Source organism: Hydra viridissima, unplaced genomic scaffold, assembly GCF_058129835.1.
Source record: "Hydra viridissima isolate aposymbiotic clone 2 unplaced genomic scaffold, HvirCarnegie_v1 scaffold_5, whole genome shotgun sequence".
Lineage (NCBI taxonomy): Eukaryota > Metazoa > Cnidaria > Hydrozoa > Anthoathecata > Hydridae > Hydra > Hydra viridissima.
In genome coordinates this window covers 5,247,130-5,313,668 of record NW_028324304.1, presented here as the reverse complement: position 1 = coordinate 5,313,668, position 66,539 = coordinate 5,247,130, and the positions used below count along the sequence as shown (strand labels likewise).

General features: G+C 30.0%; 5 protein-coding genes, 2 long non-coding RNA genes and 1 pseudogene across 17 annotated transcripts; 5 read left to right on the top strand and 3 right to left on the bottom strand.

The window, feature by feature from the left end:
- Positions 1–5,615: 5,615 nt before the first annotated feature.
- LOC149888141 (uncharacterized) lies at positions 5,616–20,867 on the bottom strand. 3 transcript variants are annotated; one of them, XM_090089285.1, is made up of 5 exons: positions 20,742–20,867; positions 15,049–17,917; positions 14,211–14,870; positions 9,783–9,917; positions 5,616–6,716 (listed from the first exon to the last, which is right to left on the bottom strand). In XM_090089285.1, the coding sequence occupies exons 1-2, from the start codon at positions 20,771–20,773 to the stop codon at positions 16,867–16,869; spliced, it is 1,083 nt and encodes a 360-aa protein (XP_089945411.1). In that variant the 5' UTR covers positions 20,774–20,867; the 3' UTR covers positions 5,616–6,716; positions 9,783–9,917; positions 14,211–14,870; positions 15,049–16,866. The 3 variants fall into 3 exon arrangements, with proteins under 3 accessions (XP_089945411.1, XP_089945410.1, XP_089945412.1); XM_090089284.1 differs by having other exon boundaries at positions 14,809–14,870; XM_090089286.1 differs by lacking the exons at positions 5,616–6,716; positions 9,783–9,917 and having other exon boundaries at positions 14,061–14,647; positions 14,809–14,870.
- A 7,508-nt stretch (positions 20,868–28,375) lies between these two features.
- Positions 28,376–29,206, top strand: LOC149888140 (uncharacterized). The gene has a single exon (XM_090089006.1). The coding sequence runs from the start codon at positions 28,376–28,378 to the stop codon at positions 29,204–29,206; it is 831 nt and encodes a 276-aa protein (XP_089945132.1).
- Positions 29,207–30,159: 953 nt separating this feature from the next.
- LOC149888139 (uncharacterized) lies at positions 30,160–31,365 on the top strand. Its single transcript, XM_090089005.1, has 4 exons — positions 30,160–30,394; positions 30,500–30,822; positions 30,901–31,050; positions 31,246–31,365. The coding sequence occupies exons 1-4, from the start codon at positions 30,160–30,162 to the stop codon at positions 31,363–31,365; spliced, it is 828 nt and encodes a 275-aa protein (XP_089945131.1).
- A 1,844-nt stretch (positions 31,366–33,209) lies between these two features.
- Positions 33,210–34,881, top strand: LOC149888138 (uncharacterized). The gene is made up of 2 exons (XR_016453011.1): positions 33,210–33,553; positions 33,773–34,881. It is a non-coding gene; the product is annotated as an uncharacterized LOC149888138 (long non-coding RNA).
- A 511-nt stretch (positions 34,882–35,392) lies between these two features.
- On the top strand, positions 35,393–38,868 carry LOC149888137 (uncharacterized). Its single transcript, XM_090089004.1, has 7 exons — positions 35,393–35,459; positions 35,580–35,680; positions 35,772–35,937; positions 37,066–37,233; positions 37,330–37,482; positions 37,874–37,984; positions 38,176–38,868. The coding sequence occupies exons 1-7, from the start codon at positions 35,393–35,395 to the stop codon at positions 38,766–38,768; spliced, it is 1,359 nt and encodes a 452-aa protein (XP_089945130.1). The 3' UTR covers positions 38,769–38,868.
- Positions 38,869–40,779: 1,911 nt separating this feature from the next.
- LOC149888135 (uncharacterized) lies at positions 40,780–57,675 on the bottom strand. Of its 7 annotated transcripts, XR_016453008.1 has the most exons (6): positions 57,519–57,675; positions 50,042–52,407; positions 48,173–48,307; positions 42,706–42,954; positions 41,307–41,897; positions 40,780–41,219 (listed from the first exon to the last, which is right to left on the bottom strand). XR_016453008.1 is itself a non-coding variant. In XM_090089281.1 (4 exons), exons 1-4 carry the CDS (start codon positions 57,548–57,550, stop codon positions 41,803–41,805), a joined length of 2,628 nt encoding a protein of 875 aa, XP_089945407.1. In that variant the 5' UTR covers positions 57,551–57,675; the 3' UTR covers positions 40,780–41,802. The 7 variants fall into 7 exon arrangements, 2 of the variants coding, with proteins under 2 accessions (XP_089945407.1, XP_089945409.1); XR_016453007.1 differs by having other exon boundaries at positions 40,780–41,897; XR_016453005.1 differs by lacking the exon at positions 42,706–42,954.
- Positions 44,294–46,382, top strand: LOC149888136 (uncharacterized; annotated as a pseudogene). Its single transcript, XR_016453010.1, has 2 exons — positions 44,294–45,514; positions 45,750–46,382. The product of XR_016453010.1 is annotated as an uncharacterized LOC149888136 (transcript).
- A 1,734-nt stretch (positions 57,676–59,409) lies between the features above and the next one.
- On the bottom strand, positions 59,410–63,265 carry LOC149888134 (uncharacterized). Of its 2 annotated transcripts, XR_016453038.1 has the most exons (4): positions 62,628–63,265; positions 60,537–60,612; positions 60,110–60,299; positions 59,413–59,638 (listed from the first exon to the last, which is right to left on the bottom strand). It is a non-coding gene; the product is annotated as an uncharacterized LOC149888134 (long non-coding RNA). The 2 variants fall into 2 exon arrangements; XR_016453037.1 differs by lacking the exon at positions 62,628–63,265 and having other exon boundaries at positions 59,410–59,638; positions 60,537–61,899.
- Between the last annotated feature and the right edge of the window lie 3,274 nt (positions 63,266–66,539).

Sequence of the window (66,539 nt, the reverse complement as noted above, 5' to 3'; positions counted from 1 at the left end):
CATTCTGCGGCCAGATAAATTAGCTACATTAATGTTAATAATTTTGAAAAAAAAAAGGGAGGTTCTGATATTTTACTTCTTCTTATTCTAAAAGCTTTTTGAAAGGAATTTTTTTTTAAGGTTAGAGGAGTTATTTTGTCAGGGTTTGGGATTTCTTCAACTGCATCAGTCACAATACTATCTACTATCATATATAACAGCAGAGGTATTAGTTATGAATTCTTAACATCGCAAGGTTGTTTGCTGAGTCAGAAAAAGTAAAAACTTGATAAAATTGCTCAAAAAAGTCAAAAACAAGTATTTAAACCATGATGAAAATAAATTCTCACTCGTTTGTGATATTTATTCATGATATTTTATTTAATTGTAACATAATTATTATTAAATAAGAAGATTTAAAATTGTTGCTTGCATCAGTTATGGTGGAGAAAAAAACTACTTTTAATACTAAAAGGAACCAAAACTTGCATTCAACTATCATTAGGTAGACTCTACTTTTTTGGCGGTGGGAGTGGGTGTGTGTGATTTCAGCCACACAGAAGCATTCATTTTGCGTCACCTTACGGCTCTGAGTGAAGCAAATACTTAAGAGATCGCAACAAATCTTGCATATTATCCTTATGCTAATGATAAACCTCATCATGGAGATTCACAAACTCGAGATGATTTTGACAATCTTTCTATTCCTAAAGATAATCAAGTTGTAGTGGATTATAGTTTAAAATGGCGCCCGGGCGCTCATTAACTTTTGATCTTAACGAACAGCTTGCAACCGTAAGTCGCGACCAAATTTTCAAATATCTAACTTTAGGACTAACTCTAGGGAAGATTTAAACTGGTAAACGAGGAGGAGATTGATAGTAATGTTTTTTATGAAGTTTCCTCGTCAATGAAATAATAACCGACGAAACAAGGAACGAAAAAATTAGGCAAGGTATGGCCTACTTAAATACACGGCCTTCTTTCCTGCTTAAATCGAAAAAAAATAGAAGGCCAGTTTAAAAATCGTATATTCAGCCGGATGGACAAACTTTCTCAAAATAAGTTTAACTACCGCGCTATAAATTTTAAGTAAATATATCTAGTACAGGATAAAACATTTTACGTTAGCTAGCTAAATCTAAACTCTGCTGAAACTTCACTAAAACTTCACTAAACTTTGAATACTTAATTGTGGCTTCTCTTTAATATAAGATAATAATTATTTTTGATAAATGCTTTTAATTATATTTGTAGTAGTAGTCCCAGTTTTTTGTTTTCCAAACTACAATGATTTGAGAAAGATATGGGTTATATTTGGCAATAGAAATTTTAGGACTGTCAAGTTCTGTGCAAAATATATTTCAAAAGTATAAAAAAACTTTAACTCAAACTTATTAAAAGTGAAACAAAATAGTTTCATTTTTGTCTGTTTTTTTTTTAAATGCAACAATGTTATCTGCAACAATCGAATCCCTGACTCTCTTTCTGGTGTTATTTAAAAAAACATTTGAAATAATAGTGTGTATAATTTCTTTTCCATGACTTTGATGGTTTGAACATAAAAATGGTTGATACCCTTCTCTACTGCCAAGAACTAACTTTGCTGCTTTACGGTGTTGCATTTGAGACTGATAAACAACATCAAAAATGTGATCTAGCATAGCAAAACTGTCACAGACATATTCTAAAAGCAGTACTGATGGAGTTGTTACCCCACGTCTGGACAATTTATTTTAAAATATTGAGTACAAAGCAATTTGAAACATACTCCAAACTTCTAAATCAATTTTTTGGCAATAAAACCTGCAATATAACTGGCAACTTCACGAGAATCATCCGATAAAGTCACACAATCAAATTCTATTTCTTTGATCTGCTCCATCAAGTATCTAAGATGTTCTATATCTTTATCAGCACTGATATCTTTTTCAAAAATGTCAATTCCTTCTTTTAATAAACATTTTATTTGGATTATACTCTCATTATAAATAACAACTTTCAAACTGACAAGGAATCCGCCACCACTCATTTGACGGTATTGTCCATATCTTTTAAGGGAACACTTTAAAAACGAGCAGTCAATATAAATGTGTACTTATCTTCCAGCAGATCTTCAATTAATGAAGCATGACATAATAAAGTTCTTTGCGATGCTGATGATGTTTGAGGAGATAATGTGTATTTCTTAAAATTTGGAATTTTTTTTGTTTTTCCATTTGTTTAACCAGTCAGCAAAAGCTCAAACAAACTCAGGTTTTTAATCATTTATAATAGCAGCATTACTAAGGTAATTGTTAGAAAACTGATTTTTTAAATTTGTAATTGTCCACCATTTATTGAATAGAGTTAGGAACGATGCAATATCTAAATGGTCAGGAAAATTTGAAATTGTTGCTGCTGCTGTAGCTTCATGGAAGATCCCTAAGGCAACACTGACATTTGGCTTCCGTTTTCCAATATGAACAACTTTGTTATTTATACTTGGTGCTTTTTTTAAACTTGCATCCAACAGACTGTCGTTTTCTAAAAAATCATGAAATATTTTCCATGATAATTCTCCTGATTGAACATGAATTTCATCTTTGAAAGCTGAAAAATTAAATTCTGAAAAAATCTTTTTTTAATAAGTAATTTTTTTCGAATATTTTTAATCAGATGCATTGTGTCAAAGAGATTGTGCATTAGTAAACAAACCATCTTTTTTTTTCACCATGTGTATCAAGTAATTTTGTAAAAGAAGAAATATTTGAAGCGTGATTGTTAAAAACAACACCTTGAACATTAAAACTATTTTTTATTAAAAATTGAATTAGGTTAAGAATTTCAGACTTTAACCAGTCACTGTTCAATTTTACAATTGGAATTGCTTTGACAACACAGGAGATATTTTCTTTCAAACCAACTACCATGAAAGAGACAATCCTTCTATAGCATTCATTTTTCTCACTAAACCTAATAACATTGCCACCAGAATATTCAGCACATTGTTGCAAATACATTTCATTAAAAATTGTTGAAAGATCTTTTGATAAGCTCCCATTTTTATCTAGCAACTTCAAAACTTTCATATAATCTATTTCACCTGATTTAAGCTTGTGCCATCCAAAAGTACATTCAAGCCACTTAATAATTTATTTTTTAACTACCTGCATGCAATTAAAATGTGGTGTCGTTATACAATTCATCTCACTGATATCATCTTTTTCAATATAGCTTGAAGCATCAACTTTTAATTGCAATAAAAGTTTGGCTTTTTAAATGTTTAACTTTTGAATTACATTTTGATCTGTTATGAAAGGCTCCACTATATTTTTGCTGAAACTTTTGCTTTTTACTTTTGCTTTTTACTGAAAGTTCATTAAAAAAAAATTTTCTGTTTTTAAACAAGTGCCAACACAACTTTAAGAATAGCTGCAGTTTCATCATAAAAGATACAAAAGCAATAAGACTTTTTTACTTGGTTTTGAATATATAGCTTTATTGTTCAGTATCGTTCAGTATCGTTCAGTATCGTTCAGTATCGTTCAGTATCGTTCAGTATCGTTCAGTATCGTTCAGTATCGTTCAGTATCGTTCAGTATCGTTCAGTATCGTTCAGTATCGTTCAGTATCGTTCAGTATCGTTCAGTATCGTTCAGTATTGTCCAGTATCAACAATTTAACTAATTGATTTTTCTCTAAATTATCCAAATTAAGAATTGCACGTTTTTCTACTTGCGAGTTATTTTTAAATTTTTGAAAACGTGAATATAAGCAAATAGCACATTTTGTTAACCACGACAACATTTTCTATAACACTATCAAATGAATATTAAGAAGTGGTTGGTTAGTTTGACTTTCATTAAGAATAGTTGAGAAAACTTTACCATTTCTTGATTTGACCACGCTTGTTCAAAAGCCTAAAATTGACAAGTTTTAATATCCTTGCATAAGTATTAAAAGATAAACAAATATACTTTTAAATGTTGGGCCATAACATGGCACTTTTTTGCGGAAGAAAACATCTTCTTAATGTATCTTGGTTTAGGAAGAAGGAACGGTATTACACTTAAAGATATGTTTGAAAAAATTTCCAGTTAAATATCTTCCGCAGATTGATAAATTAACAGCGCCTGGTTTATTTCGAAAGTTACTTTTTGGATTAGACTTAACCCAACACTTTCTCTCACCATCATTACAAGAAAAACTGTGAAGTTGTTTAAAAATATGTACAAATTACATTTAAACCACTGAATCTTTAGGTGCTTTTCAAGACGTGGTATACATGCCAGAGTCAACTATCAGCTCTACAGAATTAATTGAACTGCTCAAGATGTTTATTTCATACACAAACAAAATGCACTTAAGAGCTTTTCAAGACATTATCAGCTTGAATGAAATGCTAGTAGGTTTCCGCCAAAGCTCGCTCTGGCTGGTGAAAGAAGTTTAATTGTAAGTGAATCTATTAATATGTTGTCGGCTCAACGCCTAGAAAGGAAATTTTGTGAACTTAAAACTTTTTTACTGAAAGAAGAACATCTGAACGATTATTTGGTGAATTGTGTTTTTTAAATATCAGGTATATTACAAGAAAGAGGTAAACAGCAGCTCGTTCTTAAGTCAATTTAATTAGAAGAAGAACGAGATACGATTAAATGACAATCTATTTTGAACAAAAACTCAACAATGAAAACTTTGACTGATATTGGTGTAGAATCCAATATATATATATATATATATATATATATATATATATATATATATATATATATATATATATATATATATATATATATATATAATAACAGCGCTATATATAAATTTATATATAAATATAATAGTGGTTCCTTTACAATAGAAACGACTTCATCAGCTATGTAATTGATTTCCTGCATTTCTAAAAACTTTCTTTTAATTTTTAAAAGCTTATTCATTATTTAAGAAATTTTTGTATAACTGAGACAACCACTATTCTTAGTACTAACATTCTAAATGATTGAAATCTTAGGTTGATATTTTTTGTCTCTCAGATGTTTTTTTTTTTTGTTTTAGGCCTTCCAAACTTGTCTTATTTACCGAGTCACCTTACTGTAATTCCTTGCCTGAAAGCGCTGGAAAATTTGACAATGTGACGTTGTTGACTGTTTTAACAGTAGACATTTTCTATTGGTAGCTTTGAAGTAATGGCGTCAAAGCTCAATTATATGATCTTGTAAACAGCGGGGGTCAAAAACAGCAATTTTTTAGTTTTTACATCCATTAAAAAGAGTTTGTTACATAATTATGCAACTTTAATTATAGATTTTCTATAGCAAGCTATAAAGCTAAAAGTTCATCTTGGTGTTTCTGCAAAAATGTCATATCTGATTTGTTTTTGGGCTGTTGAACATAAAACACCGAAACAGATTCTAGAAAGGGCGAATTTTCAGAAACGTCTTTGATAAGTTAATGTAAAGATACAAAAAATCGAAAGCAAATTTATGCCACTTTGCTCAGAAGTACAATCAACGTTGTGTAATATTTGATCGAATTATGTCATCTAAAGTATTTTGCTTAGTAGGTTGATGGTTAAAGGAGATATGTATGTTTGCACCGTTTATAGAATGAAACTCAGTTTGCGACTTGAATAAAGTTACCCAAAAACACACAAGTTACAGCATAGTATGTTTTGTTTTAGGTATAAATATTTTGACAATGAGTTAACAAAATGGCATTCTAAAACTTGTTTTTACATAAAATGTTCAGCTTAATTTATAAAAACAGAAAATGATTACAACGGATTATCAAATTCTTATTATATTAACATAACTTTTATTTTGTTAAAGTCACGACTTCAAAACGTATAAATATTCTACAATTAGAGTAAGTTTGACACCGATGCATAATGGTTAACACTGGAAGTAGCCATTTTTACACATAGGTGGGAGATCTTGACTTAAGAAAGTTAGCGAAAGGTTTCGATTGCTGTTTCGTCATGTCGTAGTTAGACTCACTTTGCAACCCTTCTAATGCTTCCTCTCAGAAAGCTGATAAATGAGGTTTTGTTGCTTTCACAACTTTTTTTGTCATCTGTATTGCTTATCGAAAACAGCTGCTACAATGTTCAAAGTCTCAATGAAAGATTCTCTTGAAACAATTGGACTTTAAATACATACTTTTAATGTTATCCAGGCACATGTTGCCCGTTCATTTGTTTCGAAGAGTTTCATTTTTAGTTAAAAAGCACTTTAATTTGACAAAGGTTTGATTGGTTTGTGAATGCTTTATTCAATGTGGTTTATTTTATCTATTGTTAGCAGGTAAGCATTCAACGATAAGATGCTTTTGTTGTCCAAATTTTTTAACACTTTGACTGCCGCATGTACAGCCGGCGGCCAACAATAGCATATCCTGGAATCTCGCGCCAAGCGATTGTAGAATGTGTCACACACCAGCGCGTTCGTCTATTTACAGATGCGTGGTACAGGTCTGGTTTAAGTTTTGTAAATTCATCACATGTCAAAGTTGAGATTTTTATAAAAATGTGCGTATATCGTTTAAAATATCGATAAAAAATCGTGCTCAAAATTGGTGTCACGCAAAAAAAAACAAAAAAAAAAAACTTTAGATCTCATTTGAAATCAATTCAATGAACACAACGACCGCAACTTTTACAGCATTTCACCAGGAACATTTCTTATGAAGAAAGTAGCACCCTTTTCGCCTAAGCCTGGCGATAATTTTATACACTTTCTTTAAAGCAACGATTCTGTCGTCTAAAAATAAAAGATAGTGAGGTAGAAAATTAAAACAATCGCGCAATCTTAACTTTAGAAAGGTATCCTTTTTTCATAAAAAGTTGCCATTTACATACATGTGTCACGTGGTTGGTTGTCAAAAAATTTCTTTACAAAAAATGCAGATAAGATTTAGAATTTTTTAAATTTACGACAGAACTCTTATTGAGAAAAGAGATTTCTTTTCACAGTTATATTCAGCTACATTCACCTATATTCATTCTCACCTAATGACATTTGCAATTTGGATAAAACAGCGGAAACTACTGTACAAAGACCTTAATAAATTATTGCTAAAAAGAATTAAAACAAGTAGGAGCCACAACATCAACTGAAAGAGAAACACTTATAACTCTAACATGCACGATAAATGTTATCAGAAATAGACTTACGTCATTTTTTGTTTTTCCTTGGAAAAACTTTAAAGATCAATTTCAAAAAAGAAGTACCAACAGGAAGTGCACTTAGTTGGATGAAAGAAAAAACTGACTCCTGGATGAAACCGTTTAAATCTATGTTCCGTTTAAATCTATATTCCGAAACACGTAACCGTTTAAATCTATATTCCGAAACACGTAACCGTTTAAATCTATATTCCGAAACACGTAACCGTTTAAATCTATATTCCGAAACACGTAAATATCGCACATCCAAAGGCTGTATCTCCTAAAATTATTTTGAGTGGTTTTGCTGCAACATGTATTTACCCATTAAATCATGATACATTTTCTGAATTTGACTTATTTATGTAATATGACTTTTTATTAGTCTAAATTATGTAACTGATTGCTCTCATCCAATCTGATAACAGCCCAAGTCAAATGATGAAGTTTGCTTACCTTATTCAATTCAACCAGAACCAGCAAATAAAAGGTTTTAAAGAATCTATTCAGATATCAGCTAATCAGGTAGACACATGAATTAAAGATCCATTGAAATCAAATAAACTCTCTGATAAACTCTATTTACTGCTTTGAATCATTTGCTTTGAGCAGATTAAGTGAACAGTGGATTCAAGGTTAGACTTGCAATAATTGGGCTCACGAAGGAAAGCACACAAGACTTTTTTATAAAACTGAAAATAATTAGAGCAAAGTTTTTAAAACACTTATTTGATTGTAAATTAAGTAAAATGCTATATACTGAAACAATATTATAAATAATGTTTTAAGTATATATCATTTTATTTAACTTTGTTTAAACTATTTTTGTTTTCAGATTATTCTGAAACATTAGTCTGAGAACTACATTAACAAAATTAAGCTGAACTTATATTTACATTAACTGGTTATAATCCACGCATGCTAAGAAATGTGACAACCAACCTTGCACTTTGTCATGAGTTTAATTATAGCGACAAATATACCCCGACAATGTTGCTAAAAACCACTCTATCCCGCTGTACGCTTGCTAAGTTATAACCAGCATTTTGAAATTTAATAAAAGCATGCTGAAGCCTATTTGGCTTCAAGCTTTTGTAAGCTATCGAAGATAAAGGGTGAGGCGGCGTTTCACGAACTAATTTTTGGCAATATTTTGTGATGTAAATAAAATACTTCCTAAATTTATTTTTGTTTGCTAATGTTCAACGACCGTTATATTTGAATAAAGATGTGAATAAAAAACGTTTTAGTTTAAAGTCCTACAAAGGAAGCCAAAAGAACCTAACTTTAAAATTTGATTCACACGGGTTTGCCAGCACGTGAGATGATTCGTGTTTCTGGAGTATCTAAAACTACACTTTACGAAGTGAAAAAACGTGACAGTGCTGAGAGATTCAAAATGCCCTCTCCGGTGAATAAAAAAGTTGATAAAAAATTAACAGAAAATCTTTAAAAGCATGTTGAAAGGAATCCAACTGAATCCATCACAGAGACAGCATAACTCTTTAATGTTAATGAGAGAACAGTCAGAAGAACTCTAGAAACACATAGAAAAGTCAGTGTGGCCCGACCGTCATGTCAACCTGACAGAAAGACTAAAAACTTTATGATTGGAGCGATCGAAGAAGCTGATCTGAATCTGCTAAAAAGCCATGCTTCGTCAACTGTTAAAGTTTTCTCAGATAAAAATCTCTTTAGTGTTGACGGTGTGCTCAATAGGCGAAATGGCAGACTCATTTTGCAGAAGGGTGACTAAGCAACACATGTGTGTCACATCAAGCACCCTCAGTCCATCATTATGTTACGAATTATCGCTTCTAATGGAAAGAAATGCCCAATAATCTACATCAAAGAGAAAGAAAAAGTTACCTCTGGTGTGTTTATCAGCTTACTAAAACGTTATGTGGTGCCATGGCTGAAGAAGACAATCCCAGAAAACAATTATATCTTTCAAAAGGATAATGCACCTTTTCATGTGTTCAGAAAAACTCAACAATATCTTCAGGACAATATCGCTAATTTCTGGCCCAAATAATTTTGGCCACCATACAACTCTGACCTGATTCCCCTTGACTATAGTGTGCGGAGTGTAGTTGAAAACAAGGGTTGTAAAAAAGCCCATTTAAGTGTCATGTCACTAAAGATATCAATTACTCGTACTTGGAATTCAATGTCAAGGGATTATATAATCAGCACTTACCAGTCTTTCCGTCCTAGCATTTAGGCAGTGATCAAGAAAAAGGAAACCTAATTGGATGTTAAGGTGGGAAAAGCATTCATCTTCATTTTTTCTTTTACTAATATTCCATGAATATATGTTTTTAGTACTTTTAAAATTCTTTTTTGAAAAATGTTCTTAAAAGTTAGCGAGTCGCTGCCGCACCCTGTACTGATTACGACGGTTGGAAAGCGTTGCAGGCCGTTGCGCGTAGTGTTGAGCATACCATAGATTGTCTAAGCAACCAATAAGGCAAAAAGCAATGGCTTTAGTGACTGCTGATAAATGAATGACCGGAAATAATAATCTTCATTTATTCAGCATTCTTTGAGTAAATGAATGAAATTCTCATGCAAAGAAAAAAAAAAGGATCGTGAATTAATTATTTTTAGCGGCAGTGTAAATTATAAGTTGCTAAAGAGTAAAAAATAAGAAAAAATTCACCTTCACATTTTTGTGTTAATGTTTCAAATCCAAATACTGTTTGGTAACCGCTCTTACAAATGCAACTGTAACTACCATTCAAAAGTGCAAAGTTGGCGTTAGGTGAGCAGTCATACGGTAGTGAACTGCACATATCTTAATAAAACAAAAAAACTAACATATCGCTTACTGGAAGAATGAAAGCAAAATTTAAAAGAACATCGTTAGTAAAATAATGATGATTATGATTATATTACTTTTATAAAAATGCTAATTTCCCTTACGTAGCACAAGTAATAAATTCTCAGCGAACTTACAGAAACATTGAAATAACTAAAAAACATAATTCGCTTTATACTTTGGAATGAAAATAGCTTTCGATGGTTAACTACAGGTTTAACAAGAAAAGTATATCAAAACCAATTTGAATTCCAGGAATTTTTACAATACCTACCTAAGTGTAAATCAACCGTAATGTAATGTGAGGAACACAAAATATATTATAAACGCAAGTTTTATGTTTTGCTCGACTTAAGCATTCTTATCTAAAAAGAAGACTGAGCGAGAATTTAAAAGAGTTAGAGGAGGAGTTTGTTTGCTTTAACTTGCCCTCATAAACACTAAAGTGTGCTTCAGTGTTTATCTCGCCGATTCGTAATCGCGAATTTGTTAGCGCATAGCTCGTGTGTGGTTCTTATTTAAGTAGACTCGTTGACTTCTAAAGCTTTGGTTTAACTTTAAGCTTTAACAATAAACGTAAACGCAAATAAATAACCATGTACTCACTCCTCACACCTGCCCGGAGAGCCTCAAAGCATAAAAGTCATGCTCAAAAAATAAAACCAATTGGGTTTGGTAGCTCATACATCCATGTTTCAAAAAATAAAAAAATTGAAATCATCTGTCTACGTCCAAGGAAAAAAATGACTTTGATTTGTTGGATTTTTTTGTTCCTTGCTTTATCGCCCGGAGAGCCTGATATTACTATTATTGATATGCATAGTCAATACATAGATGCTTTAAAAAATAAAAAATTAAGCCATCAGTCAATGTGTAGGAAATCATTGTTACTTTGAATTTGCCAGTCATTTTGACCTTACTTTTAATGGAAAAGATTTCTTTAATCACCATTTTTTCTTTGAATTTGAATCATTTCTAAATTTAAAACACTGTCGCAAAATAAAAAACTATTAAAATAGTGCCTATAATTAAACTTTGACAAAGGTGCAACAGAAATATTTCACCTAAATGTGCTTGCTATTGTATTCAACCACACATCTTTCAATCCAATATCCATATTGTGGATGTAATTTTGAGTGTTTGTATCGTTGCCACTGAACAAAAAAATCGTGATGAAGAGCTTCAAAAGATTGTTCACTGAAAGGACCAACGGATTTCTTATTCATTCTGATAAAATCATCAATGTGAAAAAAAAGGATGTGCACTTTTGGGGTCACACTTACAAATCCTAGACTTAAAAAAGATGTCCGAAATTCTACAATTTTTTTTTCATATTCCATGTGAAGGACATTTCCAAAGCAGGCTCTAACAGCAGGACTGAATTTTTTGAATGCATTTATGATGGCCAAAACTGATGAATCTAGGTTCTCAAAGAGCTATCACTTCAATATTTTTCAGGAGTTTGTGGCAATTATTGCCAACAAATTGTCCGCCACGATATGGTTGGATTGTGATGTTGAGTCTTTTTGGCCACTCATCTGCTTCTGGCAATGCTTCTTTTAGTGCTTTGAACAAGTGATTTACTATCCCAATAAGCAGATGAAGTTCCGTTCGGGGAATTAGTTCGAAAATTAATTTGCTTGGATCAGAACTTAGAAGTGGTTCATGGATAACATTGTTGAAAAACTTTGCCCTCCTAATATCACTACCTTTTGAAAGAAAGTCTGCGTAACAATTTTGAAGATCAGACAGAGTCCTAAGCACACCTTTTTCACCTATGCTCTTTGCTTTTGCTTTGCTTTTGCACAGTATAGGCATGGATGTGAGCTAGAGTGACATTGCAAACCACATAAAATGTTAGCAACTTTCAAGTCTCAAGAGACCACAAAATCTACATTTCCAAGTTGAACAAGCTCAATAAAGTTTTTGATGTTGCTATAATTCTCATGTAGATCATCTGCAACTGCAATTAGAAATTGCTTTTTAACTCCACTGTCTTTTAGAGCTCGAAAGGTGATAATTTTTTTTGAAGGTGGGCTGCTTGAATCATCTTCATCATTCAATCTTTGAAGACTTACTGTAAGCTTTAGGAAGCCTCAATCTCCATCAATCCCAACTTTTATGAGATGACCTGTTTGAAGTTGTCTCTTAAGTGAAATTTCTGCTAGAAAGTCAGAGAGTTTCTTGCAGTGAACAACTGTGTACTCTTTGTGTGGCATTTTTTCGCCTGATGATGCAATTGTAGTTTTTGTAAAAAAATTTGCAAGTTGCAACCCTGCTTTATGAAAATTTGCTCGATAGTTTGGTAGTTCAAAAAGAGGCAATTTGAAAACCAAATTTAGTGTTGTTGCAAGTTTTTTTACTCCAATATTAGACATGCCTGTAGCTTGCTGAATTTGCACCAGGTCTTGGGCACTTAACTTATACTTTTCTGCAGTTGTTGTTGTTTTTGAACATGATGCTACTAAAGACAAATTTTAAAAAACCTTGTTTTGAAACGTAATCTTAGAACAGACAAAATGGGACCATTAAAAACAGGGAAGATACAAAAATTAAGTTACCTAGGGTAACAGGTAATGGACGACCTCCCTCAGTCACTGACAGCCTGATTGTCCCACCTGGTGATGATTCTTGACCTTTGATAGTTGCAGAAGCTATCTGTTCAAAAACTTTTTTGTTTTCTGTTGAAATTTCTCTAAGGTTTAAGTTCAAAGAAGTAGAGTTGCATTTATGAGGTAAGCTTTTCCCTAGTGATGACAAACAATCTGAACATCTTTTCAGGGGATTTGTGGGATTTGAAGTTGTAGAATTATCCTAAGCATGGGAATTTCGGCCTTCGAAATCGACGAAATTAAACGAAATTCGTGTTTCAATTTCGTATCGAAATTTATATTGAATTTCGAAAGACGAAATTTTTAAACATTACAAATTCACGAATTTCGAAATTACGAAATTAAAACTTATGTTTAATTTCGTGTCAATTTCGTTACTTTCAATAACCCGAAATTATACGAAATTTTTTCGCGAAATTAAACAATCCAAAAAATCGAAATTTCGTTCTCAATTTCGATCCGAAATTGAAACACGAATTTCGTTTAATTTCGTCGATTTCGAAGGCCGAAATTCCCATGCTTAAATTATCCAAAGGATGTTTTTCAGTCAGCTTCAGCTTACCAATTTGGCAAATCAGGCAGTTACAGTTGGAACCTCTTGTCACAGTCTTGACATTGATAGATTGAAAATTGTAAAGAGTAGGCAGCTTGACAGATACTCCTCTTTCAACCCTTCTAAGTTGATTTCTACACGTTCCACACATTCCAGTTGGAACTCTAGAGTCCAAAAAGTAAATGTCTGTTGAAAAAATGTTTTTGAACCTCTCAAAGGCTACACCGGAAATTGGTGAATTGCACTTTTTCATACATACAACACACACTGTTTTTCTACACTCTTTGTGAGATTTAGCTATATTGGGCATTTTGAATGAGTCCAAGCAAAGTTAAAATTACAAAAAGTACTTGTTTGTGTTTTCATTTGATAAAGCACTTATTTTATTGTCAGCAACTAATAAAAAATTTTGTTTTTACAGCTTCTTTATTTCACTATTAAATGACATAAATATGTAACACTGTAACATTAAGTACTAAGCAATAAAATGGACAAAGCTATTCAAAAAATATGGGCTTAAAAAAACGTTTAAAACACTTCACTTTTAAAAGAAAGCGAATTAGCATTAATAAGATACCCCTAGGGTTATGCAATTTAAAATGGGTTAACAATAAAAGCAATTTAGCTTCATTTTGTTTATTTTATATGGTTATTTTTTATCAAATTTTATTTTTTCTTGTGATTGTCTATCAAGTTTTATAGTTATTCATAAATAAGTATCAACTTTTCTTCCTTATGCCTTTAGGAAAGGAGCCAATGACATGAGAAATTTCAAGTCATTTTTTCTCTTTGGACGTAGGCAGATGATTTCAATTTTTTTATTTTTTAAAACATGGATGTATGGGCTACCAAACGTAATTGGTTTTATTTTTTGAGCATGACTTTTATGTTTTGAGGCTCTCCGGGCAGGTGTGTCCTGACTCGAAACATATAACAATAACTTACTAACAACTATCATTAGTCTTCCTCGTCTTTTATAGTAAATGATAATTTTTCTAAAACGTTTCACTTAAACATATTTTTTTAATACTTTACCAATGCGAATAATAAAAAAATATCAAAACACTCAATGAAATCCTATTTTAAACAATCCTTTTTTAAAACCTTTGAAGCCCAAATATCTTCTTCGAAATTAGTTCCAGCATCATAAAATCTCCGTTTTATATCGTAAAAATCCTTCTCCAAAGTACGTTTGTTCTTCTCTCTCAATTACTTTCATGAAATCTTCTTTCTTTTTCTCTCTCTCCTTTGAGATTTCCTCAACACAATTCTTTTATTTCTATAAGCTCATTTGGTTCTCTTGTTCCGATCTCTGAAATTTTGCCAGTTTTTTTTTAGTTGAGGTTTTTCTGTTGTCTCAATTTGTAAAACTAAACTTAACAGTTACAGAATTGTATTATGCTAAAGAATGATTGGCTCTCATATTGTCAAACATGTGAGCTTTTAGGATTGCTTAAAAAGGTGTGTTGAACCAACCCAAAATCCAGAACTGATAATATTTTCCGTTTCCATCAAAAACGAAAGATCGCCAGCGTTGCAAGCTGTGAAGCATAAAAGCAAACAACATTTGTAAAATGTGTGAAGTGTGTCTGTTAAACAGACCAAAGAAATTGTTTTAGAAACTTTCATGTTTGTTCAGAAACATTTCCTTAACATTTAGTTTTGATTTTTCATACGGAAATAAAAATATTTTATGTACAACCTTTCAAATCCCAGTGGGCCACTTGAGGAATAAGTTGAAAAAGTAAGTCGAGGTCACAAAAACTAAAAAAAAAACAGCTTATGTTGAATTATTAACAAATCATTTTATTGCATGCTGAAAGAAGATGTATTTTTAAAACCACTTTAAGATAAAATGGGTTCCAGATGGTTATAAGGAGAAACTTTATTTATAAAAAAAAAATAAGTGGAATACTTTTTTACTTCATTCAAGTATAAATACCTTTTTTTTTTAACTGTGCCAGCGCAATAAATATTCCTTTGCTATCATCAAAACATATTCCGTTAATATATGGTTTTCTAGATTGCAAGAACTCAGTGATAGTTGCAAGGTCACAATTGCATTTTAAGGGGTTGCTATCCAAATTAAGCGAGTGCAACGAAGTTGTCAATTGGAACAAGTCAGGCGGCAGAGTTGCTATTCGGTTGTTTTGTAAATCAACATATAGTAATGAAGTTAATGAGTCGAATAAGTCAGATGGAAGACTAGATATTTGGTTATTATATAAATAAAGATTTTGTAATGAAGTTAATGAATTGAATACGTCAGATGGAAGATTTGAAATTTGGTTAGAAGATAAATAAAGATTTTGTAAGAAAGTTAATGAATTGAATAAGTCAGGTGGAAGATTTGAAATTCGGTTAGAAGATAAATCAAGATATGTTAATAAAGTTAATGAGTTGAATACGTCAGATGAAAGATTTGAAATTTTGTTATTATTTAAAACAAGACTTTGTAATGAAGTTAATGAATTGAATACGTCAGATGGAAGATTTGAAATTTGGTTAGAAGATAAATAAAGACTTTGTAAGGAAGTTAATGAATTGAATACGTCAGATGGAAGATTTGAAATTTGGGTAGAAGATAAATCAAGATATGTTAAAAAAGTTAATGAGTTGAATACGTCAGATGAAAGATTTGAAATTTTGTTATTATTTAAAGGAAGACTTTGTAATGAAGTTAATGAACTGAATACGTCAGATGGAAGATTTGAAATTTGGTTATTATATAAATAAAGATTTTGTAATGAAGTTAATGAATTGAATACGTCAGATGGAAGACTTGAAATTTGGTTAGAAGATAAATAAAGATTTTGTATGGAAGTTAATGAATTAAATACGTCAGATGGAAGATTTGAAATTTGGTTATTAGATAAGTAAAGATATTGTAATGAAGTTAATGAATGGAATACGTCAGATGAAAGATTTGAAATTTGGTTATTGTATAGATAAAGATTTTGTAATGAAGTTAATGAATTGAATACGTCAGATGGAAGATTTGAAATTTGGTTAGAAGATAAATCAAGATATGTTAATAAAGTTAATGAGTTGAATACGTCAGATGAAAGATTTAAAACTTTGTTATTATATAAATAAAGAGTTTTTAATGACGTTAATGAGTTGAATACGTCAGATGGAAGATTTGAAATTTGGTTATTATATAAATAAAGAATTCGTAATGAAGTTAATGAGTTGAATAAGTCAGATGAAAGATTTGAAATTTGGTTAGAAGATAAATCAAGATATGTTAATAAAGTTAATGAGTTGAATAAGTCAGATGAAAGATTTGAAATTTGGTTAGAAGATAAATCAAGATATGTTAATAAAGTTAATGAGTTAAATACGTCAGATGAAAGATTTGAAATTTTGTTATTATTTAAAGAAAGACTATGTAATAAAGTTAATGAGTTGAATAAGTCAGATGAAAGATTTGAAATTTGGTTAGAAGATAAATCAAGATATGTTAATAAAGTTAATGAGTTGAATACGTCAGATGAAAGATTTGAAATTTTGTTATTATTTAAAACAAGACTTTGTAATGAAGTTAATGAATTGAATACGTCAGATGGAAGATTTGAAATTTGGTTAGAAGATAAATAAAGACTTTGTAAGGAAGTTAATGAATTGAATACGTCAGATGGAAGATTTGAAATTTGGTTAGAAGATAAATCAAGATATGTTAATAAAGTTAATGAGTTGAATACGTCAGATGAAAGATTTGAAATTTTGTTATTATTTAAAGGAAGACTTTGTAATGAAGTTAATGAACTGAATACGTCAATGGAAGATTTGAAATTTGGTTATTATATAAATAAAGATTTTGTAATGAAGTTAATGAATTGAATACGTCAGATGGAAGATTTGAAATTTGGTTAGAAGATAAATAAAGATTTTGTATGGAAGTTAACGAATTAAATACGTCAGATGGAAGATTTGAAATTTGGTTATTAGATAAGTAAAGATATTGTAATGAAGTTAATGAATGGAATACGTCAGATGAAAGATTTGAAATTTGGTTATTGTATAAATAAAGATTTTGTAATGAAGTTAATGAATTGAATACGTCAGATGGAAGATTTGAAATTTGGTTAAAAGATAAATCAAGATATGTTAATAAAGTTAATGAGTTGAATACGTCAGATGAAAGATTTAAAACTTTGTTATTATATAAATAAAGAGTTTTTAATGACGTTAATGAGTTGAATACGTCAGATGGAAGATTTGAAATTTGGTTATTATATAAATAAAGAATTCGTAATGAAGTTAATGAGTTGAATAAGTCAGATGAAAGATTTGAAATTTGGTTAGAAGATAAATCAAGATATGTTAATAAAGTTAATGAGTTAAATACGTCAGATGAAAGATTTGAAATTTTGTTATTATTTAAAGAAAGACTTTGTAATGAAGTTAATGAATTGAATACGTCAGATGGAAGATTTGAAATTTGGTTAGAAGATAAATCAAGATTTGTTAATAAAGTTAACGAGTTGAATGCATCAGACGTAATACTAGATATATTGAGGTTGTTTAGATAAAGCTGAGTCAATAAGGTTAACGAACTAAATGCATTCGATGGTAGAATATTGACAGAGCTTGAACTGAAGCGAAGAACTCTTAATGAAGATTGTGATTTGAATACACCAGCAGGATCAATGAACATGTGAAAAGGTATTGTAAGTTGTGTAATATTAGATGGAACGTCGTTTGATAGTTCAGTCATTGAAGTGTATTCACAGATTATATCAGCATTTAAGATAAATTTGCAATTTGTTGTCGGACTCATTTTTGCACCATGTTTCAATAACTGGATCCTAAAGAAAAATAATTTTTACTTCTCACCATACACATATATACATACATAAATGCATATATACATACATGCATACATACATGCATACATGCATACATGCATACATGCATACATGCATACATGCATACATGCATACATGCATACATGCATACATGCATACATGCATACATGCATACATGCATACATACATACATACATACATACATACATACATACATACATACATACATACATACATACATACATACATACATACATACATACATACATACATACATACATACATACATACATACATACATACATACATACATACATACATACATACATACATACATACATACATACATACATACATACATACATACATACATACATACATACATACATACATACATACATACATACATACATACATACATACATACATACATACATACATACATACATACATACATACATACATACATACATACATACATACAAGTATGTATAATAGTTTAGAATATGCTTTTCTTTAAACACAAATACAAAATCATAAATGAAACAATTATTAAAAATGACCAAAATACAGCAATCCAAATATTTTTCTACCTTACTAAAGGCTATAAAATACAGTTCCAAAACTGCTAAGGTTATAGGTTTATTACTTATGAACTTTTAGCATTTGACAATATTCGGGAATTTCGACCAGTATTTAGGAAATATAAGTTTTTTTTATCTATCAAGGTTGTACAGAATTATCGATCAGCGCTAAGTATCAATTTTCACTGCCGCTACTGGTTGCGGGAGACTAATGGGCAATCGTCAGCTCTAAATATTGTTTTTCGATAACTAAAAAGCAAAAACTCGGCCAGCAATGGTTTTTCAGGTGATGTTTTTAACAGAATTGCAAAAAGTTATTATCTTAAATATATACACAAAAAGAGGATTCATTAAAAAGACTCAAAAAAAAACATATCCAGCGGTAAAAACGGCAATTCGTTTCCCGGATTGAAAAATCTATATTAAGAACATTTTAAAATTTTATCATTTTGGTTTACCATGAAAAAAGTTAACGGAGAGTTGAGAAAACGTTTTTCGCGTGGTATTCAGAGTTTGGAAAAAGACAAAGAAAAAAACTCAACTCCTTATCAGACATCAATTGAAAAGTGACAGCTAGCTCAATGATTTTTATTTTGCTTCTTTCATTTGTTAGAATAAATAAATAGTTCTCTTTTTAATAAGATTTCACTGTCTTGTAAGGCTTAAAATGATAATAATAATAATAAATTACTGAAAATTTAGATTTATAATTGTATTAATGATAATATTACAATTAGAACAGTTATAAATGTTATTATTATTATAGTTATAATAACGACATACTAATTCTCTAAATACTTTTAAAAATAATTCATTTTTAAAAATAATTTACTTTAAAAAAATTAATAAAAAAATTGAACATCAGAATGTTTTCAAAATGTGGTATTGTTTGAAAAGGTTCGGTTCGTGGACAGTGGAACATCAAAATTTGGGCTTTGAAAAAAAAATTCATATTCACTTGCGTCAGATCATGAACGGTTTTCAAATACCTATATTTTTCGTTCAACTTTGAAAGCGGTAAGTTTGGCGAAGTTTCTTAATCAAACGATGTTGAAATCCGTTAAACTTCGAAAAAAAATGAATTACACAATTATGAAAGCCGTAAAAAATTTTTACTTTTATATTTAAACGACTTGAACTAAAAGTAATTGAGCTTAAAACCTGAACGAAGTCACGCGACGTTCGTTTGTTTACTTTTGGTACGCATTCCTTTCGTTTACTCAAATGATTTCGAAAACAGTTATAATTTTGGAAGCGAGTTCGAAAGCCATAAGAAATTTTAAACGACTTTGAAATACGGCATTTTCGATTTTTTACAACTTTTTATGATTTTGAAAACCGCGAAAATATGCTTTTTTCTAAGTAAAACGATTTTGACCGTCTAATTAAATTTTATATAACTTTTAAAGATTTTGAAACACGCCCACACACAACTAAAAGTGACGTCGAAACTTCGTCTTCGACTTCGAAACACGTCGACCTCGATTGTTTTATCTGTAGTTTCAATGACGCTTTAAAGCGTAACCGGTACCGAAAAAAGTTAAATATTTTGGATTAATCTCAGCTTCAAAAAGCAGTTTGAACTCCAAAGTTTAAATCTGCATATTAATCCATATTACTTACAAACAATACAATTTTTTACTAACAATATAATATCTTAAAGCTTAATCAACAACGTTGCTTTTTTTTATTGTAAGTCATATTCTTAAAAGATCAGCTTCAAAAAGCATTTTTAACTACAATCATAAACTCTGCGTGTTAATTTCTAGTAATGACTAACAATATAATCCCGTAAAGCCCCTTTCACCAGCGTTGTTTTGATACTATCAGTCATATTCTCAAATCATCCCTTAAAATCCTGAAAAAAGCTATTATGAAAGAAAGATATATTTAGCTCTTAAACGATTTTGTGATTTTGTTTTCTTGTTCGGTAGTTTTAACATTTTCGTTACGCAATTGACATCGTACTTGAATTAAGTTAAAAAAATTGTTGTTTGTTAAAAGAAAAAAGTTTGCCAAAGCTTTATTTCTTCAAACCACTTTTCTTTTTTCAACCATTTTCATTTTTGATTGAAGTTGTTTGAGTTAATATCAACGTTTGACGTTAGTTTTTGTAAGACTTGACCAGACTTTGGCGAAACAAAAACATTTCCTTCTTCGCTATTTTTCTTATCCCATTGTCGTTAAACTTAATTTTCTTCATAGCTCACGAGTAATCTAATATCAAAATATCAACTTACATGACAATCCAGACGATATAATATAAATCCATATTTTACTCAATATTCGCAAATGCTCTCAGCTTGTGAGTTGAAGAGAACTTAATAACAAATGCATTGAATGTACGTTATATTTAAAATGCGCATGCTCATGACATGGGCATGCGCTTTAAAGAACTCTAAAAATAGAAATTTTAAACGTGGTTCCGGCAAAGATTGAAGATTCGAGTGAAAAACTGTCTAAACGACATAACTTAGATAACCGTAAGACAAATTATTATTAGAACTTGATGGAAAGGTATTGTGATGATTGTTAAGATATCTTAAAGCATTTCGGATGTAGTAGATGTAAGTTCGAGTATTTGCTCTGGATTTTACTTTATAGTTTAATAAGCAGTAGATCTAATGTCACCGCACTTCGGATTTGGAACCAACAATGATGCTTAAATACCTTCATTTCCTGCCAACAATGACAGGACTTATTCGACCATATAAAATAATAATGGTATAATACACTTAAATTGCGCTAATAAAATAGTAAGTCTTCAATTCAAAAGGTTTGCAAAAATTCTGTGTTTTTAACAAGTCCAGGCCAGAGACAAACGTGACTCAGAGTTCAAAACAAAAGACTAAATAAACTTGAATTTTTCAACGTCTCCACAGGAGTTTTTTAAATCAGGTAATGTGCAAGCACAGACAATGAATAAAATTTATTGTCTATGCTTGAACAATGTCTGAATTAAGAAATTCCTGCAGATACATTGAAAAAGAGCGTTTGAGAAAATCTAGAAAATGCTTTTTGAACTTTTTATTGGAAGAATTTATGAAAAGATCTAGAAGACGTTTTAGAAATTTTTGGAGATGATTTTATGAGAAAATAGTAGTAAAAGTAATAGTAAATTTAAGTAAAAATTACAGGCAGCTTTGAAATGATGAAGAGAGATTTTAAGAGAAGAGATAAAGAAAACCCACCCAACATAAGACGTCTTTAAGACGACTTTAAGAGGTCTTATGTAGGATGGGAAAGAAGTAGAGGAATATTTTTTAAAGATAAAGAAAAGGCTTTTAAAGTAGATAAACAATTTAGTCATAAGTGAAATATTTTTGAGTGACTTTTGATTTATTATCCTCTTTAAATATATATATATATTACAAAGGGTTTTTAAAATATTTTAAAAAACGTATTCAAGAGATAAATATTTCAGAGGATTTATGTGAAACGAGAAAAACAATAAGTTAATATCATTTTAATTTCGTTTAAACTTCGATTGAAGAATTATAATATTGCTATTAATTGAATTAATACTTTGTTGTTAAGCGTTAAGTAAATATAAAGAATTAGAAGTCTAGGTGTCTATTGAAACACGAACCATACACGAACCATACACGAACCATACACGAACCATACACAAACCATACACGAACAATATTCGAACCATGCATGAAATACAAACACAACACTGAGGGCATCTCAATACCCAAACATCATAGCATAACCGCTCAAATTATCTCCACTCTCCCACCATTTTTGCGTTAACATTCGCGGCCCACACAATAATTATAAGCTGACTTAAAAATGCTGTTGTTTGAATTACATTTTGTTGCTTTTTTAATGTTAGCTATACAGTTCTGAAGAGAAAGAATGTTTTAACAGCAAACACTCTAATTAATCGAGGCCACTGTAACTAATCGAATTTTCGACTTAGTAAGAAGATATAATTATTTTTAACGATACATTTTTTTTCACTGGTTGATGGACTATGTGAGTACTTAGGCAAGAAAATAGGCAAAACCATTAGTTTTGTGTAAAAATATCATATTGGTCGAAGATTGACTGGATGAGTTTTTCCACAAAAACCGATAATGTATTGATTGGCTTTTTTTATAAAGAGTTTCATTTTTACAAACTTCCCTTAATGAATTTCGATTTTTCAAATATGTTTAGAAAAACAAAGATATAAATACACCTCTTAGGAAATTTAAAAAAAAGGGAATAAAATCTTTTAAAAATTTAATGATAATTGAATTTTTAAAAGATTTTATTCCCTTTTTATAATATATCTTTAATAATAAAATCTTTTAAAAAATTAATGATATGTAAATTTAAATGTATACAATCTGAAGCAGAAAAAGGCCCTTTTGTTCTGAAGTATTTGATTTTTAGGGCTCAATAAAGGTTAAACTTTAGTATTTTTTAAATAGCAACTTTTAGTGAGCATCTTTCCTTTTCGAAAATATTTTTACACACACAACTAAGCACAAAAACTAACAAGGCTAAATGTTCGCTTATTAAATTCTAAACCGTTTAAGTTTGTTCAACTGTAAGTTATAAAGGAACATCTTTCACCCTTCTTAGTGTTTGTTCATCGCGTGCCGCCTGTCCAGTAAATTGCGAGTAAGAAAGAAATTTCAAGGCTAGAAATAAATTAAAGTCATGGAGCATTCAGCTAATATAAGTTTTAAGAAAGTTTACAAACAGGTTCGTCAAAAAATCACCCGCGCTTATCTCTCTTCTTGAATATTAAACAATTTTAATCAACTTCGCTTGATTCTATTTGGAGCGGAGTTTCTAGTTGCTTTTTGTTGTTGCATATGTTCATGATCATTTCAATCATCTCACCCCATGGTTTTTACCCTAAATTATGATAATACACATACTTAACTCCACTTTAAAATATATTCTTACTTCTTTTACGATTGCTCTATGTTCAATCACTTTTAAAACTGCTCCACGATAAGTGAGTCCAACTGAGACAAAAAAAAATACAACAATCCTTTCCTCACACAAAGCTAAAACGTTAAGAATAAAATAAAGTTGTAACTTAGAATAAAACACCTCGATCTGGAGAGTTAGTTATCGTTTCTAACGTTTTATTGTTCTTCGACTCCACTTCCTTTATTAACAATTGTTTTCGCCTATGGTCGTGCCTCATTTGGGTAATTCAGAATATCACATATACTTCGTCCGTTTCAGCTGCATTAATTGCCTGTTGAACGTTATTTACTAACTGTCTGTGTTTCTCATCCTCGAAGTTTATCTCGTGTCATCTATTTTCTTAATCCAATCCCTTATCGTACAACATTGAGTTCATAAACCGGATGTTTTGTTGTCTCTTTTTTACGTGGTCCAAACCATTTAATTGCAAGTTTCTCAGCTCTTTCGAGGTGAGAAACTATTATACTCATATAGGGTAGGGCGGGGCTAGTTGTGCAACTTTTACTTAATCTAATAGACCTCTTGAACGGTGCGTCGGATTTACATAATTCATTCACTATTAGAAAGAAAATTTTATATGCTAAAAATTGTTTAAAAAAAAAAAGTGTTTTTAGATTTGTTTGAGAAAATATTCCCTAAAGTTTACCGAGCTGCTCAACCGCTGCCCCAGCGGGATGAGTTGAGCAGCTGTGTAGGGTAAGTTAAAATTTTTGTTTCTGAACTTTTTTTAAATATTTTTAAAAGAAGCAAAAATTTTAAAGTTTTAAATCACGGTTACATTTTTTTTTAAAAAAAGGGTTCCAGATATTATTTTAAATTGTTAAGAGTATTTAATAATGATTAATTTAAAAGTGTTTATGGACCTGAAAATCTTTATCCAGCGAAATTTGTTTCTCCATATCCGATTATGCCGTTTTATTAATTAATTTTATTAACTAACTTTATTCAAACCTACTTAACTTACCCCGATTACATTTGGTGACACAAACGTTAGGTTATAAAAAGAGCTATAATACTTAGGGAAAAATGGCTGAGTACAATCGAAACTCAAATAAATGGGTAAAATATCAACACTTAAGTGATGCCAGATAAATGAGTTTTTAAGAATCTAAGAGAAAAATAGCAAAAAAACTTTGTTTTCTTTTTTGGTCCAACATTGAAAAATTGCCCGTGCATCTCACTTGACTGCGGCCCAACAACCATTTGATGCGCATCGTATTACCATTATATATACCTATCTTTTATCCATTTGATGTTTTGTCATTTGATGCGTAGTTTTTGAGATATTTTAGTTGCCCAACTTGCCCCTATACTCAACTTGCCCCGCCCCCCCCTACCCTATAATAGAAGGTATTCACTGAGAGCATCATCGAGTAATTTATCGTTTATAAATAAGATGCTTTTGTTGTCATGTGATCTTTGATTCAATCACTACAATTTTGATTCTTAGGCTAATTCCTACATTCTTGGTAATCATTCTCAACAAATACTGACGTCATCTGGTTTTAGTTCGTTGATATAACTTTGGTACGTAAAATTAATTGGTATTTGAAGTGTTCGTGAAATCTGCATTAAAATCCATCGAAATTAGTTCATTTAGTCTTTTTGGGACTTCTCGGTATCCTTGTTAACATAACTTGCAACTTTCAATGAGCTACTGTACATCTCTTAAATATACCTAACCAAAAATCCACCTCGCTGTTTCCAACAAACGTTGGCGTATTTTATAACATCCTTGATGAACACTTAAAAACCTTTCGCGTAAAAACTTCAGTTTCTTATTCTTTTCTTATTCTCTTCAGTTCAATTTTATTTTATTTTATTTTTTTTATTTTACTTTGTTTTTATAATTATAGCGCAAATCAAGTTTATAGTTTCCAGATTTCGCAAAACGCTCTGTTACATCATCAACGTTTAGAAAAATGTTTCTGCGTACGATGGGTTTTGTCAATCTGACTTATTCTTGTTCAATTCTTGTTCAATTCTTGTTCAATTTTTGTTCAATTCTTGTTCAATTCTTGTTCCATTTGGTTTCAATTCTTGTTCAATTCTTGTTTAACTAGGTTTCAATTCTTAGTTCAAAAACTAATTTCAGCATATGCAATAATTTTTTAATAATTTCGAATACACTGCAACGAATCGGATATTTAACCGGATTAGGTCACTCATTTACGCAATAACATTAAAAAAAATTTAAAACAGTAACGAGATATAAATGCTCGGACATTTCAAGAATTCGTTTTGTAGAAGCGCAGTTCGAATTAACATTCAATTACGGAAGTTGGATACTTAGTTCAAGAGTATTTTAGAAAATAAAGCATAAATTCATGGTTTTAAAAATAAAAATATAATAAGAAAATTAAAAAACCTCGCTTTCAGTTGAGTATTGAAGCTTTAACGTATTAATTCACAGCGTACGCTAAGATTCGCTTTTCCCTTCAGATTAGTTCTGATATTTTCAAGACTTTGGTTTGAATGACGTTTAAAATCCTCACTATATCTCTTGTTTTTCAATCTCTTTTTCTTTTTTTAAGTTCTAACTATAGTTTATACACGGTTTAGTTTTTATAGACAAGATAAATTTCTCTTGGAAGCGCCTATAGCTGATTTGACAATCGAAAAGAAAAAAAAAAGGACAAATGAAGAGTGTATTAGCAAAAGGCACTAATTCACAAAAAAAGGACAAATGAAGAGTGCATTAGCAAAAGGCACTAATTCACAAAAAAAGGACAAATGAAGAGTGCATTAGCAAAAGGCACTAATTCACAAAAAAAGAAACAAAAAATTAGTTCACGTGGCGCATTCTCAATACTGAAAGCTATTATTTATTCAAGTATGACCGCTGTTTAATGTGTTTAAGTCCTTTAAAAAGAAAGGGCAAATATACATACGTTTTTAAAACAAGCTAGTTTAAGTCCAGTGACTGAAAAGATTAATAAGCGACCTTTTTTTAAATCAGAAAGAAAGTTTAAAAACCTCATGCTTTGATCATCAGCAAGATTAAATCCTGTCTAAGATCCTGTCAAGACCAGCAGGTTCAAGACAAACAGATATGTTATAGTAAATAACTATACATTTACAACATTTACCTTGTCATAGTTTTTCTCCTGTACTTCTTTAGTTGTGTAAAACACCATTTTACCATGCAGTGATTGTGGCAGTTGCATCAAAAGATAAAATATCAACCATATCAAATAGTTCCCATTCTTCGAGGATTTCTTGAATTGCTTTGCCTTAAGTGCTTGCTTTGCGATTGCCAACAACAGCAATGCCAATAAGTTTAGCATTGGGAATGTCTAAACAGGTAATCATAACAGCTAACCTCATCTTTTTTTTCTGCCCTGACCAGTTATTCATAAGATATGTAGAGTTTGACATTTACTTTCGGCGATTCTTAAAAAACTCTTTAAAAGCTTTTTTATTATTTTTTAAGTTGCATTTCATTTTAAACAGCTAAATTCTTGTTTTGTTAACTTTACTGTTAAAAGTGACAGTAAAAAATTAATTATTAAGAAGTATGTTGAAAGTAATATCTATTATTTAATTATTGTATGTGGGTGTTGTTAAATGTGGTATTTGTAACTTAATTGTTGTTATTATTGTGAATGGTAAATTTATTGGTGCGTGCTCTCCACAGACCTCTTTTTTATTATATATTATGGTATTCCTTAGATTGGCAGGGTTTTTGGGATCAATTTAACTTATCAATTCATAGGCATGAAGGTTTAAATGATATAGATCGATTTAACTATTTAAAAAAATATTTTTCTGGCCAAGCATTGGCTGCTATTTCAGGACTTTCACTTAGTTCAGAAAATTATAAAGAAGCAATTGAAATCTTGACTAAAAGATATGGGAATGCACAAGTTTTAGTTTCAGCAGATATGGATTCTTTGTTAAAAATAAAGAAAATTAAAGATTTAAATGATCTAGAAGAATAAAGAAAACTTTATAATGATATAGAGAGCTGTGTACGTAATCTTAGATCTCTAAAAATAGAAACAATACCTTAAGGCTGTTTGTTTATTCCTATCCTTAAGGAGAAACTGCCTGATGAACTTTTGATTTTAATTTCTAGAAACTTTGCCGGAGAGTTGAGGACTTTAGATAGACTTTTACAATATTACAATGAAGAATTACAAGCTAAAGAGTGTTGTGCCAAATATCTTTTAAAATCAAATTATGATAAAAATGGAGATAAAAATTTGAAATACGATACTTTAAACAAAAATACACAGCAAAATTATTCTCATAATTATAGAAACAAAAATAACTTTGCAAAATCAGGCTTTCATACACAAAATAAAAGAGCACCAGAACAAAGTATTTTACAAAGTGTATATTGTTCAGAAAACCATAAGCCTTCTCATTGTTTAAAAGTTACGAATTTAGATTCAAGAATTGAAATTCTAAAAAAGCAAAAGAGATGTTTCATTTGTTTAAAATTAGGTCATATATCAAAATTTTGTCATTCTAACTATTCATGTTTTCAATGCAATGGAAAACACCACATTCCTATTTGCAATAAGAAGCAAACCCAAACTAGTGCAACTCTTGTAGGTGTGTATGATAGCATTTTGCTACAGAAAGCAAAGGCTAAGTTTTTTAATTCAGAGAGTGAGTGTGGAGTATTCAGAATATTATTTGATAGCGGTAGTCAGAGGTTTTATATTACCAAAGATGTATGTGAAAGGTTGAAATTAAAAACTATAAGGAAAGAAGCTATAATAATAAAAAAAGTTCGGTCAATTTAATAATTCCAGGGTTAAAAAGCTCGATGTTGTTCAAGTTAAGGTAAAACATTGAAATGCTAATTTGTATGTGTATGTCGAGGCTCTGGGTGTGCCAGTTATTTGTAACCCTTTGCAGAGGCAAGAGATATCTCGAGCGTGTAAAAATTACTCGCATATTTCAAAGTTAATTCTAGCTGATTATGATGATGGTTCCAAAGCCTTCTGTAAATAATGTTGATAAGAAAGTAATCATGAATTTACGCATTGATGCTAATTTAATAGGGAGTGTGGAAGATGTGCGCAGTGAGATTGATGAACTAAGAAGTGATTTACAAAAATTTTGGAGTGTGGAGAAAATGGAATCCATTGATGAGTGTGTGATACATAAATTCGAAAATGATATTATGCATAACGGTAAGAGATACGTAACTAAGCTTCCTTTTAAACCAGATCACGATTGTTTACCAGATAACTATAAAATTTTTGAGATTAAACTAAATAGTTTAAAAAGGCAATTGAGTGATGAGAATTTGTTAAGTGATTATGACGCTATTTTTAAAGAATACGAAACGAATAAAATTATTAAAAGAGTACCTGACAATGAAATCGCTAAGGAACCAGGAAAAACACACTACCTAGCACACAGACCAGTTGTAAGAAAAGATAAGGAAACTACTAAGATAAGAGCAGTATTTGATGCTTCCTGTTCTTACAATGGATTGTCCTTGAATGATTGTCTTTATTCAGGGTCAAATTTATTATCCAAAATATTTGATGTACTACTGCGATTCCGATTAAATTACATTGCCATATTAGAAGACATTAAACAAGCTTTCTTAAATATAGAAATTTCTAGTGAGTATAAAGATTATTTAAGATTTCTCTGGTATAAAAATGTTGACGCAAAACAGGACTCAGAATTGATTGTTTATAGGTTTTTAAGAGTAGTATTTGGACTGACTAGTAGCCCTTTTTTATTAAACGGAACATTAAGACATCGCATCAAAAAATATGAAAATCTAATGGTAAGTTTGTAAAAAGATTCGTTGAAGATTTATACGTTGATGATGTCAGATCTGGAACGGAAAGTGTAACGAAGGGTAAAGTATTTTATAGAAAGTCTAAAACAATTACGCCTGAAGGTGGTTTCAATTTAAGGAAATGGAAAACAAACAGCGAAGAGTTACAAAACTATTTTGATTTTAATGAGAAAATGATAAGAAATAAGGAAATAAAAATTTCAATAAACAATCATGATGATAATACTTACTTAGAAACAGAATTGGGTAAATTGATCATGATTATAAAAGAGTTTTAGGAATTGAATGGGACTCGGAAAATGATGAATTTATTTTTCAATTTAATGACTTTATAAAAATGTCACGGGAACTTAAAACAACAAAAAGGAATATCTTGAAAATTTCGGCATCAATTTACGATCCATTAGGCATTGTTTCGCCTATAACAGCCAGACTAAAAACAATTTTTCAAATTTTGTGTACAGATAAAAAGGAGTGGGATGTGAGTGTGAGTGGAGAGATTGAGTTTAAGTGGAAAGAATTGTTGAGAAATGTTGAGGAGTTGATTGTTTTAAGAATAAAGAGATTTGCGTTTGTTAGAGTTGAGGAGAGAATAATTTCGGCAGAGATGCATGGGTTTTGTGATAGCTCAAGAGAGATATATTGTGCAGTTGTTTATCTTAGAGTTAAGACGAGTGTTGTTTTGAGAGTATTTTTTTTGGTAGCCAAACAAAGGTAGCGCCATTGAAAGAGTTGTCTGTTCCTAGGTTAGAACTGTTGGGTTGTTTGCTGTTGAGCAAATTAGTTGGAGAAGCGAAACGAGTAATAGAAAATTGAGTAATTATTAGTAATTCTAGTTGTTGGACAGATTCTGAAGTGGCTTTGCATTGGATTAAAGGGAAGGAGAAAACTTGGAAACCTTGGGTGGAAAATCGTGTAGTTGTAATTAGGAAAGAGGTTGAAAGGAAGAAATGGAGAGTCATGTAGCAGCATTGGAGAATCCAGCAGATATTCCAACTCGTATGTTTTGTTTTAAGCTATTGAGTGATAGTTGGTTATCTGGACCTAAATTGTTATGTGAGGAGGTTGAAGTAGGATTGTTTGATGGTGAGAATAGTTTTAATGTGGATGAAGTTCTGATTGAGTCGAAGGGTGTAGATAGGATAAATGAGAGTAGAGTAAATATGGTTGAGGCTGCGAGTAGGGGTAATATTGGTGTTCTGATAGATATTAAGAAGTATAGCACATTGAACAGACTTATAATGGTAACGAGATATGTAAATAGATTTGCAAGTAATTTGATATAAACAGTTAAGAAGAATAATGGAATAATTAAAGAACACATGTCAACACTTGATAAATATGATATGGCATTTAATTTATGGTTATTAGTTGAACAGTTTTATTTACGAAATCAAGATAACTACAAGAAGCTAAGTTCATCCCTGAAGTTGTTCACTGACGAACAAAATATACTGCGATTAAAAGGACAATTTGGAAATTTGATACTAAGTTATAATGAAAAATATCCGATTATTTTACGTGATGGACTACATAGCTATTTTACGGTGTTAACTATTCGTCACGCCCATGAACGTGTTATGCATCATGGCATTGAAATGACATTAATTCAAGTTAGAGCAAGGTTTTGAATTATTAAAGGAAGTAAAACTGTCAAGAATGTTCTGCGTAAGTGTGTTATTTGCAAATAGATTAATGGAAGAACAATGCTGCCTCCCCCAACTCCTGACTTACCCGATTATCGTGTAAATGTTTCTACGTTTTCGTTTCAAGCTGTTGGTGTAGTTTTTGCTGGCCCCTTATATGTAAAAAGTTGTTTAAAAACTGATGCTGTATCTAAGGTTTACGTTTTGATTTTGACCTGTGCGTCTAGTCGTGCTGCTCATCTGGAATTAACTCCTGACATGAAGATCCCTGTTTTCCTCCGAGCCCTCAAACGCTTTATTGCACGCAGGGGCATACCTGATATCATTACTTGTGACAATTTTAAAACATTTAAATTGATTGAAGTAAAGAAGTTTTGTTTAAATAATAAGATTATTCAAAAATCAATCCCACCTGCTTCCCCTTGGTGGGGAGGATTTTATGAAAGATTGGTACGATCAGTTAAGATACCACTGTTAAAGGTTATGGGAAATTCCCTCGTTACTTATTAAGAACTAAAAACAGTTTTATGCAATATTGAAGAAAAAAGCAAAGATAAAGATAAATCGAAAAAAAATGTCTGTGCAGTTGAAACCGAGATTAGGCGGAATGATGCGGCGCTTAGGTCAATTAATAAACGTCCAACCCGACAGGCAGCTTGATGGACAATGTCTAAGACAATTAAAAGACAAATATTGTTGACAAGTCAACAGGGGGGGGAGTGTGTTAAAAGTGACAGTAAAAAATTAATTATTAAGAAGCATGTTGAAAGTGATATTTATTATTCAATTATTGTATGTGGGTGTTGTTAAATGTGGTATTTGTAACTTAATTATTGTTATTATTGTTAATGGTCAATTTATTGGTGCGTGCTCTCCACAGAAGTCTTTTTTATTATATATTCTGTTAGTGGAGCAGCATAGACACTCTTGCATTTATACTAGTTAAAAAATATATTGTCTCTCCAAACGTTCAGTTTTTTAATCCTCGAGATTTTACATTTACATTCGACTTAATTTAACTGTTTAACTAAAATTAACTGGACAATATCATAAATAAAACAAAATCATATTTCTTCTGGAATTTTTTTTGCTTTTATGTAAAGTTTAACAAAATCACTGATTAAAAAAACTTTTATTAGAAACCATTATTCGAGTAAATAAAAGTTGTAATTGCCCATAACCAGTTAAATTAGTTTTCATAAAACTAGTGAAATTGGTTGTGTCTTTTAACCAGCGAAATTGCCGTAAATCCTCGAATTAGCACCCGTTTGAATTAGCGCTCAATAATTGGATGAAAGTGTAAATTAACACCGTTTCAGTGTTTTTCATACTGCACCCCTTTTTATAAAAAGGTTTTTAAAAAAAGCATGAAAAAACGGTGTAATTTTACACTTTTTAAAAATGTTGAAAAATGGTGCAAATTAACACCAAAACGGTGTAAATTAACACAGTTTCAGTGTTTTTTATACTGCTCACTAAAACAGTGTAGTTTTACATCTTTTAATTAAGAGTATGATTTATTATTATAAGCATCAAGTGTTTTTCAATCTTTTATTTTGTCTAAAGTTGACAACTGAAATACGAAAATGGATGATCTTATGGAAATGAATAATTGCGGACGTTAGAAATAGGGTTAGGGTTTTCACTTGATTAGCATGTTTGTCTGTAATGTTATCATTCCAGTCTATTCATCAATCCACAACATTTGCATAACAGCTTTGATGCAAATGGTGTAGGACAAGAAGAATATCTAATGAATCAAACAACGTTGCTATTTTTCAACGAAAATCCAGACAATTCCAAATGTCTTTACTTTCCCTATTGCAGTTCTGCAAGCTCATTGCATGATGTATTGCAGTTCTGCAAGCTCATTGCATGACAAAAGTAATGATTAAATAAAACACGTTAAAAAAACCTCTCATAACGAAACAATAAATCTGCTCTCATTTTATCATAAATATGGTATAAGCAATACCATTTATGGTATTAGTAATACCAATTATATGTAAAAGTAAGTTTAGAAAAAGGGGCGAAGTAGGAACTAGTTCTAATTTTTGAGGAAAGTGGAGCGATTTCCTTTTTTCGAACAAGGAACGAGGAACTAGAACAAGTTCTTATTTTACAAAATGAACGGGGAACGGAACGAGATCCTTTTAAAAAGGAACTTTCCAAATATTGTCATCTTCTATAAATAAAATATCTTACCTACATAGTTTAAGTTGCCCTGATGATAGTCGAAGACAAGTTTTTAGCGGTGCGAGTAAATTAGATCTATGGTGGAGGGGGTTTCGTCCCTCCACCATAGATATTCCATCGGAGACATTTTGACAGTTTTTGACTACCAGCGTACCAATACTGAACACCGTAGTGCTGGGACGAATAATCATTTCATATTTCAACGATTGACATGGAATATTTACATTGAAGACTTAATTTCTCAGAGTCAGTGCTGATGACAAGCCGTGACCGATCAGCAAAGACAATATCACATTCAAGCCGAATGAGGCAGGATAGAAAGGCTCTTGGCTGGTTAAGAACTCAAAATCAAGAAGTGTACAGAATCGGATTTTTTTTGCCAAATACAGCTTTGAGGACGGCATTCAGTCCAGTAGCGGCAGCAACGTTTGCACCACAATAGAGCAGAGTTAGATTTCCCTGCAAAGCTTGGTTGTTACAATCTTGTTAGAACCTACAGATAGTAAACCTTTGTAATTTTATTAGATACAATTCTCAAACTTCTCAATATTTACCACAGAAACTAAGGCTCTGTATCTCCTGCTTCTGCATACGTATGCTCGATTATTCTAGAATCCACGAAGTTGTAAACAAACCTGGTGTTCTTATCAGCCCCGCGTTTGAGCGTTACGCCGTATAGAAGCTTCCCTATACCTGTCACTACAGCATGGTTTTTTTTTAGGTTTTGGATGCGGATCAAGAGCGTCTGGCCAGTTGGTGTTGCTGCTTGGATTCTCAGAGATGGTGATTACCTTACGCTCACCCTTGAAAACATGTAGCAACTGATCGAAATGGGTTTAATCTAGTACCATATGTTGATAAACTTGAAGCCATTTTACCAATGTGTATTTGTACTCAAAATTTTAGTTACACCTGTCATGGCTGAAGGCGGTAGTGACATCACTGCACTAGAAAGCTCAGGTATTGATTTTGAATATGATAATCTTGCAGAAAAAATGGTTGCATACGTCTTTGATATTCTTTTCGAATACAAATATATATTCCAGAAATAGTATATATTTAAAAAAAAGTATATCTTCCAGACAACAGCTCAGAAGATAAATACATAGATAAAACAGATTGATGTGCGTGCTGATGATACTATAGATAAACTATAAAATTACTTCGAAACACTATCCGAACTTTCTATGGGTAAAAGATGTCCAGTGTATAATGATAAAAAAGAGTTTTGTATCCAACAAATCCTCCCAAGTCTGGAGAATTTGGAATTACTAAAAACAACGAACAGACATTTACGGGTCTTAATGTGAAAAGCAAGATAATCGAAACAGTTGTTGTGATAAAAATAACCAATATCGAAATATTACAGCTTTCAAAGAAATTCACGTAGATATGCGTTGAGCATTGGGGATGATAGCAGAGACACCATGGGTAATGAAAACTCATGATTGGAAACTCGCAGAACATATTAGTAAAACTGGAAAGACAGCAACTACTAATTCTTCTGGAATATTAAGTATACTTCAACCATTACGAGATTTAATAAAGGGGCTAGTAAAAAAATTCAAAGGGAACTAGAACGAGAAACTGTCAGGAACTCTTATAAAATATATGCATAAATGAAGATAAAATAAAAGAAATGAAGTCGGAAGAAACTTCCATAGGCGAAAATATTGAGATCCTCGATGAGCTTAAAAGATGAGCAAATCAACTTGCAGAAAAGGAATCACAAAAAAGTAGAAGCTAAAAAGGCTTCTCTAAACAGAAGTAAGTCAGATCTTAAGAACAGAACTTACTAAGAACAGCTGGTTTAAATGAAAAAGAAGAAAATACTGAGAAACTTGTAAGAGAAAAAAGGCCAAATCGTGATATCAATTTCATATGTGAGTTCAAAACTTATTTTCATTTTCTTTTTGAACATTTGTGCCCACAGCTTGGGTTAGAAGTTTTTTTTCTAAAGTAACTCTGTTATGTTCATATGAAATCTTAATACATTATGTTTTGCTGTCCAATTTATTTAAGCAATTTATTTAATATATATTTATTCAATTTATAAAAGCTATATAAGTAAAATTAAGTTAAATTAAATTTTCTTTTAAAAGTTTTACACTTATAGAATTGTTTAAATATTGGTAGTATAGTTACTTATCGATAATTACACTACTGGTAGGTGGAGCCTATTAACTTTGAATGGAGCTTGTTAACTTAGAAATAATGTTCATAGTAATATAAAACTGTTATGACTTTATATTATAAAATAATATATTAAATGATTAATTGTACAAGTTTAGTTAACATTTAAGGTTAAATTTTTTTTTATTCAAAAGATGATTCATCTGATATGACAGAGCATGATGAGCATAATGAATTAGCTCAAGTTTATGATGACAAACAAGATGTTCTTCAAAGTACAATAATTTATTTCATTATTAATTATGCAGTGCTGTATTTAATTTAAATGTACTAGTTCACATATTTTATGTACAAGTTATTTGAAAGATAAAATTGGAAATTTATGTTTTTGTTAGATGAAGCAAAGCTGCGCCGATATCCTAACTATGATATATCAAATGACCTTTCTCAACCATTATTGAGAGCAAAAAAGTCTAGTAATAATTTGTTGCAAAATGTTTTCTGTAAACAATTTAACTGTCTGTCATTCTATTCTTCTAATTTAAAAAATAGTATATAAATGTTAAATGGGTTTTTTATTTTCTTAGAAGATACAAGTGAGTAAACAATATAAAAGTTCTGGTATCAGACAAAGCCAGCAAGAAACCATCATTCACAGTGGATCTGATGACAACAATGATAGTGTTTTTGTTGATAAAGGTAGGGATCCATTAAAAAAGCAGATTACTGCTAGTGACAGATACATTAGCACAGGTGAGATATATGCATTAGGATTTTTAAATGTGCACAGACATGACAGTGTTAAATAGACACTATGATAAAATGTATTTCAATTCTTATTTTATGCATGATTTGAATAAATTTTTATTAAAATGATATATTTACCAAGATTTTAATTGATTAAGCATGCCAAGGCCCATTGTTGGTCAACATGAAGGTAGATTTAGGCAATGAAAAGTATCAGAAAAACTTTCAATTTCACTTTCTACTGTAAATAGAGTGATTGTACAATTTACCAGAGAGGGGAAGGAAATGCACATCAACACAGTCAAGTTGTCCTGGGACTTCTGACAGACCATTGCATCTTTTTAAGGCCTCAGACATAGCAACATAACCTGGTGTCAGTCCCAGAACAGCTGCCTGGTATTTTTATAAACTAGGCTACTATGGCAGAGCTGCATGAAAGAAGCCACTTTTTTGTCCACCCAATATCAAATGAAGAAAGGATAAGGTTTGTGAATAGACTTTGACATCAAAAGATTGCAGTCACAGTTTCCATATTTCAGGAAGGACTTCTTCCAATAATCTCAAGTGGATGATTACTTATTTATGAAAGATGGAGCAACATGATTCCTTATTTATGGAAGATGGAGCATCTTGTTACACTGCCAAAGCGACTCAAAAATGGTTGAATCAAAATGAGATTAAGAAACTGCCATGGCCGAGTCAATCACCTGATATAAACACTATTGAACACCTCTGGGCCATATTAGACTGGAAACTTCACAAAAAGAATAAAAAGCCATCATCACAGACAGATTATTTAAGTTTTTTGCATGAAGTATGGCAAGAAATTCCTCAAGATGATATTTGTGAATTTATTTCTAGCATGCCTAAAAGGGTTCTAGCATTGAAAAATGCAAACAGGATGTCAACTAAGTATAACTTATTCAAATTGTAATCATTTTTAAAAAATTTTATTGTATCATTTACCATTTTCAATAAAAATTTTGGTTTATTGAGTGTCTATTCAATTCTGTCATGTATGTATGTATGTATGTATGTATGTATGTATGTATGTATGTATGTATGTATGTATGTATGTATGTATATGTACGCATGCATCCATGCATGTATGTATGTAAATGTATTTTAAACCAGGATATGTGCATTTTAATGAGCAACAAAACATAATTGAGATGGACTCTAGTCAACTGGTAAATTTTTCTACATTTTTAAAGAAAAAGCCAATGAGAGAAGATTTAACTGCTGGTTTGACTGCTGATGAAAATACTTGTATTAAAGCTCTAGCTTCCATATCTGGAAAAAGTGAATATTTATTTGTATTTAATAAAAAAGCTAATAAAATGAAAAAAATACTTTGATATTTTGGGTGATTATGTTCTGGTAAATTTAATCTTTTAGGAGACGAACTGGCACCACATAATCTTGGTGATGATAAAGTTTTCTATCAAAAACTTCGGAAACTAAATAAAGATGATGATAGTTTTTTTGTTGATAAAAGTAAGAGGCTATCAACAAAGCAGACCACATCTAGTGACGTTAACATGAGCACAGGTGAGATATGTGTGCATTAGGATTTTTAAATGTATATATTAATATATATATGTTATGCATTTTATATATATATATGTGTATGTATTTGATATATATATGTGTGTGTATGTATTTTATATTTGTGTATATGTGTGTATGTATTTTATATATATATACATGTATGTATGTATGTATGTATGTATGTATGTATGTATGTATGTATGTATGTATGTATGTATGTATGTATGCATGTATGCATATATGCATGTATGCATGTATGTGTGTGTGTGTGTGTGTGTATATATATATATATATATATATATATATATATATATATATATATATATATATATATATATATATATATATATATATATATATATATATATATATTTGTTGTATCATAAACCAGGATATGTGCACTTTCACAAACACCAAAACATAATTGGGATGGATTCCAGTCAACCGGTAAAGATTTCTACAATTTCAAAGAAACATCCAACGAGAGAGGATTTGTTTGCTGGTTCGACTGCTAATAAAATATACTTGTCGTGAATCTCTAGTTAATGTTTATGCAAAAATATATATATATATATTTATTGTTAAATTTTATCTTTAGTTAAAAAATGCATTTCTTTAGATAAAGCAATACGAAACAACAGAAAACGATCTTATTTTTGTTATTTATTATAAAACTTGTCTTTTCTCTACTAGAGAAAGGCGAGTCATCAAAAAAAAATACTAATAAAGGAGGTCGACCGAAAAATCCGACTAACGAAATTTATCCAATGGATGATGCCACATTCCAGCGCAAAATGATTATGTCGCAATATGATATGAAAAAGAAAATAAGCACAATCGAGAAAACTGTCAATATTGCTGTTGGTCTATTGCAACAGTTTTTAGATAAAGATGTGCATGAAGTGACATTTGAACAGGTTTCATCAATAAACGAGTTAGTAAAATTTGAAAACCGCCTTGAGGACAATGTAATAAGAGAAAAGTTAAAAAGAAAATTTGATGCAATTGGAACTGTTTGTAAGGATGCAAAAGCGCATTGTTATGCAGTTTTAGATTCTATCATGACGGAAGAAGTACAATCAAAAATTAACCTAATGTATGGTAACCATGTGCCAAACAAGCAGTATACTGATCATTTGTCATTAACACACGACTTACCTTTGATTTTGTCGACAATTTTAATGTCTTTAGTGTCATGGAAGGTTCCTGAAAAACAGTTAAAAACTTATTTGAGTGAAAGGTTAAAGCAAGGAATGAAAAGAGCAGTTGCTTCCAAAAGAGACTGAATTATTCGTTTTCTTCTATTTGCCGTTTTTTAAATTTAGATATATGCATGTATCTTTATATATAATTTTTTTTTTTTGAAGTAAAACTTTTGAAGAAATATAGCTGCGTTAATTTTTTGGTTTGGAGAAAATAAAGAAAAGTAGAATTATGTTATAAATATAATGTAGTAAATAATGAAAGGAACATTAATGTTCCTTTATTATGATAATTTATTTTCTTTACTATAATATAATAAGTTGCACGTTGAAAATGATAATCTTAAACGAACAAGTTATTCTAATAAATTAAAATGATTTTAAAAGTTTCCTTGATTGAAACTTTATTATAAACACGTGACAGAATTAGTAAAACTCACGTAAAATCTACGTATTTTTAATTACGCTTAACCCGTCTCGTACACGTGTTTGATCAAGATTTAAGTTCCAAACTGAAACTTTAATTAATACGTGCTTGAAACCTTATAAGACACGTATTTAAAACCTCAATAAACACGTGTTTGAAACTTCATAAATAACGTGTCAAACTCCAGTAAAATTCCCGTGAAATCTCCGTGTTCTTGGTTTACGCCTGGATCGTGACGAATACGTGTTTATAAGGGTTTTAATTCCGAAATTGAAACTAGATGTGCCGACTGGGTAATAAATAGGATGCCACGGTTCGCAAAAAAAGTGATAAAAACTCGTGGGCTATTTTTTGACGAAAAGACAGTTTACTAATAATAGTGTTGTTAGTATCTTTTTTATTTCATTTTTTGTCTTTTTTTTTCTTAAATAGTTACTATATGTATCTTTTAAAAAATAAATAAGATATTTGAATTTTATTGAAATAATTATGGGAGTTTGAATTAAAAAATTAAACAAAATCTAAGTGTCCGGAAACTTTTGGCCTGCAGTGTATATATAAACAGTGCTATTTAAAAATTTATATATAAATATAGTAGTGTTTTCTTTACAATAGAAGCAACTTCATTAGCTATGTAATTTATTTCCTGCATCTCTAAAAACTTTCTTTTAAGTTTTAAAAGCTCATTCGTTATTTAAGAAATGTTTGTATAACTGAGACGACCACTATTCGTAGTACTAACATTGTAAATGGTTGAAATATTAGGTTGATATTTTTTGTCTTTCTGATCTTTTTTTGTTTTAGGCCCTCCAAACTTCGCTGATATTTTACCAACTGTAAAAGCAATGAAATTGCAGAAAACGCATTTGCAGTAAAGTTTATTCAATCTTTTTTTAAATTAAGGGTACCAACCAAATAATAAACTTTGGTTTTGTTTTTCACGTCTGATTTAATGGTTACAACTTTAAGCTGTTAATAACGAGTAAAACAAGGAACTTAAACTATACGCTAAGTTGTCTTATTCACCGAGTCAACTTACTGTTATTCCTTGGCAAAAAGCGCTGGAAAATTTGATAATGTGACGTTATTGACAGTTTTACCAGTAGACATTCTCTTTTGGGGTTTTGCTATAATGACGTCAAAGCTTTATCATATTATCTTATAAACAACGGGGGGGTCGAAAACAACAATAATTTTTTTATATACCCATTAAAAAGCGTTTGTTACATAATTATCTAATTTTATTTATAGATTTTCTATAGCAAACTATAAAACTAATAGTTTATTCTGGTGTTTCTGCAAAAATGTCATAACTGATTTATGAAAGGTTGTTGAACATAAAACACTGGAGCAGATTCTAGAAAGAGAACATTTTCTGAAACGTCTTTGATAACTAAATTAAGTTACTGTTAAAAAACAAAAAAGCGAAATCAAAATCACTTTGTTTAGAAGACCACTTAACGTTATGTAAAGTTTGATCGAATTATGTTATCTAAAGTTTTTTATTTAGGAGGTTGATGGTAATAGGAAACAAGTATGGTCGCACCGTTTTTAGAACAAAACGCAGTTTGAGTCTCGGGTAAAGTTGTCCCAATGTACACAAATTACAGCATAATATGTTCTATTTTAGGTAAAAATATTTTTTGACAAATATTTAACAAGACAGCATTTTAAGAGTTTTTTATACATATAAAATTCAGTTTACTTTATTTTAAAAAAAAGATTACAACTGATTATCAATATCCAATTTTTCCAATGAACAAAAAGTAAGAAAAAAGCGCAATTATAAAGTTGCTCCAAAAATATTTAAAAGATGTCCTTAAAACCTTGCACCACTCTGCTTCAGCTTTTTGTTTAAGTCACGACTTCAAAACGTGTAAATATTCTACAATTAGAGTAGGTTTGACATCCAACAGGCATAATGGTTGACACTGGAAGCAGCCATTTTTCAACTACGTGAGAGATCTTGACTTAAGAAAGTTAGCGAAAGGCCTCGATTGTAATCTCGTCATTTGGTCATTAGACTCATTTTGTAACCCTTCCAATGCTTCCTCTCAGAAAGCTGATTGATGAGGTTTTGTTGCTTTTACAACTTCTTTTTGTAATCTCTATTGTTTATCAAAAAGAGCGGCATTATTCAAAATCTCAATGAAAAATTATCGTGAAATATTTGGATTTTAAGGTTAAATACATACTTTTCAAGTTATCCAGACAAGTTACCCGTTCATTTGCTTCGAAGGGATTTATTTGTAATTATCAAGCACTTTAGTTTCTCATAGGTTTGATTGGTTTGTGAATGTTTTATTCAGTGTAATTTAATTTATTGGTTGTTGGCAGGTAAACATTCAACGATCAGATGATTAGGTAGTCCAAATTTTTTTAACACTTTCACTGCCACATGAACAGTCGACGGCCAACAATAACATATCCTGGAATACCGAACCAAATGGTAGTAGAATGTATCACACACCGGCGCGTTCGTCTATTTACAGATGCGTGGTACAAGTCTGCTTTCAGTTTTGTTAAAGCATTCCTATTCATTACATGTCAAGTTTTTTCCATATAAATGTGCATATATTGTTTAAAATATTGCTTAAAAATCGTGCTAAAAATTGCTGTCACACAAAAAAAAGCTTTTGATCTCATTTGAAATCAATACGTGAACAAAACGACCGCAACTTTTACAGCATTTCACCAGGAACATTTCTTATGAAGAAAATAGCACCCTTTTCTTCTAAGCCTGGCGATAATTTTATACACTTTCTTTAAAGCAACGATTCTGTCGTCTGAAAAAAAAAAAAAAATAGTGAGGTAGAGTTTTAAAACAATCGCGCAATCTTAACTTTAGAAAGGTATCCTTTTTTTATAAAAAGTTGCCATTTACATACTTATGTCACGTGGTTGGTTGTCACAAACTTTGTTACAAAAAATAAAGAATTTTTGAATTTTTTAAGTCTAAGACAGATATGTTATTGAAAAAAGACATTTTCTGTCACAGTTATTTTCAGTTTTTTTAGCGTGAAGGAAAGAACTAATTGGTATTTATGAGTTTTTGATATGAAAAAATTAAATTTCTCATACTTAAAAAGTTTCTTTTACCGAACGGAAGTTGTTTTAATGTGTTTTACAAATTACATTTGTAAAGTTCTTAAAGCTCTTTATTTATTAGAGAAACGTAATCCATGAGAAGCTCTCAGGAAATTCAAAATCACAACGTCACGCTGGCTTTGGCTCTATGTAGAGTTTTTTACAAACAATACGCCGCTCATCAAATATTTTTAATCGCTTTCACATACTCACAAACATATATGTGTGTGTGTGTGTGTGTGTGTGTGTGTGTGTGTGTGTGTGTGTGTGTGTGTGTGTGTGTGTGTGTGTGTGTGTGTGTGTGTGTGCTGTTAAAGATGTAAAGATTGATAAGATAACTAATCAATAAGCAGCAAAAGACAATGCGAATGACTGCAGAACATTAATCTATCACCTGATTCTAGAATAAATCTAATTGGCAAGAGTCAAGAGTCCACCAGTATGAATATAGGATATAAAAACTGACTGATATTACCGGACGCAGTAGAAAAAGAACTGGCCGCCTACCTGTTGCGAGCAGCAAAAATTTCTTTTGGGCCAACTTCTACGGAACAGAAAAGATTGCTTTCCAGCTTGCAGTTAAAAATAATTTAAATGTTCCCAAATCTTGGTTTGAAAAAGTACAAACTGGTAGAGATTGGTTTGGTGCATTCATAAAGCATTTAAATATTTCTATAAGGCAACCTAAAGCTGCCAGTTTAATTCGAGCAACCAGTTTCAATAAGCAGACTCCGTCAAAACAGCTGATATTTTATACTGAAAACATTATTAGTTATTAGCGTTTCAATAATAATTTTTAAAAGAAAAACAAAATTGAGAGTTGAACAAGATATATATTCCATTATACAATATTGAAATAATAAAAAACATTAATTGCCTGCCAGTTTATTACCTTATTGTTGTCACTGTAAATTTTTTTTTTTATAAATTGATTTCTACATTTTACGAAGTGGAAAAACGTGACAGTGCAGAGAGAGCCAAAATGCTCTCTCCCGTGAACAAAAAAGTTGATAAAAAGTTGACAGAAAAACTTTAAAAACATGTTAAAAAGAATCCTACTGAATCCATCAGAGAGACAGCAAAACTGTTCAATGTTGATGAGAGGACAGTCAGAAGAACTCTAAAAACACTTAGAAAATTTAGTTTGGCCCGACCTTCATGTCAACTTTTGAAAGAAAGACTAAAATCTTTACGATTAGAGCGATCAAAGAAGCTGATCTGAGTCAGCTAAAAAGCCATGCTTCGTCAACAGGTAAAGTTTTCTCAGATGAAAAACTCTTCAGTGTTGACTGTGTGCTCAATATGCGTAATGACAGATTCATTTTGCAGAAGGGTGGCAAAGCACCATCTCACAGTGGGCCATGGTGTGCCAAAAGTCAAAATTATTTTTATTCAATTTTTTATAAAAAACTACTATTCAATGAACGTAACATATTGATTTACATAAAAACATAAGGCTTGTTAATCAAAAAATGCGCCTTCACTAAAATTTTTAAATTTTAAGTTGTCACCCTGAACAATATTTTAGGCGGTCAAGCGCTTTTCTTAAAAAGTTTAGAAAAATGTTTTTTTTATATGCTTTGCCATTTAATGTTAGGTAATTTATATTACTACGAATTAGAATTGTAGTTTTAATACATATATTGGCTATCAATTGACATTTTTGTTTATCTTCTTGAAGGTATTTGACTCATTTTATGATCAATCGAAGTTTGTGTTTAGTTGTTGAAATAAATGCGTTTTTTTTTGCAAAAACTATGCTTATATTTTTTCGGCCATGTTTGGCCAGGATTTTTATGGCTGATATTCACTGAAAAAAATATATTTAATGAGTTAAAAACAGTTTTGGTTGCAGATAGTTGCAGATGTAGACTATGTAGCTAAAACATTACACATAATTTTATACCGTGACAACTGTCAATAAAACATTTTTTTTATATTACTACTTATTATTGATTATACAAAAACCTTATATAAATAGGTTGCTTAGATATTGTTACTAAATTAATAGTCAACTATATTTAACTTATATAATATATATATATATATATATATATATATATATATATATATATATATATATTCTATTTTTAGAATAAATAATAATGTAACAATGAAGTACCATTATATATGCAACTGCATTAGATCCAATAATATGTCTATACAAGATCCAACAATTTATGATCAATTAGTTGTCAAGTTAGACTTAGATGATTCTGAAATTATAAGAAACAAATTAATTGCATTCTTAAAGAACTTGAAGTCTCGTTGGAATGATGTTAACCGCAAAGCTGCAGCATTTGAGAAAAAATATGCAAACTGGTTGGATTCTGACTTTATACCTTTTGCATATGCTCCACCTGCTACTCCAACAATTGTCACCACTCCTATTGGTAGGCCTACTTTATATTTTGATGAGTCCTCTTTGAGATCTAAGTATAGAAAAGTTGCTGAAATGGATCAATACTCAGCTAACCAACTATTATTTGCAACTAAAGTCAAATTTGGGAAAAATAATGAGCCTAAAAAAGCCAAATTAGCAGAAAAATTGTTAGTGGATACTATATCACCATCTTATATGTCTACTGATGAAGCTTTGGCCATTATTTTAGATTGTAATTTGACAAAGGCATCTTATCAACTGATGAAAAACAAAGCTGATAAAAAGGAATGCAATCTCTACCCAGCATATAATAATGTTAGAGTGGCAAAAGATTGATGCTATCATAAAAACATTAGCGTAACTGACTATTCTGCTAGTGTTCCACTTCAAGATCTACTGGATCACACAACAACAAGGCTTTTGGAGACACAGACTGGTGTTTTAAATGCAAATGAGTGTGATAGAGTTACTCTAATATACAAAGCTGGTTTTGATGGCTCAAGTGGGCATAGTATTTATAAACAAATATGTAATGATGATGAATGTACTAGGAATCTGAAGAGTGAGGAGTCTCTGTTTATTACATGCTTTGTGCCTTTAGAGCTCTCATCTATTGTCAATGATAAAAAGATTATTTTTTGGAGAAATTCTAAACCATCATCTACTTTGTACTGTCGGCCTTTGCGATTTAAATTTGTAGAGGAAACTGCAGATCTTCTTCGTAGTGAGGAATTGACATTAAAAAATGAGATTAAACAGCTTACTAAAACAAGCTATATCCTACTTAATGGTAAGTCTATTGATGTTGACCATAAAATTGAAATAACTATGATTGATGGCAAAGCCCATACTGCATTATCAGATGTAACTGACTCATCACAGTGCTGCTCTCTATGTGGTGTTAGTCCAAAAGAAATGAATGATATTGATAAGGTATATAGAAAATATTTTGTACACAGGTACACCTTAATGTGTATATATACATTTGAATATATATATATATATATATATATATATATATATATATATATATATATATATATATATATATATATATCTATATATATATATATCTATATATATATATAGATATATAGATATATATATATATATATGCACACCTTTTTATATTTGATTAGTAGAAAATGCAGTTTTTTATTTATTATAGGTGTTACTGAAGTTGTTCACTCAAAATGGGTTGCAATATGGGATTTCAATTCTACATGCATGGATACGAACATTCGAATGCTTAATCCATATTGCTTACAAACTACCAATCAAGAAATGGTCATCAAGATTACCAGCTGACAAGCAACAAATTGAAATGCAAAAGAAAAAAATTCAACTTGCTTTTCAAGAGAAGATGGGACTGATTGTTGATAGGCCTAAGGCTAGTGGCTCAGGAACATCTAATGATGGCAACACCTCCAGAAGAGCTTTTCAGAATGAACAATTGTTTTCTGAAATCACAGGACTTAATTTTGAACTTATAAAAATGTTCCATGTTGTTTTGTATTTCATGTGGTTTTGAGCTTGATACAGATTTATTCAGGGAATACTGTACACATACAGCTAGGTTTTACATGGAATGCTATCCATGGTACTATATGCCGCAGAGCATTCACAAAATGTTAATTCATGCTCCCAGTGTTGTTGATTACATGACATTACCAATTGGGCTCTTAAGTGAAGAAACTATAGAGGCCCGAAATAAAGATTTTAAAAAGTATCAAGAGCATTTTACACGCAAGTGTGACCGTATCAAATGTAATGAAGATTTATTTAAGCGATAATTTTGTTCTAGTGATCCAGTCATTTCTTCACTAAGAACAATAGTTAGTACTAAGAAGAAGGTTTTTCCAGAAGGTGTCCTGCAAATGTTAAAAAACAGTGTTTAAATGTTCTCATTATAGATTTTTACATGCCAAATTTTGGTTTCTTGCTTTGATTATTATCAAAATTCAAATTTATGCATTTCAAATTAAAATTGTCAGTATTCTATAATTAAGATAAATTAAAAAATTCCCACGTACATTTATTTGGAACACCATATCATTAAAAATTCTATTTTTTTAATAATTTGCAGTAAATAAGTCAAGAGTTTGTATAAAATTGACTGTCACTATAAAAGGCTTGTTGCTTGTTGTAATAAGGTATCCATAGCAACCAAACTTAATATCATATAAAATGCATACCTCGTATTAGTACTCTTACTAAATTTAGCGTATATGACACAAGTAGGTTAATGCTACGCCAAAATAGGTATCCATAGCAACCAAGTAAAAAAATAACACCTTCATAAGAAACGCAGACCTTGCACTGGTGCTCGTGACAAACTTAGTATGTATAGCACACATAACCAGTCTGCAACTACGAAAAGTAGGTCGTTGCCATGCAAAAATTAGGTATCCATAGCAACCAAATAAAAAATAACATCTTAATAAGAAACGCAGACCTTGCACTGGTGCTCATGTCAAATTTAGTGAATATAGCACACATAAAAAATCTATAACTACAAAAAGTAGGTTGTTGCTATGCAAAAAAATAGGTATCCATAGCAACTAAATAAAAAATAACGCCCTCATAAGAAGCTCAAACCTTATGTTGGCACTCATGCCAAAAATAGTGAATGTAACACTAATATTAAATTAGTTATTAATTTTGTCTCAAATTGACCATTCTGGCCCACTGTGCATCAGTGTGTTATACCAAGCACCCTCAGTCCATTATGATGTTAGGTATGATTGCTTCTAATGAAAGAAAATGTCCATCAATCTACATCAAAGAGAAAGAAAAAGGTACCTCTGGTGTGTATATCAGCTTGCTAAAACTTTATGTAGTGCCATGGCTAAAGAAGACAATCCCAGAGTACAATTATATCTTTCAACAGGATGATGCACCTTCTCATGGGTCCAGAAAAACTCAACAATATCTTTAAGACAATACCGCTAATTTCTGGCCTAAACACTTTTGGCCACCATACAGCCCTGATCAGAATCCCCTTGACTATAGTGTGCGGAGCGTAGTTGAAGATAAGGATTGCAAAAAGGCGCATTCAAGTGTCATATTACTAAAGCCATCAATTACCCGTGCTTGGAACTCAATGTCAAGGGACTATATAATCAGCACCTACCAGCCTTTCCGTCCTCGCCATTAGACATTGATCAAAAAAAAAGGAAACCTAATTGAATGTTAAGATGAAAAAGCATTCATCTTTAACTTTTCTTGTATTAATATTCCATGAAAGTATTTTTCAGTACTTTTAAAATTCATTATTGAAAAATGATTTTAAAAGTTCGCGAATCGCTGCCGCATTCTGTGATGTTTACGACAATTGGAAAGCGCTGCCGGCCGTTGCGCGTAGTGTTGAGCATACCATAGATTGTCTAAGCAACCAATAAGACTAAAAGCAATGACTTTGGTGTATAGTGATTATTAAATGACGGGAAATAATAATCTTCACTTGTTCCGCATTCCTTGAGAAAATGAATGAAATTCTCACGCAAAGATTCAAAAGATGGTGAATTAATTTTTTTGAGCGGCAGTGTAAATTATGAATTACTAAAATGTAAAAAATGATAAAAAACTCACCTTCACATTTTTGTGTTAATGTTTCAAATCCAAATATTGTTTGGTAACCGTTCTTACAAATGCAACTGTAACTACCATTCAAAAGTCCAATGTTGGCGTTAGGTGAGCAGTTGTACGGTAGTGAACTGCACATATCTTAACAAAACAAAAAAATCTAAACTAACAAATTGCTTACTGGAAGAATAAAAGCAACTTTAAAAGAAGACCATTAGTACAATAATCATAATTGTGATTATATTACTTTTAGAAGAATGTTGATTTCCCTTACGTAGCTAGAGTAATAAATTCTCAGCGAACTTACTGAGATTTCGATATAAATAAAAAACTTAACTTTCTTTATACATTGGATTGAAATTAAATTTCGATAGTTTACTACAGGTTAACAAGGCAAATATATCGAAACCATTTTGAATTCTAGGAATTTTTACAATACCAATCTAAGTGTAATATCAACCTTAATGTAACATGAGGAATACATAAGAAATTATAGACGCAAGTTTTCAATTTTGCTCGACTGAAATATTCTTATCAAAAAAGAAGACAGAGCGAGAGAATGGGAGATTTTGAAAGTGTTAGACGAAGAATTTATTTGCTCTAACTTGCCCTCAGTGTGTTTAGCGTTTGTCTCGTCGATTGGTATTCGCTTACGGTTTTGCATGGCTCGTGTGTGGTTCTTATTTTAGTATACTCGTTGACTTCTAAAACGTTAGTTTAACTTTAAGCTTTAATAATAAACCTAAACGCAAATAAAAACCATGTACTCACTCCTGACTCGAAACATGTAACAATATCTTACAAAGAACTATAATTAGTCTTCCTCGTCTTTTACATTAAATGAAAGACTTTCTCAAACGCTTCACTTAAATATATTCTTTTAATAGTTTACTAATATAAATAAAAATAAAAAATCAAAACACTTAATCAAATCCTATTTCAAACAATCCTCTTCTAAAACCTTTGGAGCTCACATATCTTCTTCGAAATTATTTCCAGCATCTTAAAATCTCCTTTTCATATCGTAAAAATCCCCCTCTAAAGTATGTTTATTCTTCTCTCTCTCAATAAAATTCAGGAAATACTCTTACTTTTTTTCTTTCTTCCATGATATTTTCTCAACACAATTCTCTTTGTTCTAAAAGTTCGATTGGTTCTTTTGTTTCGATCTCTGAAGTTTTGCCTGTTTACTTTTGGTTGGGGTTTGTCTCAATTTGAAAAAATAACTTCATAGTCACAAATTGCATAATGCTAGAGAATGCCTGGCTCTTTTGTTGTCAGACATGTAAACTATTAGGAATGCCCAAAGAGGTGTGTTGACCCAAAGAAACTTGGAAGACTATTCATAGAGGGTTCAACTGCAGACCCATCAAAAAAAAAACTTTGCCTAAAGACTTTTGTCAAAACCAGAAATCAGAACTGATAATATTTTCCACTTACATCAAAAGCGAAAGAAAAAAGCCAGCGTTGCAAGCTGTGAAGCATAAAGGCAAACAACACTTGTAAAATGTGTGTCTGTTATATAGAGCAAAGAAAATATTTTCGAAACTTTTATGTTTGTTTATTAATAATTTTCTTAACATTTAGTTTTGATTTTTTTGAAGGACATAAAAGAATTTTATTTACAACCCTACAAAACCCAGTGGGTCACTTGTGGAATAAATTGAAAAAGTAAGTCGAGGTCATCAAATCTTAAAAAAAACAGCTTATGTTGAATTATTAACAAATCATTTGAATGTAAGCTTAAAGAAGATGTATTTTTAAAACCACTATAAAATAAAATGGGTTTCGGAGGGTTAATAAGGAGAAATTTTATACATATAAGAAGTAGATAGATAAGTGGAAAACTTATATACTTCATTCATGTATAAATACCTTTTTTTTTTAATTCTACAAGCGCTATAAATATTCCTTTTGTATTATCAAGACACATTCCATTAATACTTGGTTTTCTAGATTGCAAGATCTCAATGATAGTTGCAAGGTCAAAATTACATTTTAAAGGGTTTCCATCCAAATAGAGTGATTGTAAGGAAGTTGTCAATTGGAACACGTCAGGCAGCAGACTTGCTATTCGGTTGTTTTGTAAATCAACATATAGTAATGAAGTTAATGAGTTGAATACGTCAGATGGAAGATTTGAAATTTGGTTAAAAGATAAATCAAGATATGTTAATAAAGTTAATGAGTTAAATACGCCAGATGAAAGATTTGAAATTTGGTTAGAAGATAAAGAAAGACTATGTAATGAAGTTAATGAATTGAATACGTCAGATGGAAGATTTGAAATTTGGTTAGAAGATAAATCAAGATATGTTAATAAAGTTAATGAGCTGAATACGCCAGATGAAAGATTTGAAACTTTGTTATTATGTAAAGAAAGACTTTGTAATGAAGTTAATGAACTGAATACGTCAGATGGAAGATTTGAAATTTGGTTAAAAGATAAATCAAGATATGTTAATAAAGTTAATGAGTTGAATACGCCAGATGAAAGATTTGAAATTTGGTTAGAAGATAAAGAAAGACTATGTAATGAAGTTAATGAATTGAATACGTCAGATGGAAGATTTGAAATTTGGTTAAAAGATAAATGAAGATATGTTAATAATGTTAATGAGTTGAATACGTCAGATGAAAGATTTGAAATTTGGTTAGAAGATAAAGAAAGACTATGTAATGAAGTTAATGAATTGAATACGCCAGATGGAAGATTTGAAATTTGGTTAGAAGATAAATCAAGATATGTTAATAATGTTAATGAGTTGAATACGTTAGATGAAAGATTTGAAACTTTGTTATTAAATAAATAAAGACTTTGTAACGAAGTTAATGAACTGAATACATCAGATGGAAGATTTGAAATTTGGTTAGAAAATAAATGAAGATTTGTTAATAATGTTAATGAGTTGAATACGTTAGATGAAAGATTTGAAATTTTGTTATTATATAAATAAAGACTTTGTAAGGAAGTTAATGAATTGAATACGTCAGATGGAAGATTTGAAATTTGATTAGAAGATAAATCAAGATATGTTAATAAAGTTAATGAATTGAATACGTCAGATGAAAGATTTGAAACTTTGTTATTATATAAATAAAGACTTTGTAATGAAGTACATGAACTGAATACGTCAGATGGAAGATTTGAAATTTGGTTAGAAGATAAATGAAGATATGTTAATAAAGTTAATGAGTTGAATACGTCACATGAAAGATTTGAAATTTTGTTATTATATAAATAAAGACTTTGTAATGAAGTTAATGAATTGAATACGCCAGATGGAAGATTTGAAATTTGATTAGAAGATAAATCAAGATATGTTAATAATGTTAATGAGTTGAATACGTTAGATGAAAGATTTGAAATTTGGTTAGAAGATAAATAAAGACTTTGTAATGAAGTTAATGAACTGAATACGTCAGATGGAAAATTTGAAATTTGGTTAGAAGATAAATGAAGATATGTTAATAAAGTTAATGAATTGAATACGTCAGATGGAAGATTTGAAATTTGGTTATTAAATAAGTAAAGACTTTGTAATGAAGTTAATGAACTGAATACGTCAGATGGAAGATTTGAAATTTGGTTAGAAGATAAATGAAGATATGTTAATAAAGTTAATGAGTTGAATACATTAGATGGAAGATTTGAAACTTTGTTATTATATAAAGAAAGACTTTGTAATGAAGTTAATGAACTGAATAGGTCAGATGGAAGATTTGAAATTTGGTTAGAAGATAAATCAAGATAAGTTAATAAAGTTAATGAGTCGAATACGTCAGATGAAAGATTTGAAATTTGGTTAGAAGATAAATCAAGATGTGTTAATGAAGTTAATGAGTTGAATACGTCAGATAAAAGTCTTGAAATTTGGTTAGATCTTAAAATAAGATATGTTAATGAAGTTAATGACTTGAATGCATCAGACGGAATACTTGATATATCGAGGTTGTTTAGATGAAGCTGATTCAATGAGATTAACGAACTAAATGCATTCGATGGTAGAGTTTTGACAGAGCTTGAACTGAAGTGAAGAACTCTTAATGAAGTTTGTGATTTGAATACACCAGATGGATCAATGAACATGTGAAAAGGAATTGTAAGTTGTGTAATATTAGATGGAACGTCGTTTGATAGTTCAGTCATTGAAGTGTATTCACAAATTACATCAGTATTTAAGATAAAATTGCAATTTGTTGTCGGACTCATTTTTGCACCATGTTTCAATAACTGGATCCTAAAGAAAAATGACATTTCACCATACACATATATACATACATAAATGCATACATGCATACATGCATACATACATAAATGCATACTTGCATACATACATACATGCATACATGCATACATGCATACATACATAAATGCATACATACATACATACATACATACATACATACATACATACATACATACATACATACATACATACATACATACATACATATACAAAGTATGTATATGCTATTCTCTAAATACAAATACGAAAACATAAATGAAACAATTATTAAAAATGACCAAAATACAGCAATCCAAATATTTTTCTACCTTACTAAAGGCTATAAAATACAGTTCCAAAACTGCTAAGGTTATAGGTTTATTACTTATGAACTTTTAGCATTTGACAATATTCGGGAATTTCGAACAGTATTTAGGAAATATAAGTTTTTTTTATCTATCAAGGTTGTACAGAATTATCGATCAGCGCTAAGTATCAATTTTCACTGCCGCTACTGGTTGCGGGAGACTAATGGGCAATCGTCAGCTCTAAATATTGTTTTTCGATAACTAAAAAGCAAACACTCGGCCAGCAATGGTTTTTCAGGTGAAGTCTTTAACAGAATTGCAAGAAGTTATCATCAATATATACACAAAAAGGGGATTCATTAAAAAGATTAAAAAAAAACTCATCCAGCGGTAAAACCGGCAGTTCGTTTCCCGAATTGAAAAACCTGCATTAAGAACATTTTAAAATGTTATCATTTTGGTTTACCATGAAAAATCTTAATGGAGATTGAGAAAATGTTTTTCTGCGTGGGATTCAGAGTTTGGAAATATTCTGACATCAATCGAAAATTGACAGCTGGCTCAATGATTTCTATTTCGCTTTTTTCGTTTGTTAGAGTAAATAAATGGTTCTATTTTTAATAAGATTACACTGTCTTGTAAGGCTTAAAATGATAAAGATAATGATAAATTACTGAAAATTTAGATTTGTAATTATAGTAATAATAATGTTATAATTAGAATAGTTATAAATATTATAATTATTATAGTTGTAATAACGACTTACTATTTCTCTAAATACTTTTAAAAATAATTCATTTTTAAAAATAATTTATTAAAAAAATAATTTATTTTTAAAATAATTTATTTTAAAATAATTTATAAAAAAGGGAACATCAGAAAGTTTTCAAAATTTGGTATTGTTTGAAAAGGTTCGGTTCGTGAACAGTGGAACATCAAAATTTGGACTATGAAAAAAAAAATCATATTTACTTGCGTCAGATCATGAAAGTTTCAATTAGAAATAAAACAATTGAGTAACGGTTTTCAAATATTATTATTATTATTATTATTATTATTATTATTATTATTATTATTATTATTATTATTATTATTATTATTATTATTATTATTATTATTATTATTATTATTATTATTACTATTATTATTATTATTATTATTACTATTATTATTATTATTATTATTATTATTATTATTATTATTATTATTATTATTATTATTATTATTTCTTATCATTATTGTTACTACTATTATTATTTTTATTATTATTATTTGGAAGATACTATAATTATTATTTGGAGGATACTTTTGAGGGTTTTTTATTATCATAAAAATATATTTGTTTCTAAATAATAAAAAATGCATTTAATCAAAAAAATTTTATCATTTGCAACAAGATTAAAAAGTTGACTTTTTAAAAAAAACTTTCGACATACTTGTTTAAATATATATTAATATTTAATCGACTTGAACTAAAAGTCATTGAGCTGAAGGTGGTCAGTTGACCAGGAAGAAAAATGACCAAAAAAAAAATTTTTTTGATTTATTTTTTTTTAATTTTATGAAAGATTGACCCTTTAAGTTGACTTTTTAAAAAAAACTTTCGACATACTTGTTTAAATATATATTAATATTTAATCGACTTGAACTAAAAGTCATTGAGCTGAAGGTGGTCAGTTGACCAGGAAGAAAAATGACCAAAAAAAAAATTTTTTTGATTTATTTTTTTTTAATTTTATGAAAGATTGACCCTTTAAGTTGACTTTTTAAAAAAAACTTTCGACATACTTGTTTAAATATATATTAATATTTAATCGACTTGAACTAAAAGTCATTGAGCTGAAGGTGGTCAGTTGACCAGGAAGAAAAATGACCAAAAAAAAAATTTTTTTGATTTATTTTTTTTTAATTTTATGAAAAATTGACCCTTTAAGTTGACTTTTTTAAAAAAACTTTCGACATACTTGTTTAAATATATATTAATATTTAATCGACTTGAACTAAAAGTCATTGAGCTGAAGGTGGTCAGTTGACCAGGAAGAAAAATGACCAAAAAAAAAATTTTTTTGATTTATTTTTTTTTAATTTTATGAAAAATTGACCCTTTAAGTTGACTTTTTAAAAAAAACTTTCGACATACTTGTTTAAATATATATTAATATTTAATCGACTTGAACTAAAAGTCATTGAGCTGAAGGTGGTCAGTTGACCAGGAAGAAAAATGACCAAAAAAAAAAATTTTTTTGATTTATTTTTTTAATTTTTTGAAAGATTGACCCTTTAAGTTGACTTTTAAAAAAAACTTTCGACATACTTGTTTAAATATATAGCTTAACTTTGACCTACTTGAGCCCCACTACCATTTAAAACTCCCTAGCAACTTCATAGCAACAAGTTTTTAACTTGTTTTGGAAGTGATTTTGCTCTTGTTTTTTCGATAGCAATTTTGAGATGAAAGCATAAAGTCATCAAGAAAGAATTGCTCTTGTTTTCCCGGTCTAAACTGCAACAGAGCACAAACATTCTTATTGCTTATTTGATTTTTTTTTGTTAAGATGTCAAGTAAAAAAAATTTATCTAGAAAAGTTAAAAGAAAATGGAATGGATGTCATCCTAATAAAAATTATTCTACAGTTCAGCCTTTAATATCTCCATCTTCATCAGTTGTTCTAACTAGTCTTAGTGCTAAGAAACTAGTTACTGACAATAGTATTGAAAGTTTTGATGATAAACAAATTGATAACTATTTCGTTTTTATTTTTCATATTAAAAAGTTTGATTTCAAAAACAGTTTGTCAGTGCTGTTATTCTCCTCTTTTAATTTTAATTGATACTCAAAAAATGCCTGCATGGTGAAACTCAGAATGGTAATGAAGCATAAAACTCTTTGATGTGGTCTCGTGTACCCAAAAACAACTTTGTAGGGAAAAATGTTCTTGAAATGGGTGTTCATTCAGCAGTGATCCATTACAATAATGGTGCAAATGGTGTCTTAAATGTACTAAAGTATTATGGTTTAATCGGTTCAGTAACTTGTAAAAAATCAATTTTAGCAAATATTGCTCGTGTTAAACGAAAGAATTTAAAATCGAATAATGAAGGAAAAAGTAGGATAAAACCTTTAAGATCAAATAAAATGGTTTCCCGTGATGCTGAACAGGATAAGAAAAAAGAGTTTTATGCAGCTGGTGGTTTTTAGTAGTTTTAACACTTTAAAACGATCTATTCTTTTTTATTTCTTGTTTTCTTTGCATAAATGTTTTTTTAGGGTTTTTTAAAATTTAAAACATGATAACTTAAGTACAGTTTATGTTTATGAGCTGAAATTTTCAGGAAATGTTTATTTAATATTGATGCTCCGGTTGACCCATGGGTTTTTCTTGGATTTGGTTAGATAAAAAGTTATTGCTATAAATCTATAGAGGAAGTCAAAAATTTTCAATTTTTTTAGTAAATTCGTGATAAAAAGAGTAATTTTCAAAAAATTTAAAAATGCATGGGTTAAACGGTATATAATGAGTTGTTTTATAACTGTATCGATTTTTAATCCATAATCTTTTCACTAGATAAAGATATTATGTTTTGAAATACAGCCTTTGTTGTTCTTTTTTCCGCCATTATGCATTTTTAGTAAGTTTTAAAATTTATCTTTTTGAATAAAAATAATTGTAACACTTTATTAAAACAAGTTTTCATCAAAAAGATACACTTTTTATAATATTTCACAGTTTCATTTTTTCCCTGGTGTACCACCTTAAAACTTGAACGAAGTCACGCGACGTTCGTTTGTTTACTTTTGGTTCGCATTCATTTCGTTTACTCAAATGATTTCGAAAACAGTTATAATTTCAAAAGCGAGTTTGAAAGCCGTTAGAAATTTTAAGCAATTTTGAAATACAGCATTTTCGAATTTTTACAACTTTTTACGATTTTGAAAACCACGAAAATATGCTTTATTCGAAGTGATACAATTTTGAAAAACGTCTTATTAAATTTTATACAACTTTTAAAGATTTTGAAACACGCCCACACACAACTTAAAGCGAAGTCGAAACTTCGTCTTCGACTTTGAAACACGTCGACCTCGATTGTTTTAACTGTAGTTTCAATGACGCTTTAAAGCGTAACCGGTACCGAAAAAAGTTAAATATTTTGGATTAATCTCAGCTTCAAAAAGCACTTTGTACTACAAAGTTGAAATCTGTATATTAATCCATATTACTTACAAACAATACAATTTTTTACTAACAATATAATATCTTAAAGCTTAATCAACAACGTTGCTTTTTTTTTATTGTAAGTCATATTCTTAAAAGATCAGCTTCAAAAAGCATTTTTAACTACAATCATAAACTCTGCGTGTTAATTTCTAGTAATGACTAACAATATAATCCCGTAAAGCCCCTTTCACCAGCGTTGTTTTTATACTATCAGTCATATTCTCAAATCATCCCTTAAAATCCTGAAAAAAGCTATTATAAAAGAAAGATATATTTAGCTCTTAAACAATTTTGTGATTTTGTTTTCTTGTTAGGTAGTTTTAACATTTTCGTTACGCAATTGACATCGTACTTGAATAAAGTTAAAAAAATTGTTGTTTGGTAAAAGAAAAAAGTTTGCCTAGGTTTTTTTTCTTCAAAACATTTTTCTTTGCCGTTGTTGGAGTTGACGTCAACGTTTGACGTTAGTTTTTGTTAAGATTAGACTTAGGAGAAATAAAAACATTTCCTTCTTCGCTATTTTTCTTATCCCATTGTCGTTAAACTTAATTTTCTCATAGCTCACGAGTAATCTTTCATCAAAATATCAACTTACATGACAATCCAGACGATGCAATATAAATCCATATTTTTCTCAATATTCTCAAAAGTTCTCAACTTGTGAGTTGAAGAGAACTCAATAACAAATGAATTTAATGTACGTTATATTTAAAATGCGCATGCTCATGACATGAGTATGCGCTTTAAAGAACTCTAAAAATAGAAATTTTAAACGTGGTTCCGGCGAAGATTCGAGTGAAAAACTGTCTAAACGACATAACTTAGATAACCGTAAGACAAATTATTATTAGAACTTGATGGAAAGGTATTGTTAAGATATCTTAAAGCATTTCGGATGTAGTAGATGTAAGTTCGAGTATTTGCTCTGGATTTTACTTTATAGCTACAGTTTAATAAGTGGTAGATCTAATGTCACAGCACTTCGGATTTGTAACCAACAATGATGCTTAAATACCTTCATTTCCTGCCAACAATGTCTTAAGATTAGATTATAAGGAGGGACTTATTCGACTCAACCTTATACAATAAAATTGATAAAATTGTAAGATTTTAAATTGTAACTACGCTGATAAAATAGCAAGTGTATATTGAAAAGGTTTGCAAAGGTTTGCAAAAATTCTGTTTTATTAGCAAGTCGAGACCAGAGACAAACGTGGACTTAGAGTTCAAAACAAAAAACTAAATAAACTTTAATTTTTCAACGTCTCCACAGGAGTTTTTTATATCAGGTATTGTGCAAGCATAGACAATGAATAAAATCTATTGTCTATGCTTGAACAATGTCTGAACTTAAAAATTCCTGCAGATATATTGAAAAAGAGCGGTTGAGAAAATCTAGAAAATGTTTTTTGAACTTTTTATGGGAAGAATTTATGAAAAGATCTAGAGGACGTTTTAGAAATTTTTGGAGATGATTTTATGAGAAAATAGTAGTAAAAGTAATTGTAAATAAAAGTAAAAATTACAGGCAGCTTTGAAACTATGAAAAGGGATTTTAAGAGAAGAGATAAAGAAAACCCACCCAACATAAGACGTCTTTAAGACGCTTTTAAGTTATCTTTAAGTCGTCAAGACCTTTTAAAGACGTCTTAAAGGCGCCTTTAAGTTGTCAAGACCTTTTAAAGACGTCTTAAAAACTTTCCCACCTTACTTAAGACGTCCTATAGACGTCTTAAGTTGGGTGGGAAAGAAGTAAAGGGATATTTTTTAAAGATAAAGAAAAGACTTTTAAAGTGATTTAGATAAATGATTTGGTCATAACCCAGTAAACATCGAACAATTGGTAAGTAGTTGGTCCGATCCTAATAACCAACTACTAGCTACAGTTGGGCCAACAGTCGGCTATTTAGTTGGTACCGTGAAAAAAACGTAACGCTTTTACCAATACTTAGCCAACTGTTTTTAAACAATTGGTTGCCATTAACGGCCCAACAATAATAAAACAGTTGGCTAACAGTTGGTACCATTACCGGCCCAACTATATGATTTTTTTTCGCGATTTTTTAAATTCGCTTTTGCGCTTAAATTGAAAGTGCAAAAGTTATAAATCATGTTTTGAATATTGCTTAATAACAAAGTATAACTTTGCTTTTTAATATTTAATTTTCTATTTAATAGTGATTGTTTGTATATCAGATTTTACCAGTCAAACAGTACAACTGTCCACACAAAATATTGTATTATATTTATAGATAACTTAGTTGAATACACAAAATGAACAAATTTTTTATCATTACACTTTTATTTCCAGATCATTAAAAAATATATTTACAAATAAAAAACTAAAAATATTCTATTATTGTAGTTAATATTATTAAAGGTTTGAAATTAATATTGGCAGCTTTAATGAAAAACAATATTTTAAAACGCTAGTATTTAAAAACGTGGCGATTTATTAGATAATTATCTATAATAATTAAGAAAAATTAGAATTATAAATAAAATTAAGATAAATAAACTTTTATAAATTTGCAAAAGAAAATAATAACTAAATATTCTTTTCATTGATTAACTGCAACTGATTTTTTATAACCTTGGTTTTTGTCTGTCTATTTATTCGCCCATCTCCTTGATCAATTGCGCCCTGAAACCATCTTGAAACGATCGGGTAAATATCTTTATCCTTGGAATTAAGATACTGAATTCTTACTGCTGCTAAAAGAATAAAATGAAAATAAATTTAAAAACTCAATTTACTTTTTGTTTAAATACAAATTATTTTTAAGTTATTTTTAAGTTCTTATACATATACTTTGCAAATCGAGAATTACATTAACTGGTTGGCAGTTTTAAAAATATGTGCATATGATAACTGAGAGCAATTAGCTTATAGGTTTAAGAAAAACTTTTATATGCTCTTTAAGAATCATATAGTTGAATACTAATAAATCATAGTTTACATTGGCAATTAACATCTCTAGTTAAGAATAAAATACAACATTGATAAGTTCAAGTCACCAAGGGAGAATATAATATCTTACAAATTCACAACTAATGACAACACTGGTAATTGTCATAAGTACTAACATATTATATTCTTTCTTAGTGTTGTAAACATATTTTTGTAAATATAATAATACAGTTGACTTTAATAGACTAAAAATTTACATAACTAGTAATACTTACATAGTAAGCACTTTAACACAAAATGATAACATCGCAACTTAATCTTGCCCATTCCAGTAGCTATCATCTTACTTGAAGATCCGTTTAGATTACATAAAATGCTAAAATTTTTAGAAAACATGGCACCCAACACACGTCATATGTATTCTGGACATTCAACTTTACCGCCAATAGAACGCAGATATTAGACCTAAAAGCAAATAATGCTACATATTACAACTTTTTTTATTTAAATTATTTTTTCAAAGGTAAATGAAAATGTAATGCGGTATAATATAACTAAGGTATAATTAAATTATTTTTGATAAATTACAATTATAAGACATAAAAAAACTTATCTCTGATCTTATAAAATAATAATTACTAGTTTAAACTCAACCTGTAGACTGCTACAAACATTATAATATAGAAAATAATTTCAAATTACATAGAGAACCAGCTCAGATTTCATCTGTAGCATAAGGTTAATCCTCTCCAAATCTTCCTTACTTTCAATTGGAAGGCTAGGGGGAACAACAATGTCTTCATTATCCAAAAAACTTTCAACTTCTAAAAACTTATTTTTTTGCTCCAGTTCTGTTAATCTTAACTCCAAAGCTGCTAACTTCTCTATAAACATACTTAAATTATTAAATAATATTTAATTGCATTTGAATCTTATTGGAAAACTGGTTTCAAAAACACAATCTAGTTGTTAAATTGAAGACATACATGGATGAAGGTGTTATGGAACTCAAATATTTGGAGTTAAAGTTTTAAATATTCATGTTATTTATCCCTTTAGGTAAATTGATTGCTGTAAAAATGATATTCTAGCACATTTTTGTGTTGTGTTTTAAGGTCACAGGAAAGAGCTTTATTTAAAACCTTTATCTGCATAACAAAGTAGAAATGTGTATTTTTGTAACATGAAATATGTATTTTTTTAAAGCCTTCATCCATTTATGACTTTAATTAAAACACAATTTTTTTTTTTTTACAAAAATTATAAATAGTTTTCTTTTGTCAATATATGTCAGCATCATAATCAATGTATGTATGCGTAACACATTTACAATGTATAACAAGTAGTAAAACAAACAAAAAAACAACAAACAAATAGTTTATCCAAGACCTTTCTTTCCTGATCCTTAATATTTTGAACAGTTACTTATAGTTTTTAGAAGTTGATGTCCCTTTTAATAAAATGCTATAATTATATGCATTATATGAATATGTATACACACACACACACACACACACACACACACACACACACACACACACACACACACACACACACACACACACACACACACACACACACACACACACACACACATATATATAATATAATATAAATGTCATATATGCTTAACATGAAATGTATATGCCATATTGTATATGCAATTGCATATACCATTTATTCATATACTGCATATATTACGTCAATATTGTATATATGACATATATTTATGCAATATATACAAAATACATACATATAAATTATTTTACTATAACATATATATTAGAATATAACAACTTTTACGCATGCATGTTATATACAGGATGTCTGCCAATATTTTAAGGTGGATTTCCCTGACTTTTTCCTCATATTTTCCTGATCTTCTACCTGTTTTCCTTGATTTAATTTAAAGTTACCCAAATTCAACTTCACAAAAATTGACCAGAGTCGTTTAGAAAAATGCTCTTTAACTGCAAAAATGTAAACAATAATACAACCCACAATAAATGTATCAAGTATTGATACATTTAATGTAAACAATAATACAACCCATATTAAATGTATCAAGTATTGATATATTCAAATTGGGTTGTATTATTGTTTACATTTTTGCATGTGAAGATTCAAGATTCGCTTGATGCAAGAAAAGTTCATAAAACTATTTGCCAAATAAACTTTTATATTACATGTACTATATACAACTTATTTAAGTTATGTAAGTTTGATAAAGAGCCATTTTCCCTGATTTCTCCCTGATTTTTCTAAAACTCAACCTAATTTCCTAGATTTTTTGCAGATATCTGATTTCCCAGATTTTCCCCTGATTTCCCCTGATCTGGCAGACACCCTGTATATATATATATATATATATATATATATATATATATATATATATACACACATACATACATACATACATACATACATACATACATACATACATACATACATACATACATACATACATACATACATACATACATACATACTTACATACATACATACATACATACATACATACATACATACATACATACATACATACATACATACATACATACATACATACATACATACATACATACATACATACATACATACATACATACATACATACATACATACATACATACATACATACATACATACATACAGAAATGCATGTATTTTAACCTTTAATAGTAGTTAAAATAGAGCTAAAATGTCTAGTACAAATACAACAATGGTGTCATTATAAAAATAAATTCACTTAGACCATGCGACTAATTATTAAAATACGTTTATAAAACTTACGGGAAACTTTTACGATTCAAAAACACGCGGTACACAGTCGGTTAATGGTTGGCAAGAAATCCCAACACTTAGCTAACTATAGCCAATACTGGCCCGTCAGTTGGACCAACTAAAGCGTGTTTACTGGGAAGTCAAATACTTTTGAGTGACTTTTGATTGCTTATTATCCTCTTTAAATATATATATTACAAATGGTTTTGAAAAAATTTTAAAAAACACGAGATAAATATTTTAGAGTATTTAAGTGAAACGAGAAGAAAATATAGTTATTTTGTTTATATTTCGGTTTAAGAATTATTATATAGCTTTTAATTGTGTTAATACTTTGTTGTTAAGCCTTAAGTAAATATAAAGAATTAGAAGTCTAGGTGTCAATAGTTACACGAACCATACAGGAACCATACACGAACATAATTCGAACCATGCATGAAATACACACACTACACTGAGGGCATCTAAACACCCAAACACCATAGCTTAACCAAACACATTCTCAAAAGACTAAACAATATATCCCCTGCTCACACTATCTCCATTCTCACAACGTTTTTGCGTTAACATTCACCGCCCACACAATAATTATAAGCTGACTTAAGCGGTTAAAAATTTTAGTTGTATTAACATTTTACTAAAAGATGTTGAAAAACTCTATGTTGTCTGTAAGGATGGTTTTATATCAAGATGTTTTGTAATTCATAGCTGAAGTAAGTATAACACGTCGACTTAGTGAAAAGACTCATTAAGTCAAAAATATCTATTTTGAGAAAATATCGATTATATTACAATCAACCAAAGTTTTTTTTTTTTTTTTTTACTACAGTATAATAATGTTGTTGTTTGAATTACATTTTGTTGCTTTTTTAATGTTAGCTATACAGTTCTGAAGAAAAGGAATGTTTTAACAACAAATACTATAATTAATCGAGGCCACTATAACTAATTGAACTTTTGCCTTAGTGAGAAGATATCATTATTTTTAGAAATATAATTTTTTTCACTGGTTGTTGGACTATGTGAGTACTTTGGCAAGAAAATAGGCAAAACCATTAGTCTTGTGTAAAAATATCATTTTAGTCGAAGATTGACTGGATGAGTTTTTCCACCAAGCCGACGATATATTGATTGGCTTTTTTTATAAAGAATTTCATTTTTACAATCTTTTCTTAACGAATTTCGATTTTTCAAATATGTTTAAAAAAAAAAGTTATAAATACACCTCTTAACAAATTCAAAAAAAAAGGATTTTTTAAAAATTACTTTATTCAAATATCGCTTAAATAATGATATGTAAATTTAAATGTGCAGAATCTGAATCAGAAAAAGATCATAAGTCGAATTTTTGACTTAAACGTTTTATTGACTAAGTAATAATTAACTAAATATTTTTAAAAGAAGCAAAAATTTTATAGTTTTGAATCACATTTACATATTTTTTTTAAAAAAGGGTTCCAGATATTATTATAAATTGTTAAGAGTATTTAATAATGATTAATTTAAAAGTGTTTATGGACCTTAAAATGTTTACCCAGCGAAATTTGTTTCTCCGTATCCCATAATGCCGTTTTATTAATTAATTTTATTAATCAATTTTCAAACCTGCTCAACTTACCCCGATTAGATTTGGTGACACAAAAGTTAGGTTATAAAAAGAGCTATATACTTAGGGAAAAATGGCTAAGTATAATCGAAAGTCAAATAAATGGGTAAAATATCAACATTAAGTGATGCTAGATAAATGAGTTTTTAAGAATCTAAGAGAAAAATAGCAAAAAAACTTTGTTTTCTTTTTTGATCCAAAATTGAAATATTACCCATGCATCTCACTTGACTGCGGCCCAACAACCATTTGATGCGCATCGTGTTACCATTATATATACCTATCTTTTATCCATTTGATGTTTTGTCATTTGATGCGTAGTTTTTGAGATATTTTAGTTGCCCAACTTGCCCCTATGCTCAACTTGCCCCGCCCCCCCCCCCTACCCTATAATAGAAGGTATTCACTGAGAGCATCATCGAGTAATTTATCGTTTATAAATAAGATGCTTTTGTTGTCATGTGATCTTTGATTCAATCACCACAATTTTGATTCTTATGCTAATTCTAACATTCTTGATAATCATTCTCAACAAATACTGACGTCATCTGGTTTTAGTTCGTTGATATAACTTTGGTACGTAAAATTAATTGGTATTCGAAGCGTTCGTGAAATCTACATTAAAATCCATCGAAATAAGTTCATTTGGTCTTTTCGGGACTTTTCGGTACCCGCACTTCAATCTTTCCTTGTTAACATAATTTGCAACTTTCAATGAGCTACTGTACATCCATTAAATATACCTGGCCAAAAATCCACCTCGCTGTTTCCAACTAACGCTGGCGTGTTTTATGACACTCTTGTTGAACACTTAAACACTTTTCGCGTAAAAACTTCAGTTTCTTATTCTTTTCTTATTCTCTTCAGTTCAAGTGAGCAAATAAAAAAGCTTCTTCACTTTTTTTTATTCTTTTGCTTTTTTACTTTTTCTTACTAAAGCATAAAAAGGTTTTCTCTACCACTAAACACCAAATATACCGACTATAAATGCCACTTGCCTTTTCGTAACTGATATTTTTTTAGTTTTTGAACAGATATAGACACCGTTTAACTGGTACTCTATTAGTTTGTCTTGAGAATAACTTGTCTTTCTTAGTTCCAAACAACTCACATCAGTAACACTTAACTAGTACTTTAAAGATATAGCTATAAGCAAAGACTTTTTGTTAACTGTTATTTAAGTCAGCAAAAATCCTTTTATTCATGCCTTACTATTTCAAGTTAGGTTTTTTAAATTAATCGTTTAAAAGTTTTTTTTTTCTCCCCTTTTTCTCCTTTTCTTTCTTAGGTTTAGATTACATTATGAAATGCACGCAATTATCATTTTGAATAAAGACAAAGTTATTCTACTAAATGTTGAAAATGCGTTATTACGTCAAGGAAAGAAGATTAAACTTCATATTTGATTTTTTTATTTTTTTAATTTTATTTTTTTAGTTTATTTTACTTTGTTTTTATAATTATAGGGCAAATCTAGTTTATAGTTTCCAGATTTCGCAAAACGCTGTTACGTTGGGTTTTGTCAATCTGACTTTTTCGTGTTCAATTCTTGTTCAATTCTTGTTCAATTCTTGTTCAATTCTTGTTCAATTCTTGTTCAATTCTTGTTCAATTCTTGTTCAATTCTTGTTCAGTTCTTGTTCAATTCTTGTTCAATTCTTGTTCAATTCTTGTTCAATTCTTGTTCAATTCTTGTTCAATTCTTGTTCAATTCTTGTTCAATTCTTGTTCAATTCTTGTTCAATTCTTGTTCAGTTCTTGTTCAATTCTTGTTCAATTCTTGTTCAATTCTTGTTCAATTCTTGTTCAATTCTTGTTCAATTCTTGTTCAATTCTTGTTCAATTCTTGTTCAATTCTTGTTCAATTCTTGTTCAGTTCTTGTTCAATTCTTGTTCAATTCTTGTTCAATTCTTGTTCAATTCTTGTTCAATTCTTGTTCAATTCTTGTTCAATTCTTGTTCAATTCTTGTTCAATTCTTGTTCAATTCTTGTTCAATTCTTGTTCCATTCGGTTTCAATTCTTAGTTAAAAAACTAATTTCAGCATATGCAATAAGTTTTAATAATTTCGAACAGTGCTACGAATTGGATATTTAACTGGATTAGGTCAGTCATTTGCGCAATAACTTAAAAAAGATTTAAATTAATAACGAGATATAAAATCTCGGACATCTCAAGAATTCGTTTTGTAGAAGCGCAGTTCGAATTAACATTCAATTACGGAGGTTTGATACTTAGTTCAAGAATATTTTAGTAAATAAAGCATAAATTCATGGTTTTATGATTATTTTTTTAAAATGTTGTGGATAAAAATA

Bases quoted from the DNA above. Each gene is read 5' to 3' on its own strand.
- LOC149888135 (XM_090089281.1), bottom strand. From the start codon at position 57,550: ATGGATTTATATTGCATCGTCTGGATTGTCAT. The intron at 52,408-57,518 runs GTAAGTTGATAT...ATTTTTCTTTAG, and splicing joins TGCATCGTCTGGATTGTCAT to GATCCAGTTATTGAAACATG. The intron at 41,898-48,172 runs GTGAGTTTTTTA...TTTTTTTTTCAG, and splicing joins ATTAACACAAAAATGTGAAG to ACGACAGAATCGTTGCTTTA.
- LOC149888139 (XM_090089005.1), top strand. From the start codon at position 30,160: ATGGAGAGTCATGTAGCAGCATTGGAGAATCCAGCAGATATTCCAACT. The intron at 30,395-30,499 runs GTAATATTGGTG...TGATATAAACAG, and splicing joins GGTTGAGGCTGCGAGTAGGG to TTAAGAAGAATAATGGAATA. The intron at 30,823-30,900 runs GTTAGAGCAAGG...ATTTGCAAATAG, and splicing joins TTGAAATGACATTAATTCAA to ATTAATGGAAGAACAATGCT.
- LOC149888140 (XM_090089006.1), top strand. From the start codon at position 28,376: ATGGTTCCAAAGCCTTCTGTAAATAATGTTGATAAGAAAGTAATCATG.
- LOC149888141 (XM_090089285.1), bottom strand. From the start codon at position 20,773: ATGGATTTATATTATATCGTCTGGATTGTCAT. The intron at 17,918-20,741 runs GTAAGTTGATAT...ATTTTTCTTTAG, and splicing joins TATATCGTCTGGATTGTCAT to GATCCAGTTATTGAAACATG.
- LOC149888137 (XM_090089004.1), top strand. From the start codon at position 35,393: ATGACAGAGCATGATGAGCATAATGAATTAGCTCAAGTTTATGATGAC. The intron at 37,234-37,329 runs GTGAATATTTAT...TTAATCTTTTAG, and splicing joins AGCTTCCATATCTGGAAAAA to GAGACGAACTGGCACCACAT. The intron at 37,483-37,873 runs GTGAGATATGTG...ATCATAAACCAG, and splicing joins TGACGTTAACATGAGCACAG to GATATGTGCACTTTCACAAA.